Source organism: Lycium barbarum, chromosome 10 (genome assembly GCF_019175385.1).
Source record: "Lycium barbarum isolate Lr01 chromosome 10, ASM1917538v2, whole genome shotgun sequence".
Lineage (NCBI taxonomy): Eukaryota > Viridiplantae > Streptophyta > Magnoliopsida > Solanales > Solanaceae > Lycium > Lycium barbarum.
The window spans coordinates 80035914-80108002 of NC_083346.1; the positions used below are offsets into that span (position 1 = coordinate 80035914).

A 72089-nucleotide genomic window follows, 5' to 3' on the forward strand; every position below is an offset into this window, starting at 1 on the left:
TCATTTGAATGAATGTGACACTCCACCCTTGTTTGATGCATATAAAATAAGCCTCTTGATCTTGTCTTATTGTCAAGTGATGAGATCCAAGATTGTGATAGTGATGTGTGTCATGTAGATAGTCATGTGAAGGAAAGTGCTTTGAAAGATGCCATTTGTCTTTTTGAGAATAAAACTAAATGTTTTGATTCCTCGTCATTCATTGATTGTTCTCTCTAAAAGATAATGTCTTATTTGTGATGACATGGCTATTGAAAGTGACGTTCCTAGTGTAATGCATTGTAAAGTTGAAAGTGTAGCCACATTTAAGGGCTACAAGGTGATTAAAAATCCACTATGGGATAATGACACTCTTCTCGGTGAAGGAACTTTATTCTTGAGGGATTGTGAGAAAATGCTTGGTCATGATGACAAGCATAATATGGGTGAAGTTGTTAACACCCCTCCCGATGACGTCCTTTTTGAGGGTTTGTAGCCCACTAAGGGACCAAAGTCATATGTGGAAAAGATTTACAAAAATGAAGAATGCTCTTTAAAGAAGGGGGTGATTTGAAAAGAAAAGAGCATGCTTTTAGGATGGACTATACTAGATCTTCAAACCTAAAGGGTGAGAAGATGATACTCTAGCAAGGATCAATGAGGTTAAAGGTAAAACTCTCTCACTATCTTGATGAACTTTTTTATTTTATTGACTTGTTTGTGAAGTTTCGTCAGAAGAGGAGTCTTAAAGAAGAGGACCATTGGAGGAAACCTCATTGGGCAACTATTTGGTATGAAGTCAGATCTTGTACTTCCTTCAAGGACGATATGTATACGTGGCTCATGCTTATTCTTGGGCTTTATAAAGCCATGGAGGTAACTTCTTGGTGTAATAAATATAGTAGTAGAACTTCTATCCATTCATGTGATGTTTTCTTAGTGTTATTACTAGATTTCATTTTGGGCGAACATGATGCATGTTTGCAAATTGGTGTGAGGGATACCTTTGTATTCTACCTCGGTGTGGACTTGGTAGTGAGTCCTTTCTTGAGATGGACTAATGCAACGATTAGGGTCTTGACTTGGGTTGATGTTGTTTGTTATCTTGCACTTAGTCATGAGGGTTATCCCTTGTTTCTTGACGTAAGAGGAGAAGTGTGATTTTTGATTGCTAAGCCTAATGAGAACTTGCATGCTTGATTTTCCAAATGCATTGGTTCTTTTGATTTACCCTTTTGTCAAAGTGTCTTGAGTAGCCAAGTGTCTTTGACAATATTTGGATGCATACTTTTTCTAGATTCTTATGGTGCTTGGTTATATCATAAGAGTGAGCCATTTAGTGTGTTGGTTGTGTACTATGCTTACTTTAGGTATTTTCATCCACCTTATGATGATTACCTTGTTTTGTTAATGAGAGGACATACACTTATTCTCCTCTATGTTTTGCAAGGTATAAGTTCGAGGTTGAATTCTCTGCAAGCGAAGCCGAGTTAGGGAGTCCGTGGACTTTTCATCAAGTCGCTACTTTGGAGGCTTATAGGGGCTTGGCATGAAGGCTTGAAGCTCAAGAACATGCTAAAATGAAAGTACAAGACTCCACTTGAGAGAATACTTGGAGTAGGGAAAAAGAAGCTATTTATGCATAGAGGCTATTCTTAAAAGACAAGTCATCATCTCTAAGAAGACTAAGAAGGCTCTTATTTTATTAAGGGTATATATGTAATAGTCATATTAGTCCTCTTAGCCTTAGCCTAGTTTAGTATAAATACTAGTCTATATCCTTTCATTCCTTAAATTATGTTAAATATTGTTGTTTTTCTCATTGAAACTTGAAAGAAGCTTGGTGAAGCTTTCATTGATACTTTGTTTTGGAAAGGTCAGTTGCAAGGGTGAAATTAATTCCCTTGAGGTCTATGTCACAGATTAGGTGCTTGTTTTGGTTCTATTAATTGAGGGTATAGGCTTTAACATAGCCTTTATTTGCAATTAATCACATTTCTGGTGTCAATCTTATATCCTCTACTTTATTGTTCTTAGTTATGGTTTCTTCCGCATTTCAATATTGTATCACTATTCCACAGTACTTATGTCCCTTTTATCGGGGCACTGCATTTCACGATGCAGGTACAAATACTTAGAACGGTGAGACTGCTCATTTGGATCTTTACCTATTAGCTTAGATGAGCCCCACTTGCTATTCAGAGTGTTATCTTGATTTTAGTTTATTAGTATTTTGGGTATGTCAGGACCTTGTCCTGGTAAACTTTTTGGTTCAGATTATGTTAGAGGCTTTATAGACTAGCATGTCATGTCAGTTTTACAGATGTCGTCTTTATCCTATTTTGGCTATATATTTTATGTTTTAAAACTAATGCAGTTATTCATTTATGCAAACTTATGAGTATTTTCAGGATTTAATCTACCTTATGATTTATCTTTCTGTACAGTTTATGTGATTTATCTTTCCGTAAAGTTTATGTCATGTATGTGGTCCACCTGGTCAAGTTCAAGCACTAAGTGTCGATCCGCCCAGGCCCAAATTCGGGGTGTGACACTTGCAGCATTTGACAATGTGTTTTCCAAGGATTCTTGGTACCAATGACAGCTTTGGAAGGTGTGAATGAAAGATAAGTAGAATCAGGGTATTTTACCGGTACATATTTGGGAATGAATTGCAGCTACAGCTAAGATATTGTGGTGGCGATCAAGGTATTGGTGTAATCAATTAATTACGTTCAGAAGTGTGATTATAATCAAAATCAGGTATTCCATACGAAAATAATGAGGAGGTTCCGGATATGAATAATAGAAAAAGAAGTAGAAGAATGCTTTGAGACGAAAGTTAAAGAGGAATTTGAAAGATTTAGCAAACAAGAAGTACTATCGGTGTAATCCTTGTCCAGGGATGCTTACATGAGGTTTATGATGGATATCTATAACTACTCGACAGTTGTGGTATTCTTTACCCGTTCGAGGACGAATGTTTGTTTAAGTGGTAGATGATGTTGAGCATTAGGACTCATTTTCCTTAAATGACCCTTCCTATAGCTTTAAAATGATGTTTGTGACTTAGGGGGATGAATGGCATGGTTCAAGAGGCAATCAGGTGAGTATCGGAGAAGAAAATCTAAAATTTAGAAGTTTTTAAGTTGAAATAAATAAAGGATTGATCAAAGCCAACATCCGGGGTTAACGAACTCAGATCGAGTTTTGAAAGTTCTGTTAGGTCCGAAACATGATTTATGACTTCATTGGATAGTTTGATTGAATCTCGAGGGGCTCGGAAGTGATTCAAACACTTGAGTTGCATTCTAGTAGAAATGGAAGTTAAGATGTGATCACGGTCAAAGAGTTGACTAGACAGCAAAATTGGAAGATGAACTGAGTACAATAAATCTCTCCTCAATATGACTATAAAAAGGGAGTGTTTGAGACGGATCTAAGTGAAACAATGTCTTACTCAGTCTTATACATTTACTGGTATGCACTCATGGCTGATCAATTGAGCAGAGACAACAGATACAAGGAGAAAACTAGTCAAAGAATCTAGTTCTTATAACTATCAGGTATGCACCTCCTTCCAATAGAAAGTTACATAAATATGTTTGTACGGTCACAATCTACCCAAGTCAGTTATATAATCCTTTCTTGAGAGAAACCAACTTGAGTTAGCCCCAGAAATATCACAAATCCTCTCCCTTATTTGCAAGTCCATATCTATTGGTCAGTAAAAACCTCAATCCACCTTAAGAGATCATCATAGCAAACTCCCAAAGCCACACATGCTAAGAAATTGAAATATTTATTAGTATAGAACACAAGCAGCGACCCAGGGAGAATGATATAGTGCGACTTTGAAAAAAGAAAGGGAAGATGTTGAACATGGAGAAACATTGGAGGAGTTATTGACAAGAGAGAAGTTCTCAATCAAGAATGTGATGAAACAAGACTGACTTACAACCACATTTAGTGGGTATGAAGAAAGAAGCAAATGAGGATGGTTGAGAGGGGAAAAACACATGATCTTGAAGGTTGAGAATATAAAATAAACAGGATATCTGTAATCACCTTAAAACAAGCTATAGGGACTTACATAAACCAAACGAGCTAAAACATAGAACCTGGTCCCTATCCTCTCACAATCAATACCAAGCCTAAATCCTACCAAATACCAACCTGATTTCCATATCTTTCCTGGTAGTATTAGATTGATATGTAGCAATCCTTTGGTTTGGGTCTTATGACCTTTTTTTTTTTTAGGGGGGGGGGGGGGGGGGTGGGGGGGGGGGGGGGGAGGGGGCGCCTTATGACTTAATGTGGTACATGCAAAAATTTCTCCTAAGATTTTTAAAAAAAATGTTGTTAGTGCTCTTGTATTATGTTTATGACAATGTAGCCTGAGTGGCCATGAGTTTGTTATTGACTAAATGCAATTGATCTTGTTGATACACTTGCTTTTTGATGATGTCAAAAGAAGCACAACCCAATGATTAATAATTCATAAAATGTAGTTTGAAGCAGACTGCATGAGCATAAGTTTTCTGAAGCAAAAGGACACAATTTTCTCACTAAAACCATAAAAAATGAATGCAACTCATTTCTTTCTCTCTTGTATATTTTGGACCTAAAAAAGGTTTAATTTATACTTCTCGGCATTAAGGGATTTAGGGCAAAAGTAGGTTAGGTCTAAAGACACATTTTACCCACATAGGAAGAGAAGTGCCCAAAAAGTACTCTCTTATGCGAAAAATATATGGTGGAGAGGTAAGTCTGCCATGAACTTTATACCCAAGTCTGCCACAAACTTTATACCCGATTCCTGCTAATCTACGTAGCATGGTCTTGCAAAAGTGATAATGCTGCCTTCGAAGCATGAATGTCTTTACTAGTGCTTTAGATAATAAAGGTGTTAAGAGATTTTCCAATATGATTTGCGGGACGATGAAGAAACCATCACATGAAGTTAATGTCATAAACAGAGGTGTTTCTATCTTTCTCTGAGCGTTGAATGAACTGCACTCTCTTCTATCCCGAACAAAGTTAAACTCTAGCATGAAGCATCATACTCTGCACAAAGTGGAGCATATGTATCACAATACTTAAAGGGCAAGGCACACCCAATGATACCTAATTCTGCATAAGTGGGGTGGTGGGGAGGGAGGGGTGGGGTTGGGTTTGTTGGTACGGGGGTGGAGTTGGGGGTTGTGGGGGTGGGGCGTGCGGGGTGGTTGGGGAATGCATTAGTGTGTTTTTGTTAATCCGGAAAATGTTTTCCCTTAAATTTTTATGAAAAACATTCACCTATTTGGAGGAAAACATTTTCCAAGATCTTTAAGTGCAACCAAACAAGAAAAAATAGGAAAATATTTTCCGAAAAATATTTTCCAGTCATACCAAACACACCCTAAGAATCAACGTTTTGAACGAAAAAAAAATAGAGGAAGAAGATTGAAAGGACTACGAAAAGTTGCAGAAGTATACCGTCATAGAAAAGTTGTAGAGCCTGAATATGTTTTTATAAGATTTTAAATTTGTACTGGTATTTACCAGCATGTAATGCGAAGAGTCATATGTTTATTCACGATAATTTGATAAAATTACAATTGAAAAAGAAAAATTTGAACGCAAAATGAATCTTGATAAAGCCAAAAAAAATATCTTCCTGAGAAGGAAAAAGACCCAAAAACACTCGAATGAAGAAACAAAATGCTAGAAACAGCAACAGATCATTATTTAGAGATTTTGTTTCTACAAATAATTAAACACAAAGTTACCTTTGCAGGAAATTTAGATAAAAATATTGCAAGCTATGAGAAAGCATTTATACTTAATAAGTCTCACATAAATATAATTTGGTTAGCTGATTGACAGGTATCGAAGAAACAAATTGAAGCTTTAATGAACTTTATAGGCTGCTGTAAATCAAACATTTACTCTGGCGTATAAAAATAACCATGAGCACGGGTTGTACTTTGTTACCAGTGAAGTACTATGGCCACCCCTATCAAAGTCTTGTAGCTACTCTGCTTTTTGTCCGGTAAAAGTTGCACGAATCCTAGAAATCAACGGGTAAACTACTCAAGAAAGCTAAGGTAAGAGGAGATGTGGACTTTCCAAACAAAGAACACCACTGAGGAAGCTTCCCAAGTACTGTTTCAGTTGGGGAAGTTATTCTATCAACATCTGTCCGCAGTTTTAGCAAGGGTTGCTCTGTGTTGCTATCCTTCTTGTGGGACTTATGAGTATGATTGTCGGCCCAGAAAAGTGTCAGACTGAATTCCCTTGGTGCCTTTTTCCCTCCTGAAAACTGAATTATGTGCCATCCATCTGCATTACTCTTGTCACCTATTGGAACTAACTCCTCATGACCGTCTGCACCAACATCAATCCCCACAAAGTTGGGGGGACAAAGATCAAAAGAACAGTGGAAAGAAATCCATTCTTACCACAAGCTTTTAATAATATAGCCGTAATCTATCATTACACGCAACTATCTCCAGTATAGAAAGAGTGTATCCATTATTCACTTATTACTAGACACGTCAAAAATACTAAGCATAACAGACAAACTCCCTGCTTCCTAGTTTCCAAATGACAATTGGTGCTTACTGACAAAATGACATAAAACCAAACAAAATTTACAACGTCAACATATGTAGGAAGATAATCAATTTATTAAGCCTTTTTTTCCTTTTGTGGAGTATCCTATGTATTATATGTGAAATTAACAATAGATAACACACGTGTTCTCGGCTATGATTATTATGCAGGAGTGACAATGTACTCTGTGTATTGGTGAACAAGTGATCAGTTTCGTTTCGACAATTTGACCCTAAGATTCTTGAGGAGCCCCTAGGAGGCTCATTTCAGGTCTCCACCTGGTTATGCTCCAAAGTGTTTGTAATCTATATAATTCGCTTAGCTTACTTATTATCAAGCCAATAATATAAAACTCCTTAGTGCGTAAAAGTTATCACCTTGCTTTATTTCTCTAGATAAGTTCAAAAGAAAAAAGCTGCTCTTAGTGATTACCTCTTTTTTACGCTTCCGATATGGGGCTAAATTTCGAAATGTAGGACCAAGAGCAGAAAGAGAGAATTGTTTCACTATAAGAGACAGAAAGAGAAGTATTTCAACTATCTGATACAAGTACTGGAACTTGGTTATAGAGATCATTTCTAGACAAAATTCAACCAACTTCATAAAGTAGTTGTATCTCTCGTCTCCAATTATATACATGATTCAAACCAAGGTCACAAAACCTCCTCTCCACCCCCACCCCAACCCCCCCCCCCCCCCCCTCCTCTATACCCTCTAAATGATAAGAACAACAACCATTTTACGGTAATTTTCTCAACTTATTTTGCAAACTTGTCGCCTCATTTAGTCCTGCACAAGAATGCGGTCTAGAGAGCATGAGAGGAATTGAGCTTTAACCTCAGCCCACCCAAGAAACCATTCTCTTCCAACAACTATAGAAAAGTTTATTATTTAGATCTTACTAAACCATTTCTAGTGAGCATCATTTTAAGGGAGTAAAGCTTTTGTGTAACTGATGGGGCAAGGACCAAGGACATGAAGCATGTGGGCTACATTAAGTTAGCACGAGGAGCAATTTTAACTACAACAGAACTAAGAGCTAATTATGGAATCTCCTTAGCACGATGCACGACTTGAGCCAAACAAATTTCTCTAAATTGTTTTCTAGCAAGTCGAGTAGACTACATAAAATATCTACCTATCAGTTCTGAGTGGAGACATCTAACAGTGGAAATAGTTTGATAAGAGCACAAAGTTAGACCACCACAAAGTCAGACCTGGCTAGAATTATAGAATTAACAAAAATAAATCCCTTAAAACCTTTGGTTAGCAACGTAGCATGATATGATAATGATACTGGCCAGGCCTCATCTAGAACCTTGATCTTGTTAAGAACGAAGATATAACAGACCATCTTGTTAATTTTATGCAACTTCTGTAAGAACCTAGCCATCTATCTACAAGAGTATAAAGACGAAGAACAATGATAACAGTCTGTGGCCTTTTTAGGTGAAGGGGGCAAAAGCCTGATGAAAGCTCATGCTATCTCAGGCATATGAAAAACTCACTTTGTCCAGGTAAATAGATTCTTTTATTTTAAAAAAAAGGCGGCTCATAGGTGCATCATCTCTCCAAATAGACTAATAGCCTGTTTGGCCAAGCTTCTAAAATCAGCTTATTTTGAAAAGTACTTTTTTCATAAGTGATTTTCAAGAAAGTACTTTTGGCGAAACGCAGTTTGTGTGTGGCCAATTTATTTAAAAAAGCACTTTTGAGTAGCAATTAGTGTTTGTCCAAGCTTTTAAAAAGTGCTTCTAAGCGTATTTTTCTCAAAAGTGCTTTTCAAAAAAAGTGCTTTTTGGGCAAAAGCAATTTTTTTTAGCTTCTGAAAAACAGCTTCTGCTACTCCCCAGAAGCACTTGTTTTCTCCCAAAAGCTTGGCCAAACACCTCACTTTTTTATAATAAGCCCTTTTGGGAAAAAATAAGCTTGGCCAAACAGGCTATAAGCTATAATAACAGTCCTAAACAATGAACTGTGGAACACCATGGGAAAAGCATGATCGGAAAAGAAGTTTCTTCTGTGTATTAGCCTTGTTGAATAGGAATGTAGTTCTATGGGAAAGTACTTTCACCGTCTAACTGAATCATTTTCGCGCTTCAAGTTCTTTGGAGAACTATTCGAGACAGTTCACATTGAGAGAAACGTAACCCTCTGAAATCCGAAAATTCGACAGCTAGTGAAACATATCAAATATAAAGAAAAGGTAATGACAACCTTCACAAGTATTAGTTAGTACCTTTCAACTGGAAATCCTCGACTTCATCAGCATTGATACCCAGAGTCCAGCGTGTGGAAACTTTTGTGTCAATGGATACATGAGTAACTCTATTGTCACCCTTGGTATCATTCTCAACACGAAACAGAGGAATATCTGGCTCATGCCAGCCAATATTAGCATTTTTGTCGCTCCAACAACCATACTTGACCGAAAATGTTACAAAATCAAGAGGCTTATCAGTGCCGCAAGTAAATCCTTCTCCAATCTGTTCAACCTCCTTAACCAGATTTCCTGGAGTAGTTGAAAATAAAGAAATGTGAGAGGCTGGTTCTTGCTTTTTGCCATTGGCTCCTGTCATATCTACAACATGCACAACCTGAAAATAAGAGTTCAAATAGTCATCAAATTTTCGCATGGTATGCTACCTCTATGCAAATTTCATTATCATATAGTATTTTAAGGAGAATTGGACCTTAAAGTAGAGAAAATATTACTCCCTCCGTCCCGATTTATGTGATATAGTTTGACTAGGCACAAAGTTTAAGAAAGAAAGGAAGACTTCTGAAACTTGTGGTCTAAAACAAGTCAAAGATATTTTTGTGGTTGTAAATCATTTCATTAAGGGTAAAATGAGAAGTTTAAAGTTAAAATAAATTTCTAATAGAAATGTATCATTCTTTTTGAGACAGACTAAAAAGGAAAGTGTATCACATAAATTGGGACAGAGGGAGTAACTTTTTGCAAGCTACATTTGCTAAAGGATATAAGTATGCCCTGCGAAGAACTTTTGAAGTAATATGCTCCTTACATCTTCACTAGTGGAGTATGACTATGCACAAAGAGCTTATCTAATTTAAAATGATTTGCGTATTATATCGATAAGTGAAAGGACATAGGGGCTTCAAGCGGAGCGGTAGAAGAAGTCACTTAGTGAATTGGTGGATCACACACTTAAGAGACAGGGTCATGCCCGACTCTTTTGAAAGCATTCAAGTGTTGAAAGAGCGAGGTCTAGAGAGTCCAGTAAATGTGAGGTCGTGCTGTTTTCTTCTTTGCCGGAGTAGTTGCTAAATCCATTTAATTTTTATTTTTTGGTAAGTAAAATTTAAAATGAAAAATATAAACTATATCCATCAAATTCCCCCTTCATTTACCTGATGCCATGGAGGGGCCTACTCCTATTTTAGCTCTTATACATGTTGCTAATATGCAGCAGCGGAATTTTTATTGTAGCTCGGTTTAGAATATTAAAACCGTCGACATGACCAACAGATATCATGATCAAAGAATTCAATTAATAATCAATGGACACTGATTGTTTCATTAATGAAGCACAAAAAAGTGAAAATCAAACAGGAGCATCTCCCGGTTCTTCCAACTTCTTTTTGATGAAGATAATTATTTTATTGATATAACGGAACAACCCCTGCATCCATAGTGTATAAAGAAGTAGAGAATCCTACATAAAGTCTTGACTCTATACAAAGTGCATTCAATCATCGACACTGATTATTGATTGGATATCATAAGTGTTCCATGGTTCTTCCAACTTATGGATAAAGCAAGGTAAAAGATTGGCACCTAAGCTGAGTTGTGATTCAACATCAAGATTTGTTATTTTGCAGTTTGCATGGAAGATTGATCATTCATCAACTTACATTTACAGCTCTGGCAGTATCTTTAGTAAATGGTGGAACAACACCTAGTTGAACCACAGCGAGCGAGATGCCAAACAGAAGACAGGTCGTTATAATAAGTAGCACCTTTGCACCTGAAACTCAAAATGAGATTTTGATTTAAACTTGTGCATCAAATACCAAACAATAGCCACACCTAGTTATTTCTATGAGATTTTAATTGCACTCACTGCAAGATTAAGTAATGAACTTTAGATGAGATTCTTGTCAGTCGGGTGGTCTTCTTGTACCTGTTTCGATGGGGGAGGGTGGATAAGTAGGTAGCTGGATCTTGTAATAGAAACCTGGTGATTATTTGTTTGGATTGTGGAAGTGATTACTTTTTAGATATGCTAATTTAAAGGCTATCAACATACCACCGTGCAAATTTAAATATGTGGTTAAGTTTATCTGTAGTATTAAATCAAAGAAACATATACAACTAGGGCATTAGGTATTGTACCCTTACTTGATGAAAAAACATCAATCCAATAGGGGCCAGATCTGTAAGAGTATGAGGATCAAGAATGAAATGAATCATAGACAGCAGTCAAGATCCTAATGAAGTTCCAATTCCAATAGAAACTAAAGCAATATACTAAATAAAAATAATGTGCATTAAAGCTTGACAATATAGCAATTTGGACCTCTCTCAATAGACAGAAGCTACCAAATATAGAAAAAAGCAACTAGTTTCACATCATACTGAGTTATGATTTGGAACAGAACTTTATGCAAGATGTGCTGCACACTGAACCATTCTAAAGCATTTCAAGTCCTGTATATCACTGCATTACAGTAAAATCAGCTACAAAACCAAAAGAAATCTTCCAAATATTTAAATTTAGAAGCACGATTATCCATTCAACTTTTTACTTCAATCAACACTCAAGGAATATTTTATTAACAGATTACAACAACAACATCATACCCAGTGAAATCCCACAAAGTGAGGTCTGGGGAGGGTAGAATGTACGCAGACCTTACCCCTACCTTGGGAGGTAGAGAGGCTGTTTCTGGTTGACCCTCGGCACAAGGAGAAGCAATTCAAAGCAATATAAAAAGCCACAAATTACCACAATAATTGAAGTGCAAGAAACAACAAATATTAGCAGAAATCGAAGGAAAAGAAACTACAAGAGTCATATTACGACTACTAGTATGAAAGGATAAGTAGGACAACGCTCAACTACCTACTAATCTTCTACCCTAATTTGTGTCCTCCATAACCTCCTATCTAAGGTCATGTCCTCCGTAAGCTACACCTGCACCATCTCCTGCCTAATCACCTCTCGCCAATACTACTTCGGCCTACTTCTACCTCTCCTGAAACCGTCCATAGCCAACCTCTCACACCTCCGCACTGGACATCCGTGCATCTTCTCTACATATGCCCGAACCATCTCAGCCTCACTTCGCCTATCTTATCCTCCACCCAGTGTTATCAAAAGCAAAAAGCGCAACAAAGCTCTAAGGTCAGCTGGGGCTTTAAGCGCAAAGCGCAAATAAAGCGTGGGCTTTAATGAAAAAAAGCGCAATGGTGCAAAAATACAAATATATATATATATATATATATATATATATATATATATATATGTTTAGTCCAAGATTGAAAATAATAAGCATGAATAACAAATATATGGACAAAGAAATTGTATAAATATTACGATAAAGTGAAATATCAATCCTCTAGTGTCACCTCTCCAAGAGAGGCTCATTGGCAAAGAAAAGTATGTCTTAGAGCCTTGATGATGACACTGAAGCGCACATAAAGCGAGACGAAGGGCTCAACATGTTTTGAGCCTCGCTTCAGGGCTTAAGCGCACTTAAAGCGCGCCTTTGATAACACTGCCTCCACCAAGGCCACTCCCACCTTGCCCGAGATATCTTCATTTCTTGTCCTATCTCTCCCATTACGCCCAAACATCCATCGCAGCATCTTCATTTCCGCAACTTTCATCTTCTGAACGTAAGAGTTCTTGACTGGCCAACACTCCGCCCCATCCAACATAGTTGATCTAACCACCACAGAGTGCCTCACGAATATAATACCGCAACTATGGGGTATCTAGTTACTTGGGCCTCTTACTCTTAATTATTTAGATCCCAATCATTAAGTTCATTTGTTTTTTACATCTGAATCTTAATCAGTCATGTTATAGAATTAACAACAACAACATACCCAGTGTATTCCCACATGGTGGGGTCTGGGGAGGGTAGAGTGTACGCAGACCTTAGCCCTACCTTGAGAGGTAGGAAGGTTGTTTCTGATAGACCCCCGGCTCAAGAAAAGGTGCCAAGACACAATAATAATAGGCAGTAATAGCAACATATAATAAGATAAATGACGTTGAAGAAAGCAAGAGAGAAACAAGCAAGCTATATGAGAGATATAAAAAATAAGCGAGTGAACAAAGATAATAAAACTCCTAATGCGGAAAAGAAATCCTCGCGGCCCCCTACTAGCCCTCTACCCTGATACTCGCCTCCACACCCTCCTATCACCAGTCATGTCCTCGGTAAGCTGAAGTAGCGCCATATCCTGCCGAATCACCTCTCCCCAGGACTTCTTTGGCCTACCCCTCCCTCTTTTCGGGCCCACCACTGCCAGCATCTCACACCTCCTCACTGGCGCATCAATGCATCTCCGCTGCACATGGCCGAACCATCTCAACCTCCCTTCCCGCATCTTATCCACTACTGGGGCCACACCCACCTTGTCCCAAATCACTTCATTCTGAATCCTATCTCTCCTGGTATGACCGCACATCCATCGCAGCATCTGTATCTCTGCTACCTTCATTTTCTGGACATGAGCTTTCTTCACTCGCCAACATTCCGTCACAGCACATAGTCATGTTATAGAATATGAGCTGTAAATATATTCTGGACATATGTAGAAGTTCCTGTAATATTTTCATTTATTGGTTTTTATTTCTTTCCTTGGATAGAATCCTTGTAATCGTATAAATTTTTACATATTCATGAATAAAGTGTATCGACTTCAACCATTGAATTACATATTTTAACCATTAAGTGTTTTTATTATTTCACAACCACTTAACAGGTCTGACTAGATTTGAATGATAAAATAGCAATCACCAATACTCCATCCATTCACCACTACCGCCGCCAACACCACCATTATCAACTACCAACAACCACCACCCACAGCTGTCATCCTCAATTATAATCACAACCGGTGCCAACCACTACAATCAGCTATCACCACCGCTGGCCACCATTTAATCATCACCATTACCACAACAGCTACCAATCACTACAGATTATCACCACTATCAAGCACCAATATATATCCAACCACCATCATCATTCACCGCCATCATTAACTATCACTATCATCCACCACAAATATCAGCCACCACCACCAACTACCACCATCACCATTAGTTACCATCCACAACCACCGTCATTAACCAACACCATCCTCAATCGGCACCCACAACCACCACCAGCCGCCATATAATTTTTTAAAAATATTTTATTAATATGGTATTATATTAATTTAGTAGTTTGTTTGAATGTTATATATATTAATTTTTAAACGAAGACAAGTCTTATACATTTAGAGGTTGAAAATAAACAGTCTTAATTATTTAGTAATCAGATCTTAATACAATATCTTAATATGTGTATTAAAATTCAAAACATTTAAATCTAAATGTACATCTGAATATTCAAATATGTATTCAGATTTAGACGTCTTAGTCTTAATAAAAACAAATGAGGCCTTAGTCCCTGGTCTTTGCCTTCCCTGGTTGTGGCCATGTCTTATTTTTTTTTTTTTTTTTTGAAATTGGTAACTGTGTTTGTGGTCATGTCTTTAAGGTTAATAGTTAAGATTACCCATGTGTGACGGTACATAATAAAACCACTATTATAAGCAGAATAGAAAGCTAACATTATTTGTTGTCTCGCAACCCAAATGATTAGGTCCTCATCCTTCATTCTAGACCCCATTCAAAAGCTTTGCGAGAATATACAAGGTCATGATATCCAACAACTCAAAAATTGTGGATAAAAACTAGGTCTTGTTAATTAATTATTCATCTTAAGGAAGTATTCAGACAAACTATGTCACTCTGTACGACCGAAGTCATTTTTCAAGAAAAAATAAGTCATTTTCTAGAAAGTATTTTCCTAAAAAATGCCCCAACCCCCCGCGCTGGTACTTGTAAAGATTGATAGTAATATTAGTGACTTTGGGTAGTGTTTTGACAAAATTGATAATAATTTCTAACCGTTGGTTGGGACAGTAATATGACATTAAGAGTAGAGATAGTGGTGAAGGAAAATGACTTCTGCCTATAAATGAGAGAATTTCCCCCCTTTTAGTAGAAAATGTTTTTCGTGGCAAATATTTTTCGCCAACCAAACATCAAAAAAGGACTTACTTTCCTGAAAAAAAAATCTGTAGAATATTTTCATTCATACCAAATACACCCTTAGTATGTAAAAGATCAGGATATGGGGTGCTCTTTCTTGAATTCTCCTATTTCTATTGTTTCTTTTCAAGTATGAGGAACAGAAGATGAGAACATGGTGATTTGAAAGTTGACTAGAGGAGGAGATGTTGCTACGACGGTGTTTTTTGTATTATTGGGTGTGGGTGGAGATGAAGAAATTGGAGCAGGGCCCAGCTATGTTGTACACTAAGAGGATTTCGGCAGAAACCTTACTTTATACATACAAACAATATAGAAAAGCAAAAGACATAGCCACCTAACCGATTTAACGCTTGTCATCACAGAAGTACTTTAAATAACAGCCTAACAGATGGAGTACAAAAATAAGAACCAATAGTTAGGGGATAAAATGACTAGACAGCCCATAGTCTAAGGACAACTTCGCAAACATAACAAGTCACTATCATCCGCAATAAAAAAAATGAAAATGCATTAGAGCATACCTGAAATATGAATATATGACAGAAGATATACCAGCGTCAAACATGCTATAGCAGCAATTAATATTGCAAGTATTACATTGCCCAGCCACTCAGGGTTGCTGCCAGGACTCCTGCAAAATGGGAAACATTAAGATATTATTCTCCAGATATATAAATATCACAAATACAACAATAAACACAACAAATCAAACAACAAATTGTTAGCAAGATACCAATGTGTATCTTTTACACAGGAGAAACTACCAATGTGTATCTTTTACACAGGAAACTGTCACCAAAAGTTCACTAGCTTCAAAAGCAATAAAGGCTGGCAGGATTCCCATTACATGGGGCTCTCCTATGCCTAAAATTTGTGCAGAGACCAGTGTTCTATATCTGAGACATGAGACCTTCAACAAGTGAAATTGCTGATTTCGTATGACATGAATTTTAGTACGCGAAAAAGTTGTAAAGAGAATAATTGGACTAAGAGAGTGGTATCAGTCATATATGTTATCATGAGATTATTCAAATTTTACAAATGAAACTTCTCTTAATAAGAAGGGGGATCTTTTTTTTTTTTTTTTTTGTGATTTAAGTAAGATGCTTCATTCATAAGAGGCATTAAGAAGATGCAGATTACAAAAGAGGTATAGTTCACTCCAATACATGAATGAACTATGCTAAGACGAGGGAGCTAACAAAATCCAAAAAATGATCAGTACTATTTACAGGGGTAAGATTGCTCCAACTAAATGGGCTAGATAAACATCTAGCCTTTAGGGTGCGGGTTGGAGTTGAGATTCCGTCAAAACACCTGCAATTTCTCTCTGTCCGGATGTGCCAAAAGATAGTTGTTGCTATCATTTTCCAGATCTTTTTGAAGAAAGAGATGGCTAATACTTTATCAATCATGAAGGTACATGTAGCATCTATTGACAAGTTGAATGCTTTTCTTCTACTGAGGTTATCCTGTGTCAAACAGACTCCATTGAGGGCTGTCCAGGTGAAACACATCATCTTAGTAACAGTTTAGTCCTCCATATGAGTTTCCATGGCTAATCATCCATCACTCCATTCTGTGAACAAAATGATTGTAGCCAATACCATCTTTTGAGTTACCCCAAGTGATTTTGTCTGCCTGTTGATCTTCTATTAAGTTGTAGGCTATCTAGGATAGGCCAGGGTAGCTAGCCATCAGTGAGGCGTTGCCAAGCCATCTGTCCCTCCAAAATTTAACATGAGCTCAAGGGCCAACTTTAGAAGTTACATTCTGGAAGAAGTCATTCCATTGCTTTCTTACCATGAGGACTCTGATTTTTTTGGTAAACCAGTGACTATGCACTCCATGCTTTGTATTAGTGACCTCCTTCCAAAACCAGGTTCCTCTTGCCCATATCTATAACTCAACCCCTCTTCTTGAGTTATTATGTGCCATTGCATGATTTGGGACTTCCTAGAAGTTCATATAACTGCTGAAACCCAAGCCGCTCAAAGGTAGGGAGTAGATATTGGGATTATCTAAATGATCGTGTTGGGATCAAACATCAAAGTTCACAGTAATAATTAGGGACAGCAATATAAGTATTTGAGTATTTCAAGTTGCTTAAAGTAAGAAAGGTGAAGAAGTTTTTGATATATATGAACACACACACACATTTCGTTGAGCATGTCTTTTCTGAAGTTAGCATGTCCCAGTCAGCCAGGTTAATAGAAGATGATACATTATGAGATTCAATTATAAGTATTTCAGCTATTGAGAAATCAGTTATAAAATATACTTTTCAAGTTTCTTAAAGTAAAGTTAAGTTTAAAACTTCTTTCTGATATACACACACAAACATTTCATTGAACAAGTTTTTTGGAAGTATGTCTCAGTTTGGCCTCGGATTGAGTAACTACCCACTAAATTGGTTTATTCACTCTTCATTTACTATTTTTCTGACGTAGGTTCAAATATCTAAGACGAGTTGAGCCAACAGGGCTTGCCTCGGATTGAGTAACTACCCACTAAATTGGTTTATTCACTCTTCATTTACTATTTTTCTGACGTAGGTTCAAATATCTAAGACGAGTTGAGCCAACAGGGCTTGAGACAGTGCTCTATTGAGGCCCACAGCTGCTTGTCGGTGACATTTGGTTTGTTAAGACTATTACTCTAGAGTTTATGCTCCATGTACTAAGACAAGAGTTGAGTCAACGGGGCTTGAGACAGTGCTCTAGTGAGGCCCACAGCTGCTTGTCGGTGACATTTGTGTTGTTAAGACTATTACTCTAGAGTTTATGCTCCATGTACTTACTGTCAATCTTAGGGGATGTTATGTTGTGTCTGCATTGAATTTTACTATGCCGTTGATACATTATTGTTGGTTGATGATTATTATTTGTTGAGTATATACATATGATATGCTTATATGTTTTGCATGATTGGGTTAATTGAGCTATTGAGATTAGTTGATTAAAGGGGGCAAGCCCGTCAAGTGCCAGTGATGACCTCCAGTTTGGGTCGTGACAGCAAGATATTAAGGAACTGCAAAATTTGTTACCATAAAATGTGGGCCTTCTTTGTAAAAAAACATCTTGGAGCTTTACCTTTCAAGTCGAACTGCACTGCCAATTAGTGTGGCAACCAAATGAATAATTATGCCAGAAGAAAGCAAGAAAGGCACAGATAATCCAATCAGCAAAGTGACAGTTTTGAGTGGTTTTGGCAGCCGTGCTGGTGACAAAGTTGCTTCAAGAAATCCATCTACATTTTCAGAACATTGATCAGTTAACAGAGATAACAACTGATACAAGGAAGTCTAGTTATTCTACTAGGACAATGCGTTAAAACTAAATATCCACACTACAAGAATCTGTCCAAAATATATGGTCAACTTATGGTGTCTCATCTCCATATCATAAATGTCAAAACTAAGGAATGAAATAAATGTGGACTCACATGCAAATGCAGGAAAGACTAGCCAAGCAAGAGCCAAATAAGAAGATCCTATCTTGTAAAAGTTTCCCACAATCAAAAGAATAAGCCACTGCATTAAACCGGCTTTATAGAGCCATCTCTCAGCTTCTAACTTTGCCAGATCATCTCGCACAACCAAAGGCAGGTTCACATTCCTTCTAGAAAATGTCTTTGTCAGATACTTCAACAGAATGAGATAACCCACATGTTGACCAGTGAAAGCCCCGAGCACAGCAGGTGCCCCAAACAAACCAACTACTAGCCATGGACTTGAAATGAAGGGAATGGGCGAAGATGATACGAGGGGAAGAACAAAGGCAACAAGAACGGAGAAACCAATAGCGCATATCCACATGAGCATGAGACTCAAGGATGATAAGGCCAATGATATCATGGCAGAATATCCACCCATAATTAATGATGTCGTCCAAATTAAAAGTGACTGCAATATCACTGAATTGTAGATCATACTGGCAACACGCTGACGGAATACAACCATGTATGTTCCCTGAAATATCAGTTAAAATGCATCAGGAAACAAAGTTTCCGTGAAAAACAGATGTAGGATAAACTCTAAATAGGAAGTTATCAGTATTGATCATAATGCGCTGAGACTCGATTATAGCTTTCCCTGCTTTTATCAAACAATAAAAAAATAACTTTGCCCACATCAGTTTAGCGAATCTTTTGTCATTAGATTCCCTGTCATTTAAGATGCATCATGCTCACTGATCCTAAGCAACAGGGATTCAGACTATTCAAGGGAACCTCAGATGAATATCAATTGTATGGAACTATATGTCCTTTCTGATGAGAAAAAAAATTCATTAATCAAAGGAAAAGGTAAAGCACAGAATAATCATGACCTTGAGCTACATGGAAGACTTACTCGTGGCAACCATCTGGCCGCCCATCGACCTATAACGCCAGTCACTACTCCCACTGGTAGTAAGCCCCATAACCCAAACCGGCGAAGAACAAACAAAAATTGCTAAAAGAACAGCTAAAGTAAAAATTAGTTTTGAGCCTAAAGGTACCACTGGGAAAAACATTTTATCTTATTCCACATGTCAAGAAAGAATTTTGCTATATCCCGTCAATAAGCTAGAGGCATATGCCAAGGTTGAAGTACTTTAGCACAATCCTCAAGCCAAATGCACCAGAAAACTGTGTGCATTTTTTTTTTTAGTCAACCTGTGTCCGATTCCCTTGCATTTTCATCATACCTAGGAGAATTGCTTTAATCTGCATCCAATCCACAACAAGTCAAAGGCATTTTCTCTATCGTGAACAAGAGATCGCATGAAATATTTCCGTATTAAGAGTTCTTTTCTTTCCTGGAAGAAGAAAATGTTAGGTGTGGAATTGGCCAAACAAGTCAATTCTTTTGTTCACATAGTCGTGATGTAAGCGCTTACCTCATAATAATTGTGATGTAAACGCTTACCTCATCATAGGAAATTCATTCCTATAAATAGGTAGCTTATGGTTCATTTGAAAAACACACCAAAATTGAAGAAGACAACACATCCCAAAGAGAGAGAAAAATCTAAGAGAAATACTCTTAGTGAAAGGCCTAAGTAAGAGAAGGTCTTTGAGAGAATTTTCTGTGGTAAAATTCTTGAGTGTAATTGGGATTGGGGTTGTGAGGTTGAGTGTTGTAAACACTTGTAATATTTCTTCTTTAATAAGATCTGCAGCAGCAACGTGGAAGTAGCTCTCACATTGAGGGTGAACCACTATAAATCTGTGTGTGCTATTTATTCTTCGCTTACATCACGGCGTAAGTAGGTTCTGTCTAAGGAGGTTGGTATTTAAGTGGTCCAGCTGTGACCCTCCAATCTTTCCTGGGAACCTGCTTACAAAGGTCGGATTTGGGATTCAAATCCTAACAACTGGTATCAGAGCAACAGGTTGTGTTGTGATTTAAAAACGATGGGAGGCGAAGATGGTACGACGCACGGCATCGGTAAATTCGATGGTACAGACTTTGCGTTCTGGAGAATGCAAATTGAAGATTATTTATATGGCAGAAAGCTTCATGAACCTCTGAGTCCGAAACCAGAGGAGATGAAGCAAGCAGATTGGAATCTCCTCGACAGACAAGTTCTGGGAGTCATTCGGCTGACGCTGTCGAAGAACGTTGCTCACAACGTGGCAAAAGAGAAGACCACCGCTGATATGATGAAGGTATTGTTTGACATGTATGAGAAACCTTCGGCAAATAATAAGGTATTTCTCATGAAGAAACTATTTCATCTAAAGATGATGGAAAATGCTCATGTTGCTGCACACGTAAATGAATTCAATACCATTGTAAATCAATTGTCATCGGTAAAAATTGACTTCGATGATGAAGTGCAAGCTCTAATTTTGTTGGCATCCCTACCAAATAGCTGGGAGCCAATGAGAGCAGCGGTTAGTAATTCTGTCGGTAGTGAAAAACTAAAGTTCAACGATGTTAGGGATCGTATCCTTGCTGAGGAAGTGCGCAGGACAGATTCTGGAGAGGCATCGACGAGTTCTGCTTTTAATGTTGAAAACAGAAGCAGAAATTATGACAGAAACTACAACCGAAATAGGGGCAGATCGAAGTCAAGGAATGGCAGGGGTCAATCCAGACCAGGACGAACATTTGAGTGTTGGAACTGTGGAAAACCAGGTCACTTCAAGAAGAACTGCAGGGCGCCAAAGAAGGAGGACAACAAGGGGGCTGGAATCAACGCTGCTACGGAAGACATTGGCGATGCGTTGTTGCTATCGGTTGACAGCCCGATAGACTCTTGGGTGCTGGACTCAGGAGCGTCCTTTCATACCACCCCACATCATGATATAATGACAAACTACGTGGCTGGGAATCTCGGCAAAGTTTATTTAGCCGATGGAGAGCCGCTAGATGTTGTTGGCACGGGAGACATTAATTTGAAGATGTCAAATGGATCCTCGTGGAAGATTACAAAAGTTAGACATGTTCCAAAGCTGATGCGAAACCTGATCTCAGTAGGTCAGCTTGATGATGAGGGATATGATCTCAATTTTGGTAATGGGTCTTGGAAGGTGGCGAAAGGTGCTATGGTAGTTGGCCGAGGAAAGAAGATTGGCACTCTCTACATGACGACTAGTTGTCGTGATACTGTTGCTGTGGTTGACAACACAAAGAAGACAGATTTGTGGCATTGTCGGCTGGGGCAAATCAGCCAGAAGGGGATGAAGCTGTTGGTGACAAATGGCTTAATTCCGGAGCTGAAGACGGTGGACCTTCATACGTGTGAGAGCTGCATTCTCGGAAAACAAAAGCGAGTAAGCTTCTCAAATGCAGGCAGGGAGTTGAAGGTCGAGAAGCTGGAATTGGTGCACACAGACGTGTGGGGACCTACCACTGTCCCCTCTCTTGGAGGATCACACTACTACGTGACCTTCATTGATGATTCAACCAGGAAGGTATGGGTTTATTTTATGAAAAATAAATCCGATGTGTTTAGTGTATTCAAAAGATGGAAAGCCATGGTTGAGAATGAAACAAACCTCAAGTTGAAGTGTTTGAGGTCCGACAACGGCGGAGAATACACTGATGGTGATTTCAAACGGTACTGTGCCGATAATGGGATCAAGATGATGAAGACTATTCCTGGAACGCCGCAACAGAATGGAGTAGCCGAAAGAATGAACCGAACGTTGAACGAGCGTGCTCGGAGTATGAGAATACACTCTGGACTGCCCAAGACATTCTGGGTAGATGCAGTCAATACCGCGGCCTTCTTAATTAACCGAGGACCGTCAGTTCCCTTGGATTTCAGAATTCCAGAAGAAGTCTGGAGTGGCAAGAAGGTAAATCTTTCATTTCTGAAAGTGTTCGGTTGCTTATCATATGTTCATAATGATGATACGGCTAGAAGCAAGCTTGATCCAAAATCAAAGAAGTGTTACTTTATTGGCTATGGTGACACCGAGCTTGGGTACCGATTTTGGGATGAACAAAATCGGAAGATCATCCGAAGCAGGAATGTTGTCTTTAACGAAGAGGTACTGTACAAAGACAAGCTGCAAAAGAATTCAGAATGTCAGGACAAGGAATCGGAAATAGTCGATTTGAGGGACTTTCCGGCACCTGAGCCGCAACCAGGTACAACCGAGGCAGAGGAACAAACAATCCGAGAAGGTGCTGATGAAAGTGTTGATTCTGAAACAAATGAACAGACGCCAATCACAGAGCTGCGTAGATCATCCAGGATCAGGAAGCCGCTTCACAGGTACTCTCCATCCCTCAACTACATTCTACTCACTGATAGAGGGGAGCCGGAATGTTATGAAGAAGCAATGCAAGTCGATGAATCGACTAAGTGGGAGCTGGCAATGAAGGATGAAATGGATTCACTATCGGCAAATCATACATGGGAATTATCCGAGTTGCCAAAGGATAAAAAGGCATTGCAAAACAAATGGGTTTATCGGATAAAGGAAGAACCCAATGGAAGCAAGCGTTATAAAGCAAGGCTGGTTGCAAAGGGATTTCAACAGAAAGAAGGCATTGACTATACGGAGATCTTCTCTCCCGTAGTCAAGATGGTGACTATCAGAACTGTTCTTGGGCTGGTAGCAAAGGAAAATCTACATCTGCAACAGATGGACGTGAAAACTGCATTTCTTCACGGTGATCTAGACGAGGAAATCTACATGCGACAGCCGGAGGGATTCAAAATCAAAGGAAAGGAGAATCTGGTGTGCAAACTTCAAAAGAGTCTGTACGGACTAAAACAGGCTCCAAGACAGTGGTATTTAAAGTTTGACAGCTTTATGAAGAAAGCTGATTTTTCAAGGTGCGAGGCAGATCACTGCTGTTACTTCAAAAATTTGAAGACTCGTACATGATACTGCTACTCTATGTCGACGACATGCTAATCGTAGGAGCAAACCTACAGGAGATTGATCGGTTGAAAAAAGGGTTATCGGAAGAGTTTGCAATGAAGGATTTGGGAGCTGCAAAGCAAATCCTTGGGATGAGAATCGACCGAAGCAAGGAGGGCATCAAACTCTCACAAGAAGAATATGTGAGGAAAGTTATCAAAAGGTTTAACATGCTTGATGCCAAGCCAGTCAGCACTCCCTTGGCTGGACACTTTCGGTTGTCAAAGGATCAGTCGCCGACAACCGAGGATGAGAAGAAGCAGATGGACAAGATACCTTATGCATCTGCAATCGGTAGTCTTATGTATGCAATGATATGTACAAGGCCAGACATTGCACATGCAGTGGGAGTTGTCAGCCGATTTATGAGCAATCCGGGAAAGCAACACTGGGAGGCTGTGAAGTGGATATTCAGATATCTGAAAGGCAGCTCGAGTTCAGCTCTGTATTTCCGAAAATCAAAAACAGGATTGCAAGGGTAAGTTGATGCTGACAACGGTGGTGATATTGATAGCAGAAAGAGCACATCCGGATATGTTTACACCTTCGGAGGTACTGCAATCTCTTGGGTTTCCAAGTTGCAAAAGATAGTAGCTCTCTCTAGTTGTGAGGCTGAGTACGTTGCTGTGACGGAGGCCACAAAGGAAATGATGTGGCTACAATCTTTTCTGCGGGAATTGGATCAGGACCACGAGGGAAGTGTGCTATATTGTGATAGCCAAAGCGCCATTCATTTGGCAAAGAACCCGGTTTACCATGCTCGAACGAAGCACATACAACTCCGGTACCATTTCATTAGATCAGCTTTGGAAGATGGAGCGCTAGTGCTTGAGAAGATCGCAGGGAGTCAAAATCCAGCCGACATGCTGACAAAGGCAGTGACGATAGACAAACTGAAGCTATGCTCAACTTCAGTTGGCCTGCACGAAGTATGAAAGTAGGAAAGAGCTGCTGCATCGATCAAAGTGTGAAGACAAATTAAAATTAGTCTTCAAGTGGGAGATTTGTTAGGTGTGGAATTGGCCAAACAAGTCAATTCTTTTGTTCACATAGTCGTGATGTAAGCGCTTACCTCATAATAATTGTGATGTAAACGCTTACCTCATCATAGGAAATTCATTCCTATAAATAGGTAGCTTATGGTTCATTTGAAAAACACACCAAAATTGAAGAAGACAACACATCCCAAAGAGAGAGAAAAATCTAAGAGAAATACTCTTAGTGAAAGGCCTAAGTAAGAGAAGGTCTTTGAGAGAATTTTCTGTGGTAAAATTCTTGAGTGTAATTGGGATTGGGGTTGTGAGGTTGAGTGTTGTAAACACTTGTAATATTTCTTCTTTAATAAGATCTGCAGCAGCAACGTGGACGTAGCTCTCACATTGAGGGTGAACCACTATAAATCTGTGTGTGCTATTTATTCTTCGCTTACATCACGGCGTAAGTAGGTTCTGTCTAAGGAGGTTGGTATTTAAGTGGTCCAGCTGTGACCCTCCAATCTTTCCTGGGAACCTGCTTACAAAGGTCGGATTTGGGATTCAAATCCTAACAGAAAAGAGACTGGACAATGGAACCAATATTAGGGAAAGCAGGCTTGCAAGAATAAGATTCTGCATAACAGTTCATTCACGAATTTACTCTCAGCAGAAGGGCTTCTCACTATCTCAAAGCTTGGGCCCGCGATTTCTACCTTCTTGTTTCTCAAACATTGTGCTACACATATGCTTTTACAATTTCCATTACCTGTGGTCACAATCTGATGTATGGATAAAACCAGGGATGACTTATAGATTTCCACAATCAACCAGTGTTATCAATGGCGCGCTTAAGCCCTGAAGCGAGGCTCAAAACATGTTGAGCGCTTCGCCTCGCTTTATGTGCGCTTCAGTGTTGTCATCAAGGCTCTAAGACATACTTTTCCTTGCCAATGAGCCTCTCTTGAGGAGGTGACACTAGATGATTGATATTTCACTTTATCGTAATATTTTTACAATTTCTTTGTCCATATATTTGTTATTCATGCTTATTATTATTAATCTTGGACTAAACATATATATATTTGTATTTTTGCACCATTGCGCTTTTTTTCATTAAAGCCCACACTTTATATGCGCTTCGCGCTTAAAGCCCCAGCTGACCTTAGAGCTTTTTTCGCGCTTTTCGCTTTTGATAACACTGCAATCAACTTACCCACAACCTATCATTTCCACCTTTTACATTGGCTTCATCAGTGCAATGAATAGGGGATGTTTGATAACCAAACTACTTCATTCACAATGAATTTGCAGTACGACTTATATTTCTATTTTTCCTCTCTCTGCAAAGCCAAATAAGCATATTCAAGCGTTGCAAGAGTAAATATTATCCCACATGGTTCTGCTAATATTATCCCACATGGTTCTGCTACTCTTGTAGTACTAATATTTTTTTTTTGATCAAGTAAAAGTATTTTCATTAATAAACATTCCACAACGGCCGTATACAAAGGGTATACCAAAAGATCAAGAATCTACAAAATATGATTCTCTACAAACTCCACCCAATCCTCTATACAACTAGGAACTTTTTGTTTTTTTTTTGTTGAAGTACAACTAGGAACTTTTTGTTTACACCAAAAGTAAATAAGAGAGCGGAGACTACTCCTCAACTGAGAGAAACTCGACTCTATGCCTTTAGAAGATCTCCTATTTCTCTTTCTCCAAACTACCCACATTAATGCAAGCGGTACAACGTTCCAAGCCCTTCGTTTTGTCCTCCGGCTCTTCCAACTGAACATCAAATCTTTCACAGTTCCTGGCATGAACCAATGTGGGTGAAACCACCTAAATATCCCACCATAATCTCATGGTAAGGCCACAATGTAGAAGAAGGTGATCCACGTCCTCGCCCATCTCTTGTAGTACTAATATACCTAGCAAAAGGGCTGGGTTTCCAGATTTACACTTAATCCCCTTATTAAGTGCGAAGTGACCAAATCCCAACGTCTCGAGTTAATAGTAATATGCAAATTTTAATTAAGGGTAGTTTAGTCAAATTACCTATTTTTTCCTAGGAGTTGGTATTTTCTTAATGGGTGTGCTAAAGGCTAAGTGGACGCTTATTTTGAACCGAGGGAATATATTGGTTGCAATTAGCTCGATTGGGTTTTTCCCTATACCAAAACCCTAATTGACTCACCTGGCCCGATATTGGTAATCGGCCTGCAACCTCCCAAAGCCCGCTCAAGTCTAAATTAATTTTTTGGAATGCTACCATCAAGATTAAAACCATTGATCTTCTTTTTCCAAGTTTAAGGCCACAATAAAACACAAAGAAGGTTCATTGTCAAAAAACACACTTTCGATACAAATATTTTAATTTTATTGAAATATATGCATTTATACAAACACTCTTAAAATGAACAGATGTAATTATAACATCGATAAAACGGTAAAAAAATGAAAATTCAGAAATCTTTACCATAAAATCAAAATCAAAAACTACAATATTTTAAGTAGATTTTTTAAAAAAAGTCTCGCCGCTTTTTTAAAAACATTAAGAGATATAATATACAACAACAACAACAACCCAGTGAAATCCCACAACGTGGGGTCTGGGGAGGGTAGAGTGTACGCAGACCTTACTCCTACCAAGATAGGACGGTTGTTTCCGAAAGACCCTCGGCTCAATAAAATATATTATAAGGTATTCAGAGATTGATAATTAACATCAAACAAAATAATCAATACTGAACTTTACACTCTTATAAATAATATGGATGAATTTGGCTCCAAAAATGCTACTCCCTCCATTTCAATTTGTTTGTCTGGTTTTGAATTGACACGGAGTTTAAGAAAGTACAGAAGACTTTTGAATCTTGTGTGTGGTCTTAGATTAAAGATATGTATAATATACCAAAATTCCCTTTAATCTTGTGGTCTTAAACATGCCATGTGGAAAGTTGGACTTAAAGAGTTGCCAAAAAAGGAAAAAGGCGTTCTCTTTTAAACGGAATAAAAAGGAAAGTAAGACAAACAAATTGAAACAAAGGGTGTATTATTTAAATCAACTTTTTCATGATAAAAGTTTCAATGTTTTCCTCCCAAATTGTTTTGTTTGGGTTGCAGCAAAGGAAGCATGTCTTACTCACGAGAATCTGCAGAGAAGAGGAATTGCCTTAAGCAATAGGTGCTATATGTGTGAAGAAGAACTAGAAATAGTCAATCATTTACTCATTCACTGCAAGATGGCAAGACAATGCTGGGAGCTCACTTCAATATGTATGGTATCAAACGGGTAATGCCTCCCAATATTAGGAGCTTGTTGGAGACTTGGCATTATCAAAAAATGGCAAAAAGTAAACAAGCAGTATGGAGAACAATTCCTCTTTGCATTCTATGGACAATTTGGTTAGATAGGAATAAGGTCTGCTTTGAAGGGAAAAGGCAACATATACCCGGGATAAAAAATAGCTGTCTTTTAAATTTGTATTTCTGGTGTAAATGCAGTGTCATGGAAATCATGGAGCAATATATGAACTTTCTAGAAGAGATAGGAGATTTGTAGTTTTGTCATGTCCTGGTGGTAGTTGGACTTTTGTATCCTGTACCATCTTGGTACTTTTTTTTACTTTTTTTGTTTTAATAAAATATTACCTTATCAAACAAAAAATTGAAAGGGAAAAGGCGCGTTCTTTATTGAAAGAGCGTGATGGTAGAGTTAGATGTTAAAGAAATACCTAAATTCAAGAGACCGCAAAGTGGACACACAATTGCAAAATTACATGCATTTGACGTTTAATTCTTTCTCACTTATTATTTAGTCCTCTTATTTTAAGTTTTTTATTCTTTATACTATAAGTCTATAAATATGATTTATATCTTACATCATATTCAAGATTTGAGGAGGTTGTTTTCCTTAATATTATTCTTATTCAATTTAAATTTTTATTTACAAAAAAGAAGTATTTATAAACTAATGAAGAAAATATTATATAATTAAATTAAAATTTATACTTCATAAACTTAAGCTTATTAAACTAAATTGTATAACCGTAAGGAAGAAAATAGAAGAAATTCCAAAAGTATGCACTACCCTGACCAATATTATCAAAGGTGAAAACCAAAAGCAAAAAGATATAAAAAAAGAGGGATGAGGTATGTTAGGTTTGTGAGTGCCACGTACAAATAAAGTGACATTTTATTGAAGAAAACCCTAGGGGCTAATTTATCATAGCACAATCCTTGAGAATAATTTACACAATATTCTTAATAATTCTCTTGACTTTTAACATTGTACCTACTACCTTTCGCTGTGTCTAAATTCCCACAGTGATCTTATCAATTTTTAGTACAAGCTCTGACATGTCTTCATTCATCGGACAAGTCATTTAGCTTGCTTTCGAATTGTTGTTAGATTATCCTTTATTGGACACTATCTTATTGGTCATGTACACTACTAAATGTGATGTTTCCGTCACAAGAGATGCCAAAGTTAATTGTAATCCAAGTCAAAAATCATCTAAATCCTTGTTAACTAGACACTTCACCAAACAATACTACTACTTTTACGCCTCAATCTAAAACTAGTTGGAATTGGATATATAAATCCTCACTGTTCGTCTCACTCCATTTCCGTTTCATTTAGGGCCTGTTTGGAAAGCCACCCAGGTAATTGGAATTGGCTGTAATTGGGTGTAATTACACAGTATGGTCTGTTTGTTTGACCATGTAATTACACAGTTAGGTGGGAATTGGGTGTAATTGAGAGGGTGTAATTACACTCTCCAATTCTCAAGAGGGGGCTGAGAATTGGGTGTAATTACACCCTATAATTACAGGATTACTTTTTAGTTTATTTCTTTTTAATTTTAATTTAATTTCTTTTATGTTTTAATTTATTTTTATTTCTATTATTTAATTTCTTTTTTATTTTTACTTTTTAATTATTTGTATTTTTTAAAATATATTTTTCTTTTTATAGAATTTATATTTCATTTCCTTTCTTCTCATTCCCAACCTTTACTTCTTGTGGTTTCATGTAATTGCTCGTATTTTTTTTTTTGATTTTTTATTTTATTCATTTAGCATAACCGTGTTAATATTCTAATTTTTGAAACTACAACTCTTAATATTAGAAAGAATGAGTCATTAGCAAACTTGGCATATAAAAAATGAATTTATTAAAGTAGAATTTCGTTGTAAATGAGGTTATTGACTTATATTTTCCCTTTCTTTTGAATTATAGGAGTATTTACTTATGTTACGTTGAAACTTACTTATGTAATGTTAGAATTTGACATAAGAGTATTATGTTAAAAATATTCATTCAGATTTTGAATTTAGGTTATATTTTCGATTTTAAAAATATTTGCTTTAGTACTATTGACTTATTATTTCACATTGCATGTTGTTTATTTTTCACTTACAGTTGATAGAATTATTGTCAAACATTTGAATTTATAAATATTCTTTTTTTGTCAAACATCCAATCCCATGATGTTCTCACAAAAAAGATATGCTTTTAATTTTTATAATCAATTAAAATTAAAATATTATTAATTTAAAATTATATATCAATTATTTTTTACAATATTAGTTACAAATATATGATTATTAATTAACATATTTTCAAGAAACAATGTATTAGTAAATAACTAATTTAATATCATTTATGAAGGCACATATTTTTTAAATATTAATTTTAAATTTTTTATAATTACATTTTATTTTTAAATTAAACTAACTGGATAATTACATTTGTGCAACCAAACATCACGTTTGTAATTACACTGTAATTACATTATGACAAACAAACAGGTCGTTGTAATTACAATACTGTGTAATTACTAGGCTGTGTAATTACCAGGGTAGTAATTACACCAATTCCAATTACCAGGTGGGTTTCCAAACAGGCTCTTAATATTCAATAATTTAGAAAAACTTGACAATCTCACATCCAAGATGTGATATGATGGAGCCCCTTGACAATTTTTTTATCACATACGCGTGCCCACGTGAACATTCTGCATTGTGAGAAGTTATCATAAATTGACCTAGGCGCTTTACCAAGATAAAAGCAAATAGTGATAATCTCAAGAACTACCAATAGGAAAAGGCTTTCTATGTTATCAAATGATCGCAGAAGCCAAGTCCCATCTGACTGGTTATTATAAGATCTACAGCACCCATCTTGTTCTTTTTTTCTACATAAATAATATAATTAGTCCTGCAGTAGATACCAATTTCAAGGTAAAAAGGTATTATCAACAACCAACAACCCACCCAGAAACCAAAAAATTCAAACAAAAGAACTGCAGTTCATGAACATACCAAAATGTCAAAATATATAGCAGTATCCTGGCCAGATTTTCCACGGGAAGTCGTCGCCTTGCCTTTGGGAAAATTAGTAGAAGTTCCAGCCTTAAGCAGAAACGCAAGCATATTTTCTCCAAGATGTTGAAGAGAACCAGGCTTCAAAAGCTTTAATTTGTCATTCTGCACTCAAAAGGCGCTATATTTGTATAAAATAACATACTCCCAGAATTATTATTAAAAAAAAAAAGAAAAAAAAAACTATAGAAGTGACAAGTCTATTGGGGCTTTAAGAAAGAAGAAACACCTTCAAACTAAAGCACACAAATCATGATGATTACCTTACAATGTGAATATAGCTTATAACACCAAAACTAATTACTCCCGCTATCGCAATTTATGTGGCACTCTTTCCTCTTTAGTTAGTCCCGGAAAAAGGACTATCCTTCTATATTTAGTAAAAAGTTAATTTTAAACTTTCCATTTTACCCTTGGACGATTTATGGCCACAAAATTTCTATAGTTTGTTTTAGACCACAAGTTATAAAAGTTTTTCTTTTTCTTTTAAATTTCGTGCTCAATCAAACGCCCTCACATAAATTGGGACAGAGGGAGTACTTTGGGATAGAGGGAGTACTAACTTTGATATCCAATATACAAACATTAAAATACTAATCCCAACCAAAACTCAATTAGATATCATTAAAATGTTAATTCAACATCCCCATGAAATGAAAATATCACAGATTTTTTTATAAGGTAAGATTTTATTGAAGACAGTATCAGCTTGATACTGTGAAATTACAACGAAAAAGCTGGACTTGATAACATTAAAATCCTAAGCAGTCTAACAAGTCCAACAAATTATGAAAATCCAGAACAACATTTCCCTCCTTCTAGAAGTACAAATATGTAAACTATTTTTCACAGATGTAACTGCTCCTTTTTGCCTTCAAAACACCTCATATTTCTTTCTTTCTACATAGTCCAAGCTACGCATAGAGGAATAGATACTCCACATTTTCTTTAGGGATGCTTCTGGACATGCAGATTCCCAACTTTCTAATACATTCCTGAACTGCATAGGACTTGCCCATTGGATGCCAAAATTAGCCATGAATATGGACCAGACTTTCCAGGTAAGATCACAGTGTAGAAAATATGATCCACTGATTCACATGATCTTTCACACGAGTAGCATCTACTGCACAGGATCCAGCCCCTTTTCATCAAAATTTCTTGTGGAAGATATGCTTCAAGAGACACCAGCCAACCAAAAAAAAAAAAAACTTTTGTTTTTTTTTTGAGACTGGTAACATGTATATTTATATATATATATATTAAACCTGCACCATGACAGTGCAGCCATACAAAATTAAAAAAAAACACCCCACCATGCTGCAGACTACTGCTTCACAAGGAACCTATCATATCAACTAGTGATTCAGCCTCTTCTACATAGTTTTCTTTATACCAAAAGTGAAACAAAATGACACAATTCATCTTAATTTTCTGCACAGAATTACATTTGTCTTCAAAAACTCTATTGTTCCTCTCCTTCCAAATTATCCACCAAATAACTGCTGGGACAAGTTTCCACCAACTCTTTTGTCTTACTGCTCCCCCATTATAGTTCCAGCACTTCAATAACTCACAGCTGTTCGCCGGCATAGTCCAACTTAGTCCTACCATGTTCAGGAAAAATTGCCACAATTGTATAGTGAAAGGACAATGTATAAATAAATGTGAGTTACTTTCTCTGGCTGCATCACACAGAACACATCTAGTACATAGATGAAAACCCCTTCTCCTTAAGTTTTCCTGGGTGAGACATGCTTCTCTTGCTACCAGCCAAGAGAAACATGAAACCTTATACGGTGCCTTAGTCTTCCAAATGGATTTCCATGGCCACTGATCAGATTGTGTATATTGCCTGAGCTGATAATTGTATGCTGATTTGACAGTAAAAACACCATTATTGCCATGTTTCCAGTACAAAGAATCCTCAGATTCTTTAAAACCTTGAAATTGTTCCAAAGTCTTGAATAATTCCACAGCTCTTTCCAATTCCCAGTCATGTAGTAATCTTCTGAAAGTAATATTCCATCCATGTACTCCTTTAGCTGATTCAAGTTTTACCTCCGGTAGAGTAACAATATTATAGAACTCAGGAAACAAATCTTTTAAGGATCCATGCCCAAGCCAGTTGTCATGCCACAAGAGAATTTTCCTTCCATTGCCCACTTTTATACTGATATTTTCGGCCAGAGATGGCCACAATGATCTAATAGCTTTCCAAACACCCACTCCAAAGGGACTATTAACTGACTTAGAGCACCACTCTTCTTCTTGGCCATATTTATCATGCACAAACCTCCTCCATAATGCATTGACCTCCATGTTATATCTCCACAACCACTTCATAAGTAAGCTTTGATTATGGATTTTGAGATCCCTAATGCCAAGTCCTCCATCCTTCTTACTGGTGATGAGGCAGTCCCATTTAACCAAATGGATTGCTTTCCTTTCTTTGTTGCCTTGCCAAATGAATTTTCTCCTCAATGAGTCTATTCTTTTCAGAACATTAGATGGGATAGGAAACAGAGACATGACATATGTGGAGAGGGCATCCAGTACACTGTTGACTAAAATGACTCTGCCGCCCAATGATAAATACTGCCCCTTCCAACTAGCAAGCCTCTTTTCACACCTTTCCAAAACACCATTCCAAATTTCCAGAGCTTTACTTTTTGCACCCAAGGAGAGTCCTAGGTAAATGGTGGGTAAGGCTCCCACCTCACACCCTAGAATTTCTGCTAGCAGTTGAATATTTTCCACTTTATTGACTGGAAACAACATACTCTTATTCCAGTTAACATGTAGCCCTGATACTGCTTCAAAAATCACCAAAATAGACCTCAAATAATCCACCTGGTTGATATCTGCATCACAAAAAACCAGTGAATCATCTGCATATAGTAAATGTGTGATCTCAGTGCCATTGTTCCCCCCAACTGCAGCTCTGAACCCCTTCACAAAACTCCTTTCCTTTGCTACTTGAAACATCTGATTTACACCCTCCATGGCAATGAGAAAGAGGAGAGGTGAAAGAGGGTCACCCTGCCTCAAACCTCTTTCTGAGGCAAAAAAGCCTTCTGGTGAACCATTCACCAAAACTGAAAATTTTACTGTCTTTATGCAGAAAGAAATCCATTTAATCCACTTCACCCCAAAACCCATGTCTTTTAGAACTTTAAGTAGATAGTTCCAATTAACATGGTCATATGCCTTCTCAATATCAAGTTTGCATAATATGCCTGCTTTCTGTCCTTTAAGTCTAGAATCAACACATTCATTTGCTAACAAAGCTGCATCCATAATTTGTCTACCTCTTATGAAAGCCATTTGGTGTCCATTTACCAACTTGTTGATCACTCTCTTAAGCCTCTCTGTGAGCAACTTAGAGATGATTTTATACACACTCCCAATCAGGCTAATGGGTCTGAAGTCTTTTAGTCTCTTGGCACCATTCTTCTTGGGGATTAATGCAATATAAGTTGCATTAAAGCTCTTTTCAAAGAATTCACTTCTATGGAAATTCCTAACAGTGTTCATCAGATCCTCTTTCACAATCTCCCAGCAGCAATGGAAAAATCCCATAGAAAAGCCATCTGGACCTGGAGCCTTGTCAGCTGCACATGATTTCAGACAGTCGAGCACCTCTTGTTCTTCAAAGTCTCTCTGTAGCCAAACATTTTCCTCTTCAGTAACTCTGAACTCTCCTCGTAGATTGAAGCTAGGTCTCCAGTATTCTGTCTCAGTGTAAAGTCTCCGATAGAAATCCACAATTTCCCCCTTAATTATTTGTGGATCAGTGATGGTATCTCCCTCCACTTCTAAACTGTCAATGTGGTTGTACCTCTTATGGCAATTAGCCATCCTCTGAAAGAACTTAGTGTTCTTATCCCCTTGCTTCAGCCATAGAATTCGAGATCTTTGTCTCCATGAGATTTCCTCATTTTTTGCCACTTCATGATACTCCATTTGTAAACTTGCTTTCAAAAGTAGTTCATCTTCTGTTAAGGTTCTTTGCTCCTGTATGGAATCTATAGAGTTGATTTTGTATAGGATATCTGCTTTCTTGACCTTCAAATTCCCCCCATTTAAAGCACTCCACTCCTTCAGTTTTGATTTCAGGAACCTCAGTTTACAGGCCAGAATATAATCTGGTCTACCTGATTCTTCACAAGATGTCCACCATTCCTCCACCCTTTCCTTGAAACCTGCAACCTCCATCCACCAATTCTCAAATTTAAAATATGATTTTGAGAAATCCCATTCTCCACATTTCAATGATATAGGGGAATGATCAGAGATAATCCTTGGTAAAACAGATTGTTTAATCATGCTGAACTTTTCATCCCATTCCACAGAATGCAAAAATCTATCAATTCTTGAGGAACATTCATAATTATCACCCCTGAACCAAGTGTATTTTCCACCTAGCAGAGGAGGATCCACAAGTTCAAGGTCTTCAATGATTCTAGAGAAATCCTTCATAGCTCTAGATAAAACAGTGCAATTCCTTCTTTCAGTAGGGAACCTGGTGGTGTTAAAATCCCCACAGACTACCCAGGCTCCTTCACATGCCCCTCTAGTTCCTGCTAGTTCCATCCAAAGCTCCTTTCTTTCTTTTCTGCAATTAGGAGCATAAACCCCAGTTAACACCCAGCTACAATTGTCCAATCTGGAACAGAGTTTACAGGAAATAGAGGAAAAACCAAAATTGATTAATTCCCCTGTCCAAACCCTTTTATCCCACATGATAAGAATCCCTCCACTTCTACCATTCGCCTCCAAACCCACATAATCCGCCCATCTATTACTGAATAAATGCTTAACTACTTCCCCATAATCCCCTTCCATTTTAGTTTCCTGGAAACAATATATGTCAGCCCTCCAATCGAGTATTAGAGATTTGATCACCCTCCTCTTGTCGAGATCGTTTAATCCCCTCACATTCCACGAGATAATGTGTACTTTCATCGGGAAACATTGCTAACTTCCCTCCCCCTAGTCCTTGGCTCACCATCTTTGAATTTGATTCCGAATTCCAGAAGATTCTTCACTTCATTCTGACCCCTAGGTTTAGAAGATGAAGGTTTGGTCTTGCTGAGTGTTTCCTGTATTCTTTTATCCAGCTTCAAGAATAAGGCCCATATTTCATCTTCATACCCCTGAGTTTCCACACCCAGTTGTTTGCTAAACTTCAAAATATTTTGTTGCACCCTTAAAATTGCCTCTCCCTCAATTGCCTGCATTTGTACATCGAAAGGTTGAATGTCCTCAATTGTCAACTGCTCCAACTGTTGAAATTGGTCCATCTGTGAGCAATTTCCCTCTGTGATATTTGTGACCAAGTCCGTGGATCCTTGATCATCATTACTGTTGTCATCTTCTCCATGAAATCGAGCTAATTGAGGTTTGCATGTGCAATCGATCTCAGGATCGTGTATATTCTCCTGTCGCACTGCTACTGCCAGCTGTAATTTTTTTGAGATGAAGCAGTCCGAGGTTTCTTCAGCTTCTGGGTTAAGAGGGTCGAGATAACTGGGCTGCTCTAATCGATTGGGGATACAGCAGACCGGTCCCATATCTTTCTTTAGGGATTTGGGCTTTAATGAAAAGCTCAACAGAGAACTCTTTTTCCCATAGGTTTCGAAATTTGCTTCCTCTCGTATTTTCAGTTTGTTCAGCCCACTATCGTTAGAAGGCCCAATATCCTTCCTTCTTAAAATATCGTTGACCAGCTCTCCCTCACGTGCCGTCTCCTGCTCCCAAGAAAATCTGCTATGATTTTTGCCCTTTTCAGCATCCACGTGCTCTGGTAAGTCAACTTTGCAGTTGTCAACCCTATTATGGGAGTTGGATCTCTCTATTACCCAATGGTCTGTCACCAGTTTCCGACCATCTTCTCCAGCAACCACCCTCGTCGGCGTCTCGCTCCAAATAGGTATGATGAAAAATAGACCCTTTTCTTCTATTATTACTTCTGTAGGTACATTCCTGCCCCCTCCTTTTATCTTCAACCTAGCCCATTTGAGATGATTCTTAAGGGATGTTTCTTCCTCTGTTTGTAGCCATCCACCGCATTGGTCGCCAATAGCTTTGAAGGTTTTCTCTGACCAGAGATGAAGCGGAAGCCCCATAGCTCTGATCCAAGTCCCATCTTTCTCCTGAATATCAATGCTACATCCGGCAACCGGCGACCACCATTCCAGAAAGATTTTCTCCTTTTTCCAAGTCCAAACACCCTGCAATACATGCTCCGCCATATGTTACTGAAGACTTCCAAATCATTTTCCGTGGCCACTCTTGTACTTGCATCATATTGAGTATTTTATAGAATGAGCTGACGGTAAAGGAACCCTTTTCTATTAGCTTTCCAGAACAGGCCATCTTCTTTTTCTGGAATATACTTTACTGATTGCATCTTCTGAATAATTCAACTTCCTGTATTTCCTTGTCAAAGAGGTTCTTTCTGAATACAAAGTTCCATTCAGCATCAGAAAATATATCTGCTAGGACTTCAAAATTATTGGCCAGTCTATACAAGTCGGGAAATTGGTCTTTCAGCAAACCAGAACCATCCAAACTATCTTTCCAAAATTTGATCTTTTTTCCCATTGCCTGCCATCAAGCCAACATATTTCTTGAATTCCTCCCAAAGGCAACAAATCTGCCTCCAAACAACTATTTCATTTTTTTTGAAACTGGTAGAGTTGTATTCCTCAGCATTAAGGGTATGTTGGCCACCTCCAAAAATGGAGTAACCAAAAGAAAGGAAAAAGACTTACAGGAAACCTAGAAAATCTACAATCTGATCTGTTTCCTCTATACAAAGTTGTTTACACCAAAAAAGTAAAGATACAATACAATTCCATTTAACTTTCTGAATAGAATTGGATCTATCTTCAAAACATCTACCATTTCTTTCACTCCACACAGTCCACCATATGCAGGCTGGTATTATCCTCCACCACCTTTTCTGACTTTTGCTCCCTCCCCTTCTAATCCAGCAACTGAACAGATCTGAAGTGTACTCTGGCATGATCCATCTTGTATTAGAATGTTTGAGAAAGATTTCCCAAAGATGGGCAGTGAACTCACAATGAAGAAACAGATGTTTGTTAGTTTCCCCTGTTTTGTTGCAGAGAAAACATCTGGGTACTAACTGCATCCCTTTCTTTTGTAAAACTTCTTGAGTAAGACAGGCTCTCTTTACCACTAACCATGTGAAACATTTCACCTTGGTAGGTACCGAGGTTTTCCAGATGAATTCCATTGATATTGTGGGCTTCCAGCTCCACCTTGCATCTCTATCTTGTATGCACTGTTGACTGTGAAACAACCATCCTTGCTATGCTTCCCTTCCATATAATCTTATCAGGTTCTGTTGTGATACCGCTGGAGCCTCCTAGTTTTCCAAGTAATGATGCCACCCTTTCCACTTCCCAATCATTTAGCAGCCTTCTAAAAGAAAGGTCCCAATTCGGGATTATTACAAATAATGAACAGATCTGGGAATGATTCCATTAGAGGAGTTTGGTCAATCCATCCTTCTTTCCAGAATTTAATCTTGACCCCATTACCCACCTTAACTTTCAGAATTGCTTCCATCAATGGCCACAAAGCCCTGATAATTCCCCACACTCCAACCCCAAAGGATTCAGTGACTGTTTCTGTACACCAAGGACTAAGTTCACCAAATTTAGCCATGATCACTTCCTTCCATAGGGCATTTTCCTCTTCATTATATCTCCATAGCCACTTCATCATAAGACTATTATTTTGTAGTCTTAGATTTCTGATTCCCAATCCACCCCTTGCTTTGCTAAGTATTACTTTATCCCATTCCACCAAACTGTAACCCTTTCCTTCTTTGCAACCTTGCCATAGAAATTTTCTCCTTAGCTTGTCTAATTTTTTCACTACTATTGAAGGAAGAGGAAATAAGGACATCACATATGTAGGGAGAGAATCTAGCAAAGAGTTAATCAAGGTTAATCTTCCCCCAAGTGACAAATATTGTGCTTTCCACCTTGCAAGCTTCTTCTCAGTTTTCTCCACTATACCATCCCAGATCTCCAGTGCCTTATGTTTGTTACCCAGTGGCATACCTAGGTAAGTTGTAGCTGCACCTTAATATGCTTGCCAGATCTTGAATATGAGGGACTTCTTTGACAGGGAATAGACTGCTTTTCCCCCAATTGACCCTCAAACCTGCTACAGCTTCAAAAACCATCAACATCAATCTGATATAGCAGATCTGTTCAGCTTTTAGTTCACAAAAAATAACAGTGTCATCAGCATACAATAAGTGACAGATCTCCATTTCCTCCCCAGCTCTACCACCAATTTGAAATCCCCTGATCCATCTATTATGTATTGCAATTCTCATCATGCTATCAAATCCTTCCATTGCCAGAATAAAAAGGAAAGGAGATATAGGGTCACCCTGTCTCAAACCCCACTCAGATGGAAAAAACCCCACAGGTTCTCCATTTACAAGGCCAGAAAACCTGACAATTTTAATACAAAACTCAATCCAGCTCAGCCATTTGCTACCAAACCCCATTTGCCTGGGAGTGTTTAATAAGAATTTCCAATTTACATGGTCATAGGCTTTCTGCATATCAAGTTTGCACATAACACCAGGTTCCAGTCCCTTCATTCTTGAATCAATACATTCACTAGCTATGAGTGCAGCATCCATAATTTGTCTCCCTATTATAAAAGCCATCTGATGTTTGTTGATCAGCTACTCACCACTTTCTTCAACCTTTCTGCTAGTAGCTTTGCAATAATTTTGTAGACTCCACCTACCAAACTTATTGGCCTGTAGTCCTTCAGATCAGCAGCACCTATTTTCTTAGGGATCAAAGCTATGAAGGTAGCATTAAAGCTTTTTTCAAAAGTCTGGACAGTGCTTATGATATCTTCCTTCAACATTTCCCAGAAAGAAAGAAAAAACAACATAGGAAAACCATCTCGTCCAGGAGCCCTCTCCATAGCACATAAATTGATACACTCCAGAATTTCCTCCTCCTCAAATTGTCTTTGTAACCATATCTATTCTTCACTAGAGATCACTGAAGTTTCATGAAGCTGCTAATCAGGTCTCCGAGATTCAATCTCCTTATATAATTCTTGATAAAAATTCTGAGCAGCCTCCTAATCTCCTCAGGATCAGTGACATTAACCCCATCCACGTCTAGATGATCCATGGAATTAAATCTTTTGTAAGCCGTAGCAATTCTGTGAAAAACAATTGGTGTTCTTATCACCATATTTCAACCATTGTATCCTGGATCTTTGCTTCCATGCTATCTCTTCATTTTTTGCCACTTCCTCAAATTCCATAGCCAAATGTGCCTTTTGAAGCAATTCATCATCAGTGAGAATTCTCTGATCTTGAATAGTTTCCCAGCTAGAAATCTGGTTGAGAATGTCCTCCTTCCTTTGCTTCCAATTTCCTCTATTGTTCTTGCTCCACTCCTTCAGCTTTGCCTTTAGTAGTTTCAGCTTCTCAGCTAAAACATGTCCAGGTCTACCCATAACAATGAAAGAACTCCACCATTCATTCACCTTGTCTTTGAAGCCCTCAACTTCCAACCACCAAGCCTCAAATTTAAAATAAGATTTCTTTAGCTCCCAATTACCACAACCCATCAGAATAGGATTATGATCTGATCCTAACTTAGGCAGAAGGCTCTGTTTAATGTGAGTAAATTCCTCCTCCCATTGTGCACAATGAAGGAATCTGTCAATCCTGGAAGCACTCCTATGATTTCCCCCCCTTCTCCAAGTGTAAGATCCTCCAAATAAAGGAGGATCAACCAGTTCAAGATTCTCAATACAAGCAGAAAACTCTACCATAGCACCATTTATTCTGTTGCAGTTTGAGGAAAACAGGAATTGATAAATCATAATGCTCCCAAGCACATTCCCCAAGACTTTTCTCTTTCCTACTTCCTAGGAAGGAGGAACACCCCTTTCCCGGCAGCTTTTCAGCCGGAAATAGTCCTTTGTTTCCTTTGCCTTCCCTGAGCTAACACCTTCTGTGATAGTGACATTCCTTTTCTTTCTATTATACGGTCAGATCAGCTTTCTTTGTCCAATGGAGGAAAATAGGATTTATTTCAATGCAGGCTTCAAATCCTTTGACATCACCAGATGGTCAGTTGGCAGAGACACCTGGTTTGAATGGGTTGAGAGAAGTCGTAACATGATGAGAAGATCAACTATGAGTATAAAGGGTCTGAGATGGGTATGCTCTATTCTAAAAGATTAAAAGAAGGCTCCAAGGATGGCAAAAATGTGATCAGAAGGTGGAAATCCAAGAAGAAATTATCTGAAATCTTTTGTACGAGGAAAGCAAATGAGCATGGAAGATATATGAGCATTCTCTTGCTGCATGGAATGGAAAGATCAATCATTATAATCCCAGAACTGGCTTTAAATGCAGGTCGGACAGAGATAGCATTGAAGATAGAAAGGTTCATTCAATGCCCCAACCAACTGAAGATTGCAGAACCACCCAGATTCACCAAAAAAGAATACCCTTATGTCAAAGCAGTAAGGGAGAGTAAATGGCATTCTAATACTCTTCGAGAATCGACAGTTACTTCCAACAAAGGAGAAATATGTATCTCAGAGTCTCCTGGGGTTAGGGACACCGGAATCTTTAAGAGATGCATCGTCGGGTCTTTTACTGAAGGAGAAACAGAGGTTCCCACTCTATCGGACATCAGGAGGTGGGTTGCGGTTACATGGAAAGCGGTTTTGGGGATAAATATCCACGAGATGGCCAACAATATGTTCCTATTTGAGTTCCCCAATAGGAACATGGCTGAACAAGTCATTCAGAAAGAATGGAGGTGGAAGAAGACTAAATTGAAGCTCCAGTAGTGGAACCCAACAGCTGGATGCGCACCATCGAATCAAGTCGCAAAAACCACATGGATCAGAGCACTTGGGGTACCTCTCCAACTATGGTCCCAGACGGTTTTCACTGAAATTGGGAATAGCTGCGGTGGATGGGTCTCTACTGAAGAAGAGACTGATCTGAAAAATCATATGAAGTGGGCGAGAATTCAAATTTCAGGTGACGGTCGGTATTGCCCTAGCGAAGTTACTATAGAAAGAGATGGCATCAAATTCTATATTCCGATATGGGTGGAGCAGAGTGTTCGATTTGAAATTGCTTCGCCGGCGAACAGAAAGAGATTGCCGGAATCTGACAAGCCTATCGAAGAAACCAGTGGTCTGAAGAAGGACTCGGACCAGCAGTTAAAAGCAAAGTCCAGTTCAGAAAAAGGACAAAAGGGCAGGCCTATCACTGCTGATACACAGTGGGATCACATGGGGTGTGCAGATACAGCTGGAATATTTTTAAATAAGGGTCTGGGGCCACGTGACAGGGAGATGGCCTTTCCTTTACACTCTTCTTATTATTATTTGGGCCAACACAGAACTAGGCCCAAAAATAATAAATGGTCTGGGCTTGATGGTGCAACACATGTTATTTTTAATGACATTAATGGGCTGCAGACTGAAAACAAGTTTGATCCTTTATCTATAGAAACTACGATTTCCCAGTCGACTTCTTCAGAACCAGTAGCACCGACACTTGAAGCTATTTCAATTCATGAAGAAACAGAAAGCTATGGGGGAAAAGACTCAGACATAGGCGTAGAAGACTTGCAGATGAAGAAAACTATTGAGAACGTGGTGGTGAACCTTATTGCAGACACTTCTGAGATAGAGAAGCAAGCACAAAAAGATCAACTTGCCACAGTGATTAGGCAAGTTAATTCAGAAATTGAAGAATGGGTATTAGAAGATGCAGAACCTATTCAACAAGACATGAGTTTAATGTTGCATAATGAGGAGATGAATACTACATGAGTGAAGCAAAACATGATTAAACTGGGGAAAATTTTTGGGGCTGATTTCAAGGGGTATGAGGAGGAAGCACTGGAACTACTGATGCAAATAGACAGCAGTAGGCAAGCCAGAAAATTGAAGGCAATGTCTATGTCAAAGAGGACTAGATTCAAGGGGACTCAGGTGCTCAAGGGACTTATTCTTTTGATGTAAAGTACAAGAGTGATGGGAAAAGAGGTGGGGGGAAGGAGGAAGCCGATCTAAATGAAGTTAAAACTGGTGTCATGGAATGTAAGGGGGCTGAACAATGGGGACAAGAGAAGATTTGTGAAGAGCCTTATACAAGACTGGTATGCTGATATCATATGTTTGCAAGAATCTAAATTGGAAGGGGAGGTTAAAGAGATTATCAAAGATCTTTGGGGAGGTAGATGGGTAAAATTTTCCTGTCTACAGGCTAGTGGCACTAAGGGGGGATTTTGATGTTATGGGACAGTAGAGTGTGGAAAAGGGAGACTTTGGAGATTGGTGCATATACTTTGTCTTGCAAGTTTGTGGCACTCCTTCAAGATTTTGATTGTTATATAAGTGGAGTATACGCCCCCAAACAGCAGAGCAGAAAGGGAACATGAGTGGGATGAAATTGGGGCAGTTCGGGGTCTAATAGAGGGGCCTTGGGCTGTCTGTGGTGATTTTAATTTTACAAGATTTCCTTCTGAAAAAATGAATTGCAGAAGAACCCTGCCATGGAAGAATTCTCAGATTTTGTAGAAGATATGGAATTGTTAGATCCCCAGCTGGAAGGAGGGTGTTACACATGGTACAAAGGTGACAATTGTAGAATAGCATCCAGAATTGATAGGGTGTTAATTTCTAAAGAATGGGATGACAAGTTCAGAAATATCAAGCAGTCACTGTTGCAAAGACTGGAATCTGATCACTTTCCAGTCTCACTTCAGTGTGGAGTATGGGAATACAACAAGTCTTACTTCAAATTTGAAAACTGGTGGTTGAACACTGAAGGGTTTGTGGATAGAATCAGGGATTGGTGGAATTCTTTTGTCTTCGAAGGCAAACCTGATTACATTATGGCTTGCAAGTTCAAAGCTTTAAAAGCCAAGCTGAAAGAATGGAGTAAAACAAGCCAGGGAAACTTGGGATCACAAAAAACACAGATTTTGAGTCAACTAGAAACTCTAGATGTTGTCCTGGAGAATAGAGTGTTGACAGAAGATGAATCAATACTGAAAGCATCGCTGTTGATGGATTATGAGGAGTATTTAAAAAATGAGGAAATAGCTTGGAGGCAAAGATCAAGGGCTCTCTGGCTAAAAGAAGGGGATAGGAACACCAGCTTCTTCCATAAGGTGGCCAATCCACATAAGAGAAGCAACAACATTGATCAAATGATGATTCAAGAAGAAACTGTGGAGGATCCAGCAAGAATTAAGGGGGAAATTATTGATTTCTATGAGAGATTGTACACTGAATCAATTGGTTGGAGACCTTCATGCAATCTTATCAACTGTCCAGTGATCAATGAGGAAGAAAAAGCTGCTTTACAGGGAGAATTTGATGAACCAGAGGTGTTTTCATGTCTGAAAATGTGTGCCATGGACAAAGCTCCCGGCCCTAATGGGTACACAATGGGTTTTTTTATCAAATGTTGGGAAATTCTGAAGCTAGATATCATGGCCACTTTTAACAACTTTCACTCTCATGGAGTTTTTAAGAAAAGCTACAATGCAACTTACATAGCCCTAATCCCAAAGAAAACAGGTGCCAAGGAGCTGAGAGATTTCAGACCCATCAGTCTTATAGGCAGTGTCTATAAGCTAATTTCTAAGGTGTTAACAGAAAGATTGAAAAGAATTATAGGCAAGCTGGTGGATGTTCAACAGATGGCATTCATTAAAGATAGACAAATAATGGATGCAATTCTAATTGCCAATGATGCAGTGGACTCAAGAATCAAACAAGGCAAGCTAGGAATCTTATGCAAATTGGACATTGAAAAGGCATATGATCATGTCAACTGGGAATTTTTTATGAAGGTGCTCTCACGTATGGGTTTTGGAGAAAAATGGATCAAGTGGATTAGATTCTGCATTTCAACTGACAGATTCTCAGTTCTTATCAATGGCTCTCCTGAAGGTTTTTTCCCCGCACATAGAGGGTTGAGACAGGGGGATCCTTTGTCTCCTTTTTTGTTTATATTAGTCATGGAGGGCTTGAATAACATGATCAAAGTGGCAAGAACAAATGACTGGATCAAAGGTTTTGAGGTTGCCACAAGTGCAAATGTAAATGCCAACATGGCAATCACTCATATACAGTATGCAGATAACACCCTAATCTTTTGTGATGCTAATGAAGAGCAACTGAAGATTTTGAGAGTAATTCTGGTATTGTTTGAAGGGATTTCTGGGTTACACACTAATTGGAGAAAGAGTCACATATATCCAATTAATTGTGTGAATAATACGGAGGAATTGACCAAGATTCTAGGTGAAGAAGTAGGGAAACTGCCAACTACTTACTTGGGTATGCCTTTAGGAGCCAAATCAAAGTCCTTGAATATCTGGAACCCTGTGACTGAAAAATGTGAGAAGCTATCCAGGTGGAAGTCACAATATATATCTCTAGGGGATAGAGTCACACTTATAAAGTCAGTTCTGGATGCACTCCCTACCTATATGATGTCTGTTTTTCCCATCCCTGTTGGAGTTATTGAAAGACTAGACAAGATCAGGAGGGACTTTCTCTGGAAGGGTGATCGAGATAAAAGGGTTTTCCATTTAGTCAAGTGAGATAATGTTCTATTGGGAAGAAGCAGGGAGGACTAGGTAGCAGAGCAAAGCTTTAAGACTTAAATGGTTATGGAGGTACTCGCATACACCTCAACCATAGTGGGGAAGAATGATCAAAGCAAAATATGGGGAAGAAAACAAGTGGATGACCAAGGAGGTGCACACTCCTTATGGTGTCAGTTTGTGGAGATCCATCAGAGCTCTTTGGCCTTTCTTGTGGAACCATTCCACCATTAAGGTGAGTAATGGTCACAAGACTTCTTTTTGGGAGGACAAATGGTTGGGAAACACTAGTCTAAAGGAATTATTTCCTGTCATTCATGGGCTGGCAGTGAACCAACACAAGAAAGTAGCTGAGATATGGGACAATCATGGATGGAACCTTCAGTTCAGGAGAAACTTCAATGACTGGGAAATCAACACATTGACAGAGTTTTTTAGGCTACTAGAAGAGTTTAAAGGCACACAAGAAGGAGCAGATAAATTGTGGTGGAAAGAAGACAGCAAAGGCATTTACAAAGTGAGCGCAGCATACAAATTTTTGAACCAGAGTAACCAGAAGGTACCATTCAAAGTTGGAAAGTGAAGGTACCATTCAAAGTTGCATGTTTCACATGGTTGTTGGCAAGGGAAGCAGTACTTTTAGAGAAAGTGAAGGTACCATTCAAAGTTGCATGTTTCACATGGTTGTTGGCAAGGGAAGCAGTACTTTTAGAGAAAATTCTCTCTTTGTTCCAGATGTTACTTGTGTGGTGAAGAGGGTGAGACAATCAGCCATCTATTTTTACATTGCAGGATCACAATGCAGCTTTGGAGGATCTTTGTGAATCTTAGGGGCATTGTCTGGGTAATGCCAAATAGGATTACTAATCTACTCCATATTTGGGAGGAGGCAGGAACCTCAGACAGAGATAGATGGAGGATTGTCCCACCTTGCATTTGGTGGAGAATATGGAAAGAGAGAAACACAAGGTGCTTTGAAGACAGTAGTAGTGATGTACAAAAGATCAAGCTGAATTGCGTCAAACTTTTTTGTTTTTGGTGCAAACAGATTTACCTTGAGGAGACTGAATCCGTAATTGAAATCCTGGGCTCTTGTTAAATTTTCAGAGTTTTGGATCAGCTTTCTCACTTTTGCTGTAAATATGGTTTCAGTGCAACCTGTGCACTGATCAATTCAATACATACCAATGTTGCATTTTCAAAAAAAAAAAAAACTGTTGCAGTTTATTCTCTCTGAAGGATACCCGATGACATTAAAATTCCCACAAACAATCCATGGCCCATTGAAGGAACTTCTAATGTCTATCAATTCTTCCCATAGCACACGTCTGATCTCTCTATTGCAATCTGCATATACTGCACTGAGGTGCCAGCTAAAATCATCATTGAGTCCAGAAAATTTTCCAGTGATACATTGAGTTCCACTCCCCACCAATTCACCTCTCCAGACTCTCTTATCCCAAAGGATTAAAATTTCACTAGTAGCCCCAATTGCCTCCTTATGAATTTCACCCACCCATCTATTACTCCATATGCTTTGCAAAATGTTATCAACTGGCCCATCTATCTTTGTCTCTACCAGTACATATACATTAGCCCCCCATTGTTGAATTAAATTTCTAACAAGGTCTCTTTTTCTGACCCTATTTAACCCCCTTACATTCCAAGAGAGAATTTTAACTCTCATTGATGTCTAAGAGTTAGCTTTCTCCCACTGGCCCTTGGCTCTCCATCCTTGAAATTCACATCAAAAATCAAGCTCCTTACTTCTTTTGGTACTGCACTGTTTGTATTTGTGGCCTCAAGATTATCCCCTTGCCTCAACTCCTTTTCTCTTCTTGTCAAAGGCGCGCTTAGCCCTGAAGAAAGGCTCAAAACATGTTGAGTGCTTCGCCTCGCTTTATGTGCGCTTCAGTGTCATCATCAAGGCTCTAAGACATACTTTTCCTTGCCTATGAGCCTCTCTTGAAGGGGTGACACTAGATAATTCATATTTCACTTTATCGCAATGTTTTTACAAATCCTTTGTCCTTGTATTTGTTATTCATGCTTATTATTATTAGTCTTGGACTAAACATGTATAGATTTGTATTTTTGCACCATTGCGCCTTTTGTCATTAAAGCCTACGCTTTATTTGCGCTTTGCGCTTAAAGCCCCAGGCTGACCGTAGAGCTGTTTTGCGCTTTTCGCTTTTGATAACACTGGGTCTAGCTTCATGAGCAAGCCATAAGCTTCTTTCTTACACCCCTCAAAATCAGCTCCAAACTGCTCTCCCGATTTGATCATATTGGATTGGACCCATGCTGTCCAAACAACTATTTCATACGGAGTCTTAACTGCTTTAGGTGACCAGCAACCTTCTCTCCAATATTTTACATCAACCACTGCTTTCCAGGGAGCTTCTTTCCCATCATTTAACCTCAATAGCCATTTACATTACAAGCTCTGATATCTCGAGAGGAATTCTAATACTCAATTAAGAGTTAAGAGTTTCAATCAATTAGCCATAGTCAGTTATCTGCAACTATTTTAGCAACAATACTGATAATCAGCTTTAACTGACACATACCTCGAGAGGAATTCTAATACTCAATTAGCAAAAGGCCCTATTCTATATTTCTATCCTCCTTTTTCACCCATTAAATCAAACTCACAGAAGGGACGGCTTCTTGCTCGAATACTTTGCGCCTTATTGTGTGAAGTTGCTTCGTTTCACCCATACAGAGCAAAGACCCACGTTTTGCATTGCCTCGTCACTTTAAGTGACAGATCGATCACTTTAAATAACACTGGACTCGCCTGATAGCCTGAAACTTGCATACAGTATGTCTTATCAAGTACTTCCATACATTATGATGCTTGAAACTCTTAGTACTCCTAGGTCAGGAGAAAGTCACAGGGATAACTAGCATCAGCCACAGAATGAGCTAATATGTTGTGCTGACATGATTGGATACACAATATGCTCAAACACAACTTCCACATGAAACATGGGCCCCTCAACCCAAGTTGCTCGGACTCTCCAGAAATGCTGCCGTACCCATGTCGAATCCTCCAAAAATGCACTACTTTTAGAGGATCCGACATGCACCCGTCGATATTTTTGAAGAGTCCGAGTAACATAGCCCTCAACTGCTACAGATCATTGCACAATTATTGATGCAACAACAGTACAGAAGATTTTTTTTTAAGGTCCCAGACTTACTCAAACATGCTAAAAATTCCAAATAAGACACAAATTGTTCATAAATTATGGACAAATGCAATGATAAGTTTGCAAATTGCAAAACTTTGCCTTTCTTAGTATGCTGTAAGTAGAATTATCAAATTGCATTAAGGTAGTATAATAGTTTATATTTGCACTAGTTCATTGGGAGGCATATTGAATACCTTTGTGTGGTATACAGCAGTATTATCAGCATATGCAAAGTCCAGACCTGAAAGACCAGCAAGCTCTTGGTACACTTGGAAATCGGTAGCAGATTTTATTGCCCCTGATTTAAATATATCCTGCAGCACTAAAGAGAGTGAAATGTAAGTTCAGAACCTCAACCCAGAGGGTTTACTAACATGAATGGATTTCAGGAAATATATTTCTCTTTGAATAATGCAAACTGACCTGTGCAACTATTTGGCCAGATGGATATTTTGCTGCCAAGGCATAATTTTCAATTGCCCATGGCTCGGGACCAGCCTATTAATTAAAGAATAATGAGTGATCCAAAAATAAGAATCAAAGATAAAGAGAAACGGAACTTTTGATATGTCAATTAATTGAGGAAAAACATTTTTGAAAAGAGGAAGCATCTAAAAGACCTCCCTGTGATCATAAATAAGTTAGGACATATTCATTGGAAAAAGGAGAAGCATATAAATGCAACTCTAATCAAAATTAGCTCATCACAAAAAATTTGGAGAAAACATAAAGCAAAGCAGCAGCTTGTTTTATCTCATAGACATATTCATATAACAACTGTTTAGTAACCATATGAAAAATGAGATCAAAAAGGACTGTAACAGGGTAGATACAAACCTGAAATATTCCGGACTTCCCTCCAACACCCATGGCCTCTAAGTCAATAGCCATTGTTACAGTATCACTCCAAGAGTGCTGCATCAATGAAATAACTGTGCAAGTTAACAGAATTCATAATTCGATTTTAAATGTTAAGGTTTAGCAGTTAATTTCTGCTATTTATACTTACATCGCTTGCGAGAGCTGAAAATAGCCATTCAGTCAAAATGCATATATATATATATATATCCTAAGTAGGGTAGACATGGACACCAGTGTCATGTCAGACATGACATGGAATGGAGCAGACAAGATGACTAAAATTTTGAGAAAGTGGATACAAGCAAAATAGGGCATGAAATTATAATTGTGCGAGTAATACTTAATATAACAATTATATACCAATAAAGAACTTGTGGAAAAATAAAAAGAACTCCACCAATTCATAGGTTCCACATCAGATAGAATAAACTTGAGTCGTTCACCATCATGATAAAGATTAAGCAGCACCTATAGAGTTCAAAACCTAACAAGAATAAAGTGTTGTATAGAGGACTGGATCTCTTCTGTTGAGAACCATATTTTGGTGTAGGTTCTCTTCTTTTTGGTATACAAGCTTTTATACGGGGTTTCCCCAAGTGTTAATAAAATTATTTACCTTATCAAAAAAAAGGAGAATAAAGTATAATATTAAATGTCTTAACTGAGTTGCACGGCATCATCCTCGTCCTTTTCTACTAGGAGTTAGGGTTTGGAATTGTAACAACCCAACCCCTCATTTTGAATATTTGTACCCCGTTCCTTGATTTGAGACTTCCCATCCAAATAATGTTTTAGGACTTTTTGGTATGGTTCAGATTGGGACCCGAGGGGCTGGAGTGAGTTTTAGGCAAGAAACATTCGCATTTGTACATTGCAGATCTTTTTTTTCCTGATATCAGGAGCACCGCAATCGAGGAGCATGTCTCGCGATAGAGAGGTGCTGGCCGGACTTGAATCATGAACACGATGGATGGAGCTGTGACTGCGAAGGGTGAGAATGGTGTTGACCTCGGTCAACTGGCTTCTGCGAAGGCGAAGCAGTGCCTGCGAACACAGTGTTTAGGCGATGCACTGATCTGCAATCGCGTGAGGCCTCTCACAAACGTGATCAAGGGCCTGTACAGATATAAAAGGGATGGAAATCGGGATTTAGTTTATTTCATCATTTTTGGATTTTTGGAGCTCAGGTTGAAGCAATTTAAGAAGGGATTTTCGTCTATAAACACTGGGCGAGTGTCCTAAACACCTATTTTGATATATATCATTAATTCTCATGGATTACTACACGAAAAACGCAGATTAATGAAGTGAAATTGCGGGAATTTGACCTAGGTTTAGAATCATGTGATTTGATGATTTGAACATCAAAACGGACTCAAACTAGACATCTAACTGTAGATTTAGACTCGTCGTTAACTCGGAAACAAAATTTATTTTGGGGTTTGACCACAGGCTCGGTGTTGACTTTGACTTTGGCCTAGTTTTAGAATATGGAATTGACATCAATGAATTCGTCTAACCTCGTGGAGTACTCTTTTGAATAGATCGGACTCGTGTGGTGGATTTGGAGGATGGAAAGCGGTTCGTGAAGGGTGAAGCTAATTCGAACCGATGCAAGTTAAGGTTTTGACCTCAATGAGAAAATTTTCCCAAATTAATATTGCTTTACGGGAAAAGGGGAAAATATACCCCTCAACTTTGCGATTTAGAGCAAATATACCCTCGTTAAAAAAGTAGGGCATATATCCTCTCGCCATTACACAAATGGTGCATATTTGTCCTGTTCGATAACAGACCTATATTACTGAATTAAAAATTATTTACCTGATTTTTAAGATTAAAAGTTACATTTTTCCCTTTAAAAAATCTATCGGCCCATTATTTTTTACCCCTCCCGACCCGACTCAAACCCGATCCAACTTAAAAAAAAACCTCTGCTAGGTTTCGGCCATCCCAAAAATACAGGTGAATTCTGAGGGCTCTTTGTTAATGCCTCAGCGTTTTTTCAACTCTTTGACGAATAAAACAACACCGCTGTTGGTTGTGAGAGAATCGTACGCCAGAAAAGTCCACCGTAACGGTCGGACGAAAGTTATCAGAAACAACAGAAAAATCATTTTGAAGAAAATGGTGATAGACAGTAGCAAAGAAGATGAAGCAAGTAAAAATGTAAAGAAAATTATAACGAATTAATTTTCCGGCCATAGTTAATGTTAATGATGATGAAGATTCTAATTACACAAAGACCCCTTTGATTCTGCTTATTTTATATTAAGGATAAATAGGGTTAAAGAATTGTTACAAAAAATCAAAATAAGGGAGGTAATCGTAATATCATACCACTGGGGAGGTTAGTGTTAGAAACCAACCATGGAAGGAGGTCCCTTAAATTATCCCTAAATGTAATTAATAAATGCCCAATCACCTTTAATTAATTTGAGGTTCAAAACTAACTCAAATTAGTCTTTATACGGAAGGGCATCTTAGTTATTTCAAGGACTAATGCAGGATGCTACCCAAAGCTAACAATAGCACGGAGATTATCGTAATTAATTACCAATGTTTATACAGTGTATTAAAATACAGAGACAAATCTGAGTACCAATCATCAGATTATTCAATCTGGTGTATGACATGGTGTTCAATCAGCAGCATACTAAAGGACCCCAGACATCTCTTCCTACCAAAAGGATATTACTGTGTCAGAGTATACATCTTTAGAGAGCAAAACATTCACAGTATGAACTAGGTTGTACCCAAAAGCATGTATTGACCACGATTTCATAGCATGTTGAAGGCTTATATAAGTCTTTGTCCTGAAACTATGATGTCCCCGGTAATATCTAAAATCCTAAAGCTATGGGCAAGAACTTTAGTTTTAGTTAGCTTATCCATCCTATATAAATCAAACAATCGATTACACCCATATTGAAAATCAGTTGAGTTCGGCTACATGAATCCTATATATCCATCCCGTAAAATTATGCTCAGAAATTGATGGTACTTTTTCCACTTAACATGCTCACTTGAGCATTGTCTAAGTTATGCACCTTAACATTCATGGGAAACTTTATTTATGAAAAGAGATTATTAATGGAAAACTTTAGTTTTAGTTTACTTACTGATTCCATGCAAATACTGCGCAGAACTCATAATATTAGCAGTGACTGAAGTTGGTTACTCCAGTAAAAATGGACAAGAAAATAAACTGATTCAAGAATTAAAAAAAATTGATAAGTTGATACTGGAACAAAAATCTCAAGATAAAAGTCTTAAAGGGAAAAAAACCTGAGTTATAAAGCTGTGAGCACCATTTAAGCCCTCCTCCTCTCCTGTGTTAAACAGAAAAATTACAGCACTTTTGAACCCATGAGCCCATTGAGACACTCCTCGAGCAAGCTCCAACATAACAGCTACACATGAACTGCAGTCTCCAGCCCCTTCACTAAAGGAAAATAAGCCAATATGATAGGCCAATATTAGCAAGTACCACTTTAACTTTTCATGCACGTGAAAGCAGATATATATTGAATCATTAGATTAAAACAACAGGTTATATTAAACTGTCAATAACAGTTCTAGATAAAACAGATAATAGAGAAAATGGGTGTGTTGTCATGTGTTTGACATCATAGAGAAAGCAAGAAAAATCTTGTAAAACAATATGTTGCACCCATTCACAAACAGTTAAGAGGTCAAACAGCAAAGGCATACACAGTTGCTGCAGATAAAGGATTTTGAACCAACCTGGCATACGCTATCCTCTGAAAAATAGTGCAAGAAGAAAATATAAGACAGCAAGAAAAACCAAACCATAAATGTATGCAAATAGAGCCAACTCTCTGCTGATTGTTATTCTGGACTCTTGAGAAATGTGAGAAGGAGAAAGAAATGAGAGGAGAGGAAACTACTTTTCTTGATTATAAACTCAATACAAAGTAGTTTCTTGTGTTGGAGCTGTTAACTTATGCATCAGGTAAGTACCTTATTTGCAAGAATCTTACTAATACAAAACAAACCCCTAATCGTTACACAATATCGTAGAATATATTCAAGATTTTGTAGATTGAATTCAGATATATTTTTGACGCAAGACTTGGCATTTGAAATCTTTGGTGAGTTTCTATAGAAATGATATTTGCAAATAATTTTGGGACATGAAGGACATTCTTAAATATCAAAGACTTCCCCAGTTGTAAGTCTCCTTGTCCAGCTACAATAATAACTGAACTATCGGCTCTAGTTATTTTTTATAGCTTGAGCAAGTCGAATATTATATGAAGAGAAGAACGGAATTAGTTCATATGATCAGTTGCCCCAGAGTCAACCGCCACATTGGAGAGAATCTGTTTGTCACATTAGTAACAAAAATGAAATGAAAGAAATACATGTGAAGGCCAATGAACTACCTGTTGAAGCTGATTTCTCTAGAAATCCCAAGATGGTATACCATATGCTAGGTTTGAAGCACACTCCTTTTCTAAATTAGAAAGGGAAATTAATGAAGAAAGAAGAACAGAGAAAAGAGGATAAGCTACCCCCAAGAACAAAGGGAGGACAAGTTACTTCCAAAAGCCGAAAAGTTTATATCCATGAGAGATTGAGCACTCAATCTTGTTGAAGACTAGTCAAGGGAAGATCGTGAAAGAGACATAAAAAAGACCCCACACATCTTGTACTGAAAAAATAGTACTCCCTCCATCCCAACTTAGGTGTCTTAGTTTGACTATGCATGGAGTTTAAGAAATAAAGGAAGACTTTTGAATCATGTGGCCTTAAAGTAAAGATGTATATAGTCCTTTAAATCTTGTGGTCTTAAACTTGCCAAAACTTACTAAATATAGAAAGAGAAACTCTTTTTGGGACAGACCAAAAAGGAAAGTAAGACACTTAAATTGGGACGGAGGGAGTAATATTTCACTGTAAAAATGGGTGATTAAGTAATAAAATTTTATTGATGTTTGGACGAAAAAGATCGTCACTATACAAGAAATATAACAAAAACTAGAAAACCTACCAAGAGATATGGTTTTATACGAACGAAACTCAATCTTCTATACAGAAAAAACCTCATGGGTGCACTAAAAAGAAACAAGGGATAAGATGCTACTCCTCAGTTGTACAAATTCATCTCAACACCCTAGAAAACTTTCATATTTCTCTCTCCAGATGACCCACATAAATGATAGCGGCGCAAGTTTCCACGTCCTGCATCTTCTCTTTCTGCCACAGTACCAGCTGAACATGACCTCTTTCACATACCTAGCATCACCCAAAAAATCTCAAACCATCTAAAGATGTATGATTAGATGGTCGACATTTTCCCCCGAATCCTTGCACATAAAGCGCTAGCTAACGTAAATAACCTTTCTGTTCATCAGATTCTCTGTCGGCTAGACTTTCCAGCTAAGTTACACGGACTCGCCATTTTGGGTGCCGTCCCCGTCCCGGATACGGACTGGTGCGGGTGCCGGAACGGCAAACGTTCCGGATACGATCAATCACATACGGATACTTTGACCGGAGTCCGTCGACAACTTTGGGGGAAAATTTTGAGATTTTGATTTCTCAAAATTAAAAATAAAACAGATTTAAGATAAGGAAAATGACATACCTTCAATATTATAGTACCAGCTTGGTACTAAGTTTTCATTAATCAATTACCTTTATTAATTTATCAAGGGGGGTTGCTCAGATGGTAAGCACACTCCACCTCCAACCCGAAGGTTGTGGGTTTGAGTCACCAAAGGAGCAAATGGGGAAGCTCCTGGGAGGGGTAGAAGTGTCACGTCATTCATGATCAAAAAAAACTTATCAAAAAAGAAGTCTTGTGGGAGTCAATTAGTGTAACATCTTATCTGTGCTTGGACTTCAATTCATAAATCTAAATCCTTCCTAACTTGTCTCCTTGTCAGCTTGCGCTTTCTGCTTGACTAAATAATATTTGTGTCGCAGGAATTTGGCAAGGCAAATTGAAAAAATTGCCTGACAAAAATCCTACACAAACAGCCTCGGCCTGAAATTCTCACAAAAAAGCCAATATAAAAACAAACAAGTGTCATCACGTTTCTTACACATAATGCATCAGTTTGAGGTTAAGAAAGAAAGCAATTTGATTGGTCCATGGAATTAAGCCTACTTAGACAAAGGACCCTGAATACTATGATTCTGTGGGCTTATTTTGCCATCAAAACCAAAGGGGCAAAGGAAACTTATAAGAAGATTTGAACATGATATAAGACAAAGGATTTGCAAGTCAATATCCTGGAAGAATATGTAACCATCTCTGAGTTCTTACAACTGGCTAGGGTCATTCTCAAAGAAGCCACAATGTTCCAGTAAACACATTTACCAAAGAAATATCAGAAGACAAAATCAAAATTCAAGATGTTCACATCCCAATGTCACTGTGCATTTTTAAAACCTTATTTGAGGAATTGTTGTGATAGCCAAAGTGCAGTAACTGGAGAAGACCAGTTTTACCAACTAAAGAATGTATCTTGAAGCTCCAGGTGTACTTTTGAAAGCCGACATGCCAAATCTAGATTAGAGCATCTCCTGATCTATATGCCGTGAAGGTCTGAACAACAAAAGAAACAAAGATGCCAGGAAACTGCAGTCAACTTTTCCTTTCTTTTCTTTGTTCGTCAATGATTTGTGCTTCTGCTAGGGTAAGAAGATCTACTTCTCGGAGAAACTTATATCAATACCACTTGTACGTGTTTGCACAACATATACCTTTTGTATTCTTATTGGAACGTATGTTTATACACGTGTTGGCTTAGCATATACCTTTTGCTTCTTATTCTGCTAGGAATAAATCAGAACTTCTTCCTTTTCTTCTTTCTTTTTAATTGGAAGGGTCATGGAGATATAAAGTTGAAACATCATGAGGTAGAGATCATAGCTTTAGAATGAGAAGTGCAAGCAAGCAATTATTGAATTAGCATCTAATCTGATTAAAATAAGGAAAAATAGATTTAACAATAACACTATTCTGGATTCCTGAAGCACATTTGGTACATACACTAGTGTCAATTACAATCATTTGACAAGCAGATATGTAAAAATATATTTGCAAGAAAACATACAACAACAACAACAACCCAATGGAATCCCACAACGTGGGGTCTGGGGAGGATAGAGTGTACACAGACCTTACTCCTACCAAGGTAGGACGGCTGTTTCCGAAAGACCCTCGGCTCAATAGAAAGCATAAAAAGAGGTCAGATAAGGCCAAGAAATTCAAAGCAATATGGAAATGAAAATAACAAAAGCAACTAAGCCATGATGAAGCAGTTTGCAAAGAGGCAGTAGCTATCACAGATAAAATAAGATAATCAAAGTACAGAAAATAACAGATAGTAGCAGAAATCAAAGCACAAGAACTTATATCGCAATAGTGCGACTACTAATATGAAAGGATAAACGATACTATCTACTAGCCTTCTACCCTAATGTATGAAATTCAGCGAAAAGGATATTTTAAGAGAAACGTACGCGGAAAACACGGTATCAATGTGAGAAGATACAAGAATAGCATTTTCTATAGCTTCAGGTGCATATTTTGGTGAGATCCTTAGTACAATGTGATTCAGATCTGAATAAACAAGAGTTTTCCCCTTGAAAAGTCCACCAACCATAAGATTAGCACCAGATTTAGCATGAAAAAGATCTGATTCTACATTAACTTCCCAATGAGCTGTTTCTTTAATAGTTTCGATGGCTTGCAAGACGTACTGCATCAGAAGGGAAAAAAAAAGAGATAGAGCAAAGAAAATTAGCAACTTAAGCAATAACTGTAAAACTTAAGATTCACTCACAACCATAAAAATGAATACAAAATCATTTAGGTGAGTCTATGCCACAAGTATTAGTGATGATCAATGGTAACACTAGTTAGGATTTTGCTTTATGCTACTAGCTTTCACCAGAATTATAATTTTTGATTACCTAGAAATGTTAGCATTTCAAAGAGAACCCTCATATAACTTTGTAGACGTGCTAAATGTGTAGTTATGATGCAGTTACACCAACGCCAAGCAGTCTAGGAATGTAAAGGGATAAATGTTTTGGACCCACCTCCTCCTTTTCTTTTGTCTAACAGCAGACAAAGTTTAAATGAACCTTCATTTTCTTCTATAACAATTAACACTAAGGGCTTGTTTGGAAAGCCACCTTGTAATTGGATTTGGGTGTAACTGAGTGTAATTACACAGCTTTGGTAAATTACTTGGTCCGCATCTAATTGGGAATAATTGAGGACGAGTAATTACAGTCTTCAATTCTCAAAGGGTTTGGGAATCGCTGGTAATTACATGGTATAATTACAACTGCATGGTTGTGGGGCAGCAAGGATTTGTTAAAAAGAGAGTAAAAGAAAAAAGTAAAATAAGAAGAACGAAAAAAGGGCTAAAATTGCCCTTGTACTTTTTGCCGAGGAGCACATTGCATTTAAAAAAAAAAAACTATTTCTTAAAAAATGAATGTAACATGCCATCTAGATGCTTTTTGGCCTATTCTCTAGCTCTCACGCACTACAAAAAGAGAGGGGCACTATCATCGCCACTTGACACTGCAGGGGTTTTAGATAGAAAATGTTATAGTTCAGGGTAACAACAACACGCCATAATCTAAGTACTAAACTAACATAATGTGGATAGTTTAGAGGGGCTTTGAGGTATTAACTCTTTAATAAACTAAGAGTTAAGGGTCAAAAACAAATCTCAAGTATCACCTCTTTTTGAGTTTCCTACCTGAACTATCTCAGAACTATCACCAACTAGTTTGCAAAACGCACCTCAACTATCAATTATTCACCTTTCCTACCTGAACTATCAACCAACTAGTTTGTCAAACACACATCATTAAAGGTGAACAATTAAAGAAAAAGGCGATACTTAAGGTGTGTTTTTTACCATTATCTCATAAACTAAAGAAAAGAACTAGTTACACATACAATGTGAAATAAACAGCAACTTTTCGGTTTAAAGACAGCATACCTGCAAGGCATGATCGAGTGCATCAGAACCAACGGGATGTGGACCGAATTGAGTCAATGCTTTAACATGTTTGATGGCTTCATGCTCGGAGAAACCTCTCTTACCAACCTGTTCAGCCCCAAGTGGCTTAGGCAGATTGACATACTGATGTTGATACACATACCAACTCCCATATGCCGCTACCACAAACAACGCCAATATCACATACTCTGACCTCTTAGCTACCAAAACCCTCACATTCTTAGTATCATCCGAATTGCTGCTCTCGTGTTTAATAGATGATGGATTCGATTGTGTGGAAACTTTAGAGCGCTGCCTCATTTTCTTCTACTCCAATTAACCGTATACTGATGAATAAGAATCCTTGAACAAGATAGAGAATAATGATAGCCAACAGAATCAAGAACTTAATTACATAAGAAACCTAGTTGACTTTTTCATAGTTTCATGGCTATTAAGAATCTATATATTTATATTATATCAAAAATAAAAGAACCCAAAACAAAAAAGTTTCTTATTAATCTAATTAAATTACCATATTTTTTATTTTAATAAAATAAAATACAAACGACGGGCCGACCATGATAAATCAACGCTTCATAGTACTGTTTTGAAGAATATAGCTATTTGTAATTGTAATGTAACGTAATATTGCTCCCAGTAGCTGTGCGGAGACATGGAAAAATTAGAACCGAATTAGAGCCCGTTTGGCTTAGCTTATAAATGGCTGAAAACAATTTTTTTTTTAGTGTTTAGCTGGCCAGCTTATAAGCTATTTTGTGCTTAAAGTAAGCTTAAAAAATAATTGGGCTCGTTTGGCTTAGCTTAAAAAAAAGAGCTAATAAGCTGCTTTTTTTAAGCCCATCCAAACAAGCTCTTAATCCGGTCTTCGATATTAGGGTACAGTCAAATCCCTTTAGGTCCGAAATGTTTTTAGCTGCTATAGCAAATGACTATTATACACCCATAACAGTATTAATATTTTAATACAATATCTTGCTGTTATGGGCAAAATAGATATATAAAATCTATTTTTTTATTTTTAATTGTCAAATCTTAAACTTAATCACACTTTGTATAACGAAAAAAATCTTTTAATAATGAAAATATATATATCCATATAATATTCTTTGTCGTAAATAGTGTATTATTGTATCAAAATTTTGGTCAAAATCTCTAGACGATTATTGATAATCTTAGAGATTGTATTAATCATTATATTACCAAAAAAAAAGATAGATGTTATAGAGTGATAATGTTATAAAGAGTGTACTGTTATAAGATGGTTGTTACTGTTACATATAAAATGTTGTTATAGAGAGGTAAAAATATAACATAAAAAAATGGCCCGAGAAAAACTTGGTTGTTATAGTGAAGTGTTGTTATAGAGAGGGATGATTGTGTTAGTATTTTTGTAAACCGAAATACTCCTCTATCCAAAATAAACGAATTTTCAGGGTGTGGTGCATTCCTTAAGAAAGTTAATTAAAGACATTTATCATAGGGTAATATCACTTTTTTGTTTCTTTTCCCAAGTTTTTTTAAAACTAGGGATAGTCAATATCGGGATTTGGTTATAGGCAAAATGCCCATTAATGATAAAGGTAACTTTAGAAAAAAAATTAATACATCTTTGGATTTTGAAATATTCATTTATTTTGAATCATAAAAAAGTGTCACATTCATTTATATTGGAATGGAGGTAGGGGTGTCAATGATTTTGTAAAAACTGATCGAACCGAACTGTACCGAAACGATTATTAGGATTTTTTAATAATACCAACGGTTTTATATAAATTTCTAACCGTATCGAAAAATGGGTAGGTTATTTATTTTATTTAATAAAAATAAACCGAAAAAATATCGAACTGTACCGAATATATTTATGTGGAAAATATATTTTTTATATTAAGTTTAAAATTAATAAAACATTAAATTTTTTGACTTGTGTCTCGGGTGATGGAAATTGTCACGACCCAAACCAGAGGGCCATGAGGGGCACTCGGGCCCTACCTGCCGAGCACCGCTAATCATGCTTTCATATCATAATCATAAACAAGGGTGGACCACGAGGGTCATCAAATGGAAATCTGCTAGATCATATGAGAAATATGCTGAAAAGGGATGAGCCCGAAAATACATACTATGTAACAATTCTGAACAAAATGTACAAGCCGACAAAGCCATCATAGATAACTATACGACAAAACTGTAGGCCGAGGGGGCCACACAACGTCTGCTATACCACATTGTCTACAAGCCTCTAATAGAGTGCATGACATAGCAAGGTCGGGACAGGGCCCCGCCATATCCATATGTACACAAAAATATAACGTACCAAAATACAACAGCAACTCCGGAACAAGGGGAGTGCTCCAATATCAGCTGAGCAGCAACCTACGGAAGCGGATCGTCAACCTGTCTACCTGAACTTGCGAGCATGAAACGTAGCGCTCGCAGAGAAGGGACATTAGTACGGACAAAGTACTGAGTATGTAAGGCATGAAAGTAACATGTAGGAGACATAAAAGTACATAGGATGAAATGAATGCAACTTGTATGTCTGAACTGCCCCGGAGGGCCAATGATATGCATAGGTACTATATGTATACATATATATATGCATATATAACGCGTGGTCATACATACATATATATTTATGTATATATAACGCCTGTCAAGCCTCTGTGGGCATCCCATCATATCATATCGACCTCTGTGGGCATCCCATCATATCATATCGACCTCTGTGGGCATCATCGTCATCATATCGGCCTCTGTGGGCATCATCATCATGTAACCAGCTGATCAAGTGGTGGTGCGTATATAACGCCATAACCTTCCCCATACCCCATAAAGATAATACATAATATACGCGTATATAACGCCTGTGGGGTCTATATAATGTAATGCATGAGTATGATAAGAGTACATCATGAATCTGTCGGAGTGGCATAAAATCGTTACACTTCCGAACATCGTTATGAGATAGCATTTTCATCGACAAGTGACTTTATGAATCATACTGAATCTGAAGAAGGACTTACTGAAAAGAACATTCTAGAACATGAATCAACATGGAACATCCTTAGCCGCTAAGAATGGAATCATTATGGAGTAGCGTACGTTTACGTTTCGTTCATAAGGATCTTGCCAAAAGAAGGAAAGTTAGCCTTAACATACCTCAAGTCGTCAACAAAATCCTAAAATGAAACTGTCGGGCTAGTATTCCAATCTCCTTAGTCACTACAGTACACCTAGTAGCCAACAACACAACAACAACCTCAAATAAGTCTATTTAATTCCACATCACTACTTACCCCAAGATTTACATCAAAACAACCCAATATACACTCTGTATACAACACTTATACACTTTCCTCTTCCAAGTATACCAAGTATAACATCCTCAATACAATCTCAATAACAACTACTATCCTTACAACAAGGTTTTAGCTTAAAAAACATATTAACAACATGGCTTAAGTTAGATTACATCTCAACATAAACTCAAATTCATATTTGAACCATCCCTCCAACTCCTTTCCCTCCAAACCTAGCATAACCTCATACAAACTCATAAACATGGAGTTAAGATAGAATCTTACCTCAAAACTCAAGAACACATCAATTCCAAGAGTGCTTCACCTTGAAGTATCCTCCAAAACCACTACCAAGAGGAGAAACAAGCTTTCATAATCACTTTAGAACCTTTAAACACTTGATCTTTTCTTTTGATCCTTGATTTTTGTTAGGAGTTGATTAGATATTATTGGAGAGGGTTTTCTAGAAGGCTGGAGATCAGGGGAAGTGGAGAAAATGAGTTAAAATGATAAGTATACGAATTATATAAAAAAAATAACAGAAGCTGACTTAAAAATACGGGCAGAAATACTGACTGTATATTTAAATATGGTCCGTATTTTTGGACCGTAACTTCCATCATTGAATTTGACCTCTCTGCCACGAGAAGTATGGATTGTATTTCTAAATACGATCCGTACTTCTCAAGATACGGTTCGTATTTCTCCCCTCGACATCAAATTTCGACGAAACATATTCTCTTCAATTCGTTCATCCTCTAATCCTTCCAACACTTGCCAAACATGAACTTAACCCCTCGTATACTCAAGATGAACACGTCTGATCTCACATATCCTCGAAAAAGTTCGCTTTTCGAATCTATAGCAACCAACTCATGAAGAAACTTAATGTATAAAAGTACGGGGTATAACATTCTCCCCTTCCTAGAAACATCTGTCCTCGAATGTTTGTACTCTTAGGAGTCTACAGAAATTTCGGCCGAATCTCCTCTATAATCACACCACTACCAACCTTCCACACAGCCCAACAATACAGTACAATGCCACACAGGGCTACAACAATGGTCCCACACGACCAACAAGGGTAACTGATAAATAATATATACCTGAAGACGATGGTGTCGTATTCTTCATCTGCTTTGCAGCCGGAAACAAATGAGGGTATCTAGACTTCATATCTTCCTCGGCTTCCCAAATCATCTCTTCTACATTCTTATTTATCCAAAGTACCTGTCACGACCCAGCTAGGGGCTGTGACGGGTACCCGGGGCTGACCACCGAGCACCGCTCGTTCTACTATTCATCATACTCATTAAGCCTCATTTTCCGTTCATAAACTCATAATCATAAGAAAATCATTTTCATTAGGGAACATAAATACTTTTATATACATAATCCCTTTGGCTATCAAAAGATAATGTACACATATCTACATATATACAGTAGTGACCTTGTGAGACCATATAACCCACACATACGTATCTACGAGCCTCTACTAGAGTACTAGACATATGGACGGGACAAGACCCCGTCGTGCCCACAATACTTATACATATATATATACACAAAAGTATAAACCCGATTAGCACCTCCGGAATAATGGAGTGCTACTGCAAATCTGCTGGTAGCTCCTAAAGGTCTGCCCCATCTCCATGTCTACCTGTGGGCATGAACACAGCGTCCAAAGAAAACGGACGTCAGTACGAATATTGTACTGAGTATGTAAGGCATGAATGAAACAAACATAATAGAGAAATCATAAGTCATGAGGTGAAGGCAAAACCTGCGCGACCTTTAAGGATGAATACATTTCATACATATATCACATATACATAATCGTCGTACATGAACCATCGATCATAGCGTATACATCATCATGTCATATAATTCATCATCGTAGTACCGTAGCTTCTCATACACATAAAACATTATCCGTATTCGGCCACGTAGGGCTCGACAATATCTGTATTCGGCCACGTGGTGGCTCGACAGTATCCGTATTCAGCCACGTAGTGGCTCGACAATATCACATACATATCTTCCATATTCGGCCACGTAGTGGCTCGACCATATCACATGCATCATACAAGGATGAATATATCTCATCATTATCATTGCCATCACATACATTTCATAAGCTTATCGTAACCTTTCATTAATGCACACATTTAAATTTAAAGACAATCTATGAAAATAAAATCATATTCGTAGCACGAATTTCGTATAAATATCGTATGATAGTCTTTATAATCCTTGGGCTTAAGCTCATCATTTCTATTATCATTTCTATAGCGTATCTCTTACCTTTATCTCACATGAAATCCTTTATGAACATAGACTCGTAGTTTCTCGAAACATTGGTCATAGGACATGCATTGAGGCTTATGAACAATCTATAACAATGTCGGGGTGACGTAAGGTCGAGAGCCCCCACTTATATTATGAATGTTTATGAGTATCGTGCCTCGCCTTGAAGGAAATAGAGCATAAGGCGAGTGTTAACAAAGATAACATCATTAGCCTTATAGGAACATCATGCCACAATTTCTTGAATCGCTATACTCTAGCTTATTATCTTCACCATCATATTCATATGTAATTCAATATATTGAAGGACTCATAGGCTTCGTTTTGTAGAAGGATTATATAAGACTTGAAGGATCCATGCCTTTTGAAAGAAAAGATAAGCCTTACATACCTTTTCCTTTAGCTATTCTACCGCTTGATCGTTCCTCTTCAATATTCGCATCTTTACCTTCAAGAGAATTCACATCAACGTCAGTTAATCGACTATAAGAACGCGTGACTATTTTCTAGGGAAAATTGGGAAGCATTTCCTTTGTTTCTACTACTTTTCCCATGTTTCATTTCAACTACCAAACATTCATAACAACACTCACAATATCGTATCAACAATCGTCATTTATCTACATCTACCACATCCCACCATTTTTCTCCAATTTCTCCACATTTATGGGTTTTAGCTCATCATCACATTTTCTTATATATCACACCCATTTCATGGTCTACACGTCATTTATAACATCTTTATACTCACAACACATCAACATTCATAATTCAATCCAACTATCATTCAATTATGGCACTATTCACATTTTATGACCCATTTACTACACTCTTCCATAATCCAAGTGTTTCAACGTATTAATACTTCAATCATCATGAGAAGGTCATCAAACTTACCTTAGATGTTGTAGGAACGATCCTTGAGTAGCGATGCTCTTCTATACCAAAAACCCTATTTCACTTCCTTTGCAATTCCTTGATGTAGATGAACTTTTATGTGATTCTTACACTTGATTTCATGGATTTGATGTTATTGACCTTGATTTTCCTTTGGTTCTCTTGAATTCTTGTGAATGAAGTGTTTAGAGTGTTCTAGAGACTTCTTGAGTCGTGTAGATGAGAAATGGATAAATAAGCTTAGGGTCCCTTTTAATAACTCAAAACCTGATTTTTAATGAACAGTAGTCGGGTGCATAGTGGCCGTAAACCCAGTTTACGGGCCGTATTCTGGTTTACGGTCCATCCTTTACGACCGTATTTAAGCATATCAGAAACAGAAAGGTTTTCTGGAGTCATGGTGGTTTACGGTCGCAGTTTACGGGCCGTATTTCGATTTACGGTCCGTTTTCTGAGTCGTATTTAATCATTTCGTCATTTGGCAGAAAGTTGAAGTTTTGGAATGTTGAAAGATGATAGCAGTTTACGGTCCGTAAACCACTTTACGGGCCGTATTCTATTTTACGACCAACTAGGACGAAGTGCAAATCTGCAACTTTCGCATTTTCTAAACTCATAAGTAGTCATCCCCTTCTTAGTAAAACATCGTACACTCATACTCTTCGTTGGTCTATTCATTGTACGTTCACGGAGAAATTTTTGAGGTGTAACAGTACCTTTACAGAAGCAACATCTTTGGTTCACAACCTACGAACCTGCCGATCTAAGATAGCAACAGGGACTTTCTCATATGACAACTGCTATGTAATTGCGGAGCATGGATACATAGAAAATTGGATGTACAAACTCCAAATCTGAAGGTAAATCCAACTCATAGGCTACTTGTCCTACTCTACGCATAATTCTGTAGGGACCAATGTATCTAGGGCTAAGCTTGCCCTTCTTACCAAATCTCATGACACCTTTCATAGGTGATACCTTCATAAACACCCAGTCATCTACCTGGAACTCCAAGTCTCGTCGTCTGTTATCTGCATAAGACTTCTGGCTACTCTGAGCTGCTAGAAATCTCTCCTGAATGAGCTTAACCTTCTCCACCACCTGCTGAACCAAATCAGGCCCTATCAACTTTGATTCTTTGAAATTTAATCATCCGATAGGAGATCTACACTTCCGTCCATATAGGGCCTCATACGGGGCCATCATGATACTGGAATGATAACTGTTATTATATGCAAACTCAATAAGTGGCAAATGATCATCCCAGCTGTTACGCCTCTAGTTTCCGTCGCAAGAAAGTCCATGGCTTATGGGTGGTTTATACCCCTAGTATGGAGATCCGCACCTGAGTTTTTGGGACATTAAATGTCTTACCTCTGGTGTACTAAAGTATAAGTATATGTTTCTTGCAATACGACAGGATTAGAAGTTAAACGGATCGAATCGACGCGAGTCGAAACGACTCAGGAAAACGTGCAGAAACTAGTCTCCTTTGTCGAGCCGTCGACACGTCAACCAGCCGTCATTGGGCGCCATCCGTGAGCTGCTTCCTCTAAAGTTTCAGGAGGCAGGTCGACGGAGCACGTCGACGAGTCGTTGACACGACGACTAGCCGTCGACCCGCACCGCTGGAACCTTCTTGTTCCATCTATATATATCTAGTCCCACGACGTTATTTCTTATTTTCTCATTCCCAAATCAGAGAAAGTCCTAAAATATTTACCCTCAATATTTTCCATCATATTGGAGGAATTCTAGCAAGATCCGAGCCCCGTAAAACCTGAGCTAGTGAAGAAGAAGGTTGTTCTTAGGGTTTTATTGAAGTTGTTGAGCTTTGGAAATGGAGTTGAAGTGTCACGACCCAGCTAGGGGCCGCGACGGGTACCCGGGGCTAGCCATCGAGCACCGCTCGTTCTTTTGCTCATCTTACTCATTTAATGATCTTTTATCAATTTAGACTTAGGACAAAAGAAAATCATCTTTCATTTGAAAACATAAAAATACTTTTATATACACAAGCCTTTGGGTTATCAAATTAATATATATACATATATACGTATATATGTATAGCAGCAACTCGTGAGACCATCTAACCCACACTGCGCATCTATGAGCCTCTACTGGAGTGCTAAACATAAGGACGGGACAAGACACCATCATGCCCAAAAAAATACATATACATGAATATACCCAAAAGAATCGTCATAAGCACCTCCGAACAAAAGAGTGCTTTCAATCAGCTGACATCTACTGCTGGTCTGGGTCGAGCTCTCCTCCCTGTCTACCTATGGGCATGATCACAGCGTCCAAAGAAAGCGGACGTCAATACGAATATTGTACTGAGTATGAGAGGCATGAACAAGGAAATAAGTCAATGATATACAAGAAGTATCAATATGGAATAACTGTATCTGACTATCAAGTGTAAAAGAAATAAATGCATGCTGGCTTACTCATAGTCATCATCATGTCATGTGTGCATAAAAATATAAGCTGCCCGCCCATATAGGTACGGTGTAATAATGTATAAGCTGCCCGTCCATATCAGATCGGTGTGATAATCATAACATTATCCTGCGTCCAGGCCTCCCGCGTCCGGGGTATCATCTCATGCCGCCCACTAGTGGTGTCTGCCCATGCCATTTGGCCATGGTGTATCTTATAGCTGCCCTCCTTAGCGGTGACTGCCCGGCCAACTAGGCGCTGTGTTATATCATCATTATACATGCTCATCGTAATATGCTTATCGTAACATACTTATCATAATACATGCATAAGGCTTATGAACAACTTTACTTTATCGGGGTGACTCAAGGTCGTGATCCCCCGATTTCATTATGGAGCAATTATTGACATCCTGCCTCACCTTGAAGGAAATAACATATAAGGTGAGTGTAAGCAATAAATAACATCATTAACATTATAGGGTCATCATATCATATCTCTTATCTTATATAGCTATCCATAGACATATAACTTTCTGGAATATGGGAACTCATGAAAAGGAAGGAAAATCATGCTAGAAGATTCATGCCATTAGAAAGAAAAGACTAGCCTCGCATACCTTTGACGTTTAACTAAGCTATCGCTTGCTTGTTCTCCTTCGATATCACGTTTCTACCTTCAAGAGAGAATTCGCACTATCGTCAGTTTATTCGACTATAAGAACGCATTACTAATTCTAGGGAAAATTTGGGTAGTACTTCCTTTGTTTATACTACTTTTCCCATATGCTATATCAAATCCCACACGCTCACAACAACATTCACAATATCGCAATCAACAATCATCATCTATATACATTGACCACAATCCACCATTTCTTTTCAATTTCTCCACACTTATGGTGATAGCTTACTATCGTGTTTCCTCATATATAATACTTATTTCATGGTCTAAATGTCATTTATAATGTATTCATAATCACAACACACCAACATTCATGATTCAACCCAACTACCATCCAACCATGACACTATTCACTCATTAATGACCCATTTCCTATGTCTTTCTAAAAGTCAAGTATCTTAACCTTCCAATACCTTAAAAAAAATGTTTTAGTCATGAAACTTATCTTAGATGATGGTTGAACGAGCTTTGAATTGAATTACTCCTCTAGCATCAAAACCCTACTTCACTTCCTTTGGGTTTTCTTGAGAGAGATGAACTTTAGCTAGGTTTCATACACTTTATTTCATGGATTTGGTGTTATTGATCATGGATTTCCTTTGGTTTTCTTGTGATGAAGAGTAGAGAGTATTCTAGAGGCTTTTAGAGAGAAATATCGTGAAGATGAAATGAATTTAACGAGCTTGGGTCTCCTTTTAATGACTTAAAATCTGATCCGGAATGAACAGTAGTTGAAGTGCACAGTGGTCGTAAACCCAGTTTACGGTCCGTATTCCAGTTTACGGGCCGTATATCGTGGTCGTATTTAAGCATAACAAAACCAGAAAGGTATGCTGGGGATCATGGCGATTTACGATCGTAGTTTACGGGCCGTATTTACGGTTCGTATTCCAAGTCATATTTAACCATTTAAACATTTGACAGAAAGTTGAAGTTTTGCGAGTTGAAATACGACATGGTGGTTTACGGGCCGTATACCACTTTACGGTCCGTATTTCACTTTACAGTCGACTGAGCCAAAATGCAAATCTGCGACTTCCAGGTCTTCAAAACCTATAATTAGTCATTGTGGAGCATAACCTATCTCTTGTTCCCATTGCCTTTCAAATCTTACTTAGGGTCGTCAAACATCATTCCCTTCTGATTAAAACACCATATACTCATATTCTTCATTAGTCTATTCGTTGTACATTCATGGGGAAATTTACGAGGTGTAACATTCTTCCCCCCTTTTGGAATATTCATCCTCGAATGTTGAACACTCGGGATTCTGTGAAAATTTCGCTAGAGTTTCCCCTGTAATATGACACTACCATCCCGCCACAACAACCCATAATATCATTGCCTCACAGGGCCACAACACAAAATAAATTCTAAGAAAGACTTACGAAAGCTCCCGAAAATAGGGGATATAATATCTGGGTAATGATGGAAATAGGGGTGTTCAGATACTCTAATTATTACACTTCATTTATTGCATACTTACCTCATATTGTTGGCGTTCCATCTTGAGTCTCTTCTGGGGGTTGAAATAAATGCGTGTACTCGGACTTCATACTTTCTTCTGCTTCCCAAGTCATTTCTTCCCGGTTATTTTTTCGCCACAAGACTTTAACTGAAGCTACCTCTTTATTTCGGAGTCTTCGCACTTGCCTGTCTAGAATAGCAATAGGCACCTCTTCATAGGTTAGCTTTTCTGTCACTTGCACATCATCTATCGGGACAATCTTTGTGGGATCTCCAATACACTTGCGGAGCATCGAAACGTGGAAGACTGGATGGACTGATTCAAGCTCCGAAGGCAAATCCAATTCATAGGCTACATGACCCACCTTGCGGATAATTCTGTAGGGTCCAATGTATCTAGGGCTTAGCTTCCCTTTCTTACCAAATCTCATCACCCCTTTTATTGGCAATACTTTCAAAAATACCCAATTACCAGCTTGAAATTCCAAGTCTCGTCGGCGATTGTCTACATAAGACTTTTGGTGACTTTGGGCAGTTAACAATCGATCTCGGATCACCTTAACTTTTTCCACCGCTTGCTGAATCAATTCAGGGCCTACAGTTGTGCTTCTCCTATTTCAAACCATCCGATTGGGGATCTACATTTCCTTCCATATAAAGCTTTATATGGGGCCATTTGAATACTGGAATGGTAATTATTATTGTATGCAAATTCGATTAGCAGTAAATGACCGTCCCAACTACCACCGAAATCCAGCACACATGCTCGTAGCATATCCTCCAAGGTCTGAATAGTACGCTCGGCTTGTCCATCGGTCTGCGGATGAAATGCCGTGCTAAGCTTCACTTGGGTGCCTAGACCTTCTTGGAAGGACTTCCAAAGCTTGGCTGTAAACTGTGCTCCTTTATCTGTAATAATAGATAATGGTATACCATGGAGTCGCACAATTTCCTTGAGATACAACCTCGCATAATCTTCTGTTGAGTACGTGGTTCTAACTGGAAGAAAATGGGCTGCTTTTGTGAGTTTGCCCATAATCACCCATATCGAATCATACTTGCCTCGAGAACGAGGTAATCTCACAATAAAATCCATGTTAATCACTTCCCATTTCCAAGTAGGGATTTTCATTGCTTGTAATAAGCCTCCTGCCTTTTGATGTTCGATCTTTACGTGTTGGCAATTTGGACACTATGCTACCAATTCGGCTATCTCTCTTCATGCCATCCCACCAATATATTATCTTGAGATCATGATACATTTTGGTTGCACCTGGATGAATAGATTACCGAGAACAATGTGCTTCTTCTAGAATTCATCGGCGTAATTCTGCAACATTCGACACACATAGTATGCCTCGGTACCTAAGAATCCCATCCATAGAAACTTCAAATGAAGACTTCTCTCTTCCGTAAGATGTGTCTCTGTAACGACATAATTGAGGATCTTCGTATTGCCGTTCTTTTACTTCCATGTCCAAGGACGAAATTGTGGGGTTATTGATATTAATCCCCACATTACCCGAATCGATTACACGTACTCCAAGATTAGCTAGTTGGCGAAGCTCATGAACCATCTCTTTCTTTTCCGGAGGGACTTCACATAAACTGCCCATTGATCTGCGGCTAAGCGCATCGACTACTACATTCGCTTTTCCGGGGTGGTACAAAATGTTCACATCATAATCTTTTAACAATTCTAACCACCGCCTCTGTCGCAGGTTCAACTCCTTTTGCTTGAAAATGTACTGAAGACTTTTGTGATCTGTATAAATATCAACATGCACACCATACAAATAATGCCTTCATATTTTTAAGGCATGAATAACCGCGGCCAATTCGAGATCATGAGTTGGATAATTCTTTTCATGTTTCCGTAATTGTCTCGAAGCATATGCAATAACTTTACCATGTTGCATCAATACACATCCTAATCCGACACCGGAAACGTCACAATATACTATATAGCCATCTTACCCTTCTGGAAGTGTTAAGATCGGAGCTGAGGTCAATCTGTCTTTCAACTCTTGGAAGCTGCGCTCACAAACATCATTCCATTGGAATTTGCTGACTTCTGGGTTAGCTTCGTCAATGGGGCTGAAATAGATGAAAAGCCCTCTACGAATCTTCTATAGTATCCTGCCAAGCCCAGAAAACTACGAACTTCTGTAGGCGTCGTAGGCCTTGGCCAAGTCTTGACAGCTTCAATTTTCTGAGTGTCGACTAGAATGCCATCATCTGAGATAACATGGCCCAGAAATGTCACAGAATTTAGCCAGAACTCGCACTTTGAAAATTTGCATACAATTCTCGGGCTCGAAGAATGCCAAGAACAATTCGCAAATGATCTGCGTGTTCTGATTCCGTGCGAGAATACACCAGAATATCATCAATAAATTCTATCACAAATAAATCCAAGAGAGGCCTGAATACATTGTTCATCAAATTCATAAACACGGCCGGAGCATTAGTCAACCCAAATGACATCACTCGGAATTCATAGTGACCATATCTCGTTCTGAAGGCCGTCTTGGGAATATCCGCTTCTCTAACTCTCACCTGATGGTAACTCGACCTCAAATCTATTTTAGAAAACCACTTAG

At 38.1% G+C, this 72089-nt stretch overlaps 1 protein-coding gene across 1 annotated transcript; it reads right to left on the reverse strand.

Annotated features, from left to right (window-relative positions):
• Nucleotides 1–5677: 5677 nt before the first annotated feature.
• LOC132612686 (uncharacterized) lies at nt 5678–59026 on the reverse strand. Its single transcript, XM_060326797.1, has 13 exons — nt 58364–59026; nt 56862–57100; nt 52650–52806; nt 49338–49415; nt 48924–48998; nt 48695–48814; nt 30560–30724; nt 18330–18855; nt 17978–18134; nt 15407–15516; nt 10459–10571; nt 8819–9176; nt 5678–6351 (listed from the first exon to the last, which is right to left on the reverse strand). The coding sequence occupies exons 1-13, from the start codon at nt 58682–58684 to the stop codon at nt 6035–6037; spliced, it is 2736 nt and encodes a 911-aa protein (XP_060182780.1). The 5' UTR covers nt 58685–59026; the 3' UTR covers nt 5678–6034.
• Between the last annotated feature and the right edge of the window lie 13063 nt (nt 59027–72089).

Coding starts and splice junctions, on each gene's coding strand:
- LOC132612686 (XM_060326797.1), bottom strand. CDS start 58,684: ATGAGGCAGCGCTCTAAAGTTTCCACACAATCGAATCCATCATCTATT. Junction 48,999..49,337: donor GGAAGTCCGGAATATTTCAG/GTTTGTATCTAC, acceptor TTTAATTAATAG/GCTGGTCCCGAGCCATGGGC. Junction 15,517..17,977: donor AGTGCAGTTCGACTTGAAAG/GTAAAGCTCCAA, acceptor CCCATTTTGCAG/GAGTCCTGGCAGCAACCCTG.